Raw genomic sequence first — 70,735 nt, 5'->3', positions numbered from 1 at the left:
TCAACATTTATCTTTGCTCCATGATTAATCTTGATGCACAACTATATGTATATGGCATTCATTCTGAATCCATTCAATCTCCTTCTTACATCACCCATGGAACAAACCTTCCTATATAACTTGATGCCATAGTTTCTTCATAGGAATTGTCATTCATTATCAAGTCCCAATGCATATATTTATGTTGATGGATTACATCCATCAATTCATTCAATATTCTTCATGCATTGCAAATGGAACTTTCCTTCAAATGTATATCTCAATGCAAACACTAGTCCATTAGGATTGTCGTTTAATTACCAAAACCATGCATGGGGACTATATGTACTTTCAATACTGTTTCTTAATGGGCAAAAATAGGATCCACCCTGTCAGGGCCATATAGCGCTTATTGCGAGATGTAGGTCGGCCTGGTGGATCCTATTCCTCGTCGTCATCGGCAAGTATGGACAAACGCGCACAGGCGAAGTGATGTGAGCCGGACTGGTTTTATTGCGCCCGTTGTGTTTTGCTCGCTCATAGTTGGTCGAAATCACTTATTAAGGGTTACCTTCTGCAAATGTCATTTCCATCTTCTCATGTTGCGCCAGGTGGTTGTGCGTCACTTGTCGCAATCTGAGAGTATTTCTGATGTGGACCAGATCATGACCAAGGCATCCGAGAGTGAGGTTAATGCTAGCACAAATGCTGAACCATTAGAGCATCCAAAGGAAGACAAGGGCAAAACCATTATCTTAGTTGGGAAGCTTCCGGTGCCTATTTTGGGAGAAATGACACATCAGATTTCCAGCTGCAACTTCCCACCTAAACCTAATTAATCCTGGAAGTCTCTAGCACTTTATAGAGGCTGGAAAAGATGGTCTTTGAAGTCAGCTTTCATTCAAAAAAATGGTGCATCATTTGAGGTGTTGAGTCAAAAGTTATGCAAGTTGTCCAGGAATTTATTACAACGTGAGACTCAACAAGTTTGCTCCTGCTACAGCTTGGGGCTCACGAATTTACCCTTTATTTTGAGTTGTTTTCACACCTAACTAGTGGGTGCTTCTAGTATAAATACTCCCCAGTTGTTCCATGTGAAGGGGGGGATGAGATGTCTGAGTTTATGTTTGTAGACAGCCGGTAAGGTTGTGTTGTGCTGTGAGCACTAGTATCGTGGAGTGTTAGCTCGTGTGTGTGGATTGGAGGGCCTGTCCTCAATTCATATAGGATCCTTGTGGTTCCCTCTTGTGATTCTTTATAGGTTCACAAGCTTCATGGTTTGGGTTGCATCCTTGTAAACCAAGCTAGTTATCCGCTGCATTTTATCTGAGAGTGTTTCCTCTTGTTCTTGCCACTTGAGGGAAACAAAGTTTGTTGAAAAAAATTTCGAGTGAGTTTGTTGCTACTCCTTGTGAGTTCTTTGGCACCGTGAAAGATCGTTTCCGAGGCGTCCCGTATCATCTTGGCATCAGAGCTTTTGGTTGTTCGCGGTGCTATTTTCTCTCTTGCTGATTTTGTTCTTGAGAAGCTTCCATGAGTTCGAGGAGATCCAGCAGTGTTGATGGTGTGCATGGAGGTAGGCACCTCGTGGAGGAGGAGCTGCCCCTTCCCGTGTACGATCCAAGCTTGCAGCCCGCCTATGTGTTGGCATTGAAGGATACACGAGAGTATGTGTTGAACAAGGTGGAGAGGCGCATATCGATCGTGGAGACCAACCTTGGCCGGAGAATCGACTCCCTCACCGAGGAACTCCGTCGAGATAGGCTTGCTGCACGGGGTCGACATCGACAAATCCCCGAACAGCAGGGCCAACGCCACCTTGAGGAGGGGCATGGAGAGCACAACCACGTCTACTCGGGTGATGCTCATAGCTACTACGCTGCACCACCTCGGCGTGCTTGCTATGACCAGCAAGGTGCTATTTGGGCGCCACCATCGCCACCACGAGATGGGCTTGCTGCACGGGGTCGACATCGACAACTCCCCATATAGCAGGACCACCATGGAGAGCATTGGAGCGACCACTCCGATGATGCTCGAAACTACTACGAGCCTCGACCACGACATGTTCATCATGATCGTCGCGGAGAAGGCCAAGAAGGCTTTGCCATGGGAGGAAGAGGTCATGGGCGTGCTCATCGTGACCATGAAGATGATGGGATTGGTAAATTCAAACTTACCATACCATCGTTCAATGGGAAAACCGAGCCCGATGATTATTTGGAGTGGGAGATGCGTGTGGATCAGATTTTTGACAGCCACCGCTATACGGAGGAGAAGAAGGTATGATATGCATCCATTGAGTTTACTGGATATGCTTTGATTTGGTGGAACCAATTGTGTCGTGCTGGAGGTCGTCCGGAGACATGGGCGCAAATGAAAAATCTGTTGCGGAGACGGTTTGTTCCTGAACATTTCACAAGAACCTTGTACAATTGACTCCAATGGTTGTGCCAAGGTAATTCTAGTGTTGATGAGTACTATAAAGAGATGGAGATTTTGATGATTAGGATAGCGGTGAATGAGACAGAGGAGGCCACAATGTCAAGATTCTTTCATGGACTGAATGAAGATGTGCAAGAAAGGATAGAGATGGTTACATATCAAGATTTGCAAGAACTTGTGCATCAAGCTATTCGTGTGGAGCAGCAGCTGAAGCGTCGCCAAAATCGCAGCCAAACCTATACATCAAGCACTTGGAGAGGTTCAGTTCAACGAGAAGTAGACGGAAGTGTTGCTGCAGATTTTCGCTCACACAACAAGATGACTACAAAAGAAGCTAATGCATCAAAGGTTGAATCTTCCAATACTCCTACCACTCGCATTAGTAATATTCAGTGCCATACATGCAAGGATAGAGGTCACTTCAAGAAGGATTGTCCTAATCTGAAGAAGGTTTTACTCATAAATGATGGATATGTCACCGATGACTCAAGTGACAAATCTGAATCTGAGAAGAAAGATGCAAATTGTTGTACTTTTGAGACCGGAGCACCTCTGAGTTTAGATGGAGGAGATGGTGTTAATCTCATGGTTCGCAAAGTGTCTCATGATGATGCTCCTATTGTTGAGAAGGGCCAGCGAAAAAATGTGTTCCAATGCATTTGCAAGATCAAGGACAAAAACTGCAAGGTGGTCATTGATGGAGGCAGCTACAACAACATCATTAGTAGTGATCTTGTGCATGCTCTTGGGATATCAACATGGAGGCAACCCTAGCCATATTATGTGAAGTGGCTGAATGGTGTTGGTAAGCTGAAGATTACGCATCGTGCTAGGGTGCAATTTTCAGTGGGAAGTTATGTGGACAAAGTGGTATGTGATGTGGTGCCAATGCAAACTTGTCATCTTCTTTTGGGAAGACCTTGGCAGTTTGATCATGATGCTACTCACCATGGGAGGTCTAACAAGTATTATTTCATGCATCAAGGAGTGAACCATGTCTTGGAACCTATGGTGGATCAAGTACTCAAGGTTGAGCGATTCCCACAAGTGAAGAAGCCCAAAAAAAATACCTCAAAACCGAGGACGGTTTTGTTTGAAGGAAGGGAGGATGGTGTGGACCAGATCATGACCAAGGCATCCAAGAGTGAGGTTAATGCTAGCACAAATGCTGAACCATTAGAGCATCCAAAGAAAGACAAGGGCAAAACCATTATCTTAGTTGGGAAGCTTCGGTGCCTATTTTGGGAGAAATGACACATCAGATTTCCAGCTGCAACTTCCCACCTAAACCAAATTAATTCCGGAAGTCTCTAGCACTTTATACAGGCTAGAAAATATGGTCTTTGAAGTCAGCTTTCATTCAAAAAACGGTGCATCATTTGAGGTCTTGAGTCAAAAGTTGTGCAAGTTTCCATGCAAGCTGTTCAGGAATTTATTACAGTGCGAGGCTCAACAAGTTTGCTCCTGCTACAGCTTGGGGCTCACGAATTTACCCTTCATTTTGAGTTTTTTTCACACCTAACTAGTGGGTGCTTCTAGTATAAATACTCCCCAGCTGTTTCATGTGAAGGGGGGATGAGATTTATGAGTTTATGTTTGTAGACAGCCGGTAAGGGTTGTGCTGTGAGCACTAGTATCGTTGAGTGTTAGCTCGTGTGTGTGGATTGGAGGGCCTGTCCTCAATTCATATAGGATCCTTGTGGTTCCCTCTTGTGATTCTTCATAGGTTCACAAGCTTCATGGTTTGGGTTGCATCCTTATAAACCAAGCTAGTTATCCGCTGCAATTTATCTGAGAGTGTTTCCTCTTGTTCTTGCCACTTGAGGGAAACAAAGTTTGCTGAAAAAAGTTTCGAGTGAGTTTGTTGATGCTCCTTGTGAGTTCTTTGGCACCGTGAAAGATCGTTTCCGAGGCGTCCCGTATCAATTTCCCTTTTTTGTAGATCCGTTTATTCAAAACATTTTATCTCTTAAACAGTGTGTCCAGATTATGAACCGTTTTCACTGTTGGATTTCTCGTGTGGTGATCTTCGAAACTAGATCCTATATTGATATGTTTTGACAAAAGAAAAAATTCCATGACAAAACAGACAAAAAAACAAGTCGAAAGCACATGTTTTTCACCTTTTTTTCCTTTTCCGAATAGGCACAGTTATGCCTCTCGCAAAAGTAAATCTGTGTCTTCACAATAAGCAAATATGTGCCTCTTGCAGAATAAAAAAAATGTTTTCTTCCTTTTCCGATTAGTCAGAGCCGTGAAAACAAATATGTGTCTCCATAAGAAGCAAATCTATGGCTCTCATTGAAGCAAAAAAAATATTTTTTTTCCTTTTTCCGAGAGGCACAGTTGTGCCTCTCATGAAAGAAAATATGTGACTCCACGAGAAATAAATCTTTATCTCACGGGAAGGAAAAAACATGTTCTCTTTTCTATATCCAGTAGGCACAGTTGTGTCTCTCGCGAAACCAAATCTATGGCTGCAAGAGAAGTTAATATGTGCCTCTCACAAAAGAAGAAGAAAAAGTCGTCTTTTACTTTTCCGACAGGCACGGTTGTGCCTCTTGTGGAAGTAAATCTATACAACTAAATTTGTGCCTCTCACAAAAGAAGAACCGAAACACAATTTCCTTTTCCTTTTCCGCGCGGAACCAAATTTGTACCTCCACGGGAAGTAAATTTATGTCTCTCGCGGAAGAATAAAAAATGTATTTTTTCACGCAAAAGAACTTATGTTTTCAGGAAATAAAAGTGTCCAAAACCTAGGGACAACCAAGCAAAAACGAAAATGACGAAAAAAATATCATCTAAAGCCCAAAAATGTGTTTAGAAAAATAAATTAAAAAATCCCAAGGAAGCGCTCAGCACGCGACACATGACTCTTGAGGGGTTCCTGCAAGAGGTACCCCTCAATTAGTTGCTCTCAAAGTTCATTTGTTTCTCCGGTTCGCTGTTTGCTTTTCGTTTTGTTTTTGGTTATTTTTGTATTTTGTTTGTTTGTTTATTCTCTTTTATGTATTTTTCTTTTCTTCTTTCTTTTTTCTTCATCTTTCATACACCGTGGTGAACAACAGATTAGTACACAATGAACGAATCATTGATATTAGATGAATATTCCTTGAAAACACACTGAATATTTTTGTTATACACATGGAACATTCTTTAATATGTGATGAACTTTTAATTACATGATGAATAGACTTTTAATACACACTGAACATTTTTTAAATATACTATAAACTTTTATCAATATATGGGTGATGTTTTTTATATACATTGAACTTTATAAAAACATGATGAACAATTTTAAAATATATTTACATTTATTTTTTCACAGGATTTTAAATATTTAGCTTCATGTAAAAAAAACAGCCAGTCTTTTTGGAGAAAAAAACTAAGAGAGAAGAACAGCTAGCAGCATACTGGCCCGACTCATTTCCTCGGCATTTAGGCTTAGCTCTGCTGTTTGACGCCCATGGGCATCCAATAGGTGGTCACGCCTGGCCTCGCCTCTGGCGCTGGGGGCACTCTTGTCTTGGTGGGACAGACCATTAAACCGGTTGTGTGATTTTCTTTTACATCAAACCAATTGTGGGATAGTTCTACAAATCGAGGCGGTTCGGTCTTAGACCCTTTCATGGAGGTTTTTTTATGTGTTTCTTTAGCGTTTACTTTGGTTTTCTTTGTTTTTTAATACAAGTCTACCTTTTACTACAAAAGTTGTACATTATTCTCATACACGTGAAGTATTGTTCTGATCTAAGTTGAACATACTTACATACATGTTTTTGAACATTTTTTAAAATGCATGTTAAAACATTAAATGCATGGCAAACATTTTTCTTGAATGGTACGAAACATATCTGTAGAATTACATGAACATTTTTTTACGGTGCGCATATATTTTGTCAAATATTCCCCTTGTAAAGAAATATAAGTGTGTCTTGATCAGTACATGTCGAACAATTTTTGAATAAATGCTATACAATTTTAATTACAAGTTGTATCTATTTTTGAATGGTATGAATTATTTTTCTAAAATTACGTGAACAATTTTTAAAATTGTATTAATGTTTTTTTTCAAAAATGCACACACATATTATTAAAACGCATGAACATCTTTTTAAAATGTCACGACAAGTTTTTGAATGGACAATCATTTTTTAAAATTATGCAAAAATTTCTTACATTGTTTTGATACTTTATTAAAAAATCAAAAGCATACGTTTGTAACGCGCGACATTTGCTAAACATCAAAAAATGTTTATAAGATATATTCAGAATATTTTGAAAATGTATAAACAATATAAAATAAAAAATGAACTGAACTACTTGGTCATCTCTCTTACATATTATGGAAAATAGACTGGGTGAATAGCGATTTGTCTCATTGCTGCAGGGGAATTACCAACAAATTGAAACTCAAAAATCATTCCATTTGGAATTCTAGTATGATTTTATCTAGTCCTCAAAGACGAAATTTACCTCACTAAAAAGTTTAAAAAAGACACAAATGTTCCAATTCCAAATAAAATAAAAATAAAAAATAGTTCATATTCCCTCTTAATGAAAAAGACAAACGAACCAAGGGAATAAATGAACAAACATGATACTGTGAATCCCCCTAGGGCATTCCTTGAGGCAATGGGGACGACTCGCGAGAGGTGATACATGTCGCCGATAGTGACCTCTATCACCAAATCGCTCAATAACAATGGAAATGGGACGACCCAGTAAATCGGCAAGCACGTCGAAACAAGCTTAGCACAAAGCTAACGGCTGAAAAAAGAAATCACGTTTGCCAACAACAAACAGTTACATTTATTTGAAAGGCAATGAGCAGCTACATTTCGTTGTATTAATGTATGATAAAAAATTCAAAAACGTATAGTTTTCAGATGACATGTCCATATTATTCTCCTTTTTAAGCATAGTATTTAGAAAATGTTTGTGAATTTAAAAAATAGTCTAGAACTAAAAAAGGATTATTATTTTCATTTTTTGTGAATCAAAACGTTCATGAGTTGATTTACTTTTTAAAAATCCTAGAAAAGATTTGCAACTTTTATAAAATGTTCGAGAATTTTTTTTAAATGATTGTGAATAGAATTAGGACGCAAAGAGCCATACTTCAACTCAAACTCCAAACATGCGTGTTGACTGTTGTAAACCATGGATTGCCCGGGAATAGAATACGGACGCGATGACGAGCATTAGCGCCGTAAGAAAGTGCGGCCAGTACTACAAATATTCGCCCGATTGAGCCATGAGCCGAGCGGCGCTTGGTGGGCACTTTGAGAATGAAACATGTACGACCTGCGTGACTGTGTCTCGTACCACGAGCAGGCCAGCCGCTAGCTGGCATTGGACCGCGCGACAAATGGCGACAACTTTCGTGCGCACAGGTTAGTGCATATTTGCATGGGGCCGAACGGAAAGAGCATAAAATAATTCACTAGCTGATGTTCCAGAGAAAAGGGATTAGGGAATTAGAGTATCTATCCTGATTCTACAGAAGAAAGCATCTCTTACGTTTTAGTGCCTCATCGGATCCACAGGAAGAAAGTAGAGATGAAAAAGTCATGTGATCTCTTACGTTTTACCATATGTGCACAAGCGAGTTATTTACCCAAAACCATCACACTTAGGGCTAGGGTAACCACTTGATACCACATTGAAGGCAGTTCACAAAAAACCACCGGCAATGTGCCTAATGCGTAACGCGGAGCACTGATAGTCGGATAACCTCGCGAAAACAGTCAAACTGACTGGTTGGGCCCACCTGTAAGGCTGACGTGGATTGCCTATGTGGAAATTTTGCTGAGTTGGACCTAGGTCCCACCTGTCAATGACTAAAGTGTTTATTTTTGTTCACCTTTTTTTTTATTTCTCTCTCTTTTTCTCTGTGGGCATTTGACCGAACAGGTTGTGGGCGGGCACTGGACACGGACATCATCGGCGCCGCCACCACAGAGGACATGTGCAGCGGTAATGCCTGGCCAGCACCACTCCTGGCTGCTGCCGGCGAGCTCCTCCTGGAGACCAGCTCACGTCCGCGGGCCGCGTCGTGGAAGCGTGGCCGCTCGTCCTCCGGTGGACGCAGACATGGCTGGGGCGGGATCTCGCCCGAGCTCAGCGTACGGCCCCGCCTCCTCGCCTCCACCCCCGAGCGCCTCTGCTGTTTCGGAGCTCCACGCCGCCAACACCCACCGCCGCCGCCGGCACGGAATGAAGGGACGAGTCAGAGACACAGCAAGCGGGAGCAGCGCCGGCAGCAGGACGTGCGAGCTTGCTCCGCGCTCGCATCGTGCTCTTCCTGCCGCGTGACCCTGCCTCCTCGCTCTCACTCCTGAGCGCCGCGGCCGCCGCGGAGCTCCACGCCACCAACACCAACCGCCGCCGCCGTTCAGTGACCGGAGCGCCGCCGGCATGCGCCTGCCCTACTATTTCTCTTCTGGCCAAGGGGGTGACGCGAACGAGCACCACTCCATCACCAGAGTGGCCTGCTTTTTTCAGTTATGGGAGCGCGGTGGCCTGCACCGCTTCAGGCTGCCGCCGACGAGCACCTCTCCACCGGAGCTCCCGTCCTCTGCTTGACCGATTGAAGAGATGGGGAGGAAGAAGACAATGGATGGATGACAGGTGGGACCTAGGTCCAACTCAGCAAAATTTCCACATAGGCATTCCACGTCAGGCTTACAGGTGGGCCCAACCAGTCAGTTTGACTGTTTTCGCGAGGTTATCCGACTATCAGTGCTCCGTGTTACGCATTAGGCACATTTCTGGTGGTTTTTTGTGATCTGCCTTCAATGTGATACCAAGTGGTTACCCTAGCCCCAAGTGTGGTGGTTTTGGGTAAATAACTCCGCACAAGCCATTCTTACGTTTTAGAGAAGAAAGTAGAGAATGGTTTACAGAAGAAAGCATCTCTTACGTTTTACCATATGATTTTATTATCATAGTAGAGATGAAACAAGTCATGTAATCTAAAGATGAGGCTAGAAAATGGCTTGTGCACATATGAACTAGAAGAGAACATATGTAGAACAGAGTCTAGAACAAGGAAGGACGCACGCCGCAAGCCGGGATGGGAGGTGGAGGAGGAGCGCGCATGAATGTCTTTCTTGTTCCATGCTCATACATGTGGGGAAATACTCTCCCTTATAAGAAGGTCCAACTTTCACCAAACTAGCAATGTGGGATTAAATTTTGATTTCACTTCTTGCCTTGCACGAATGGACTGAGTGTGTCTCTAGGATTTATTAGGAATTTCTGAAATTACAATTGGGCAGGCCTAAAGTAGACTAAATTCCAGCAAGAACGTAGGCAGGAGGCCATGTAAACACTTTGGATGGGGAGATCGGGAGAGGATCATATGTTTTATGGTATGTTTCATGAGACAATGTACCGGTTTTTTTCATATAGTTTCATCATTTGATGGTAAATCCTACCCACATTCCCACTGCAAATAACGACGAAACATGCCACGCCAGTACGTGTACGTGGAGGGGCAGTGCTGAGATGTGCAGAAGCGGGGCAGCTCAGCTCGTTCGTAGGCTGCTGCTGCTGCAACAAAGAGAGCGCACCATACGGCAGCACATGCCGTTTGTTGGATCTGTGGGCGCGCATGCAGCACAGCAGGCACTGGACGTACAGGCACAGTCCCGCGCGTACGTGCGCGTACGAACGGCGCGCCTCTCTCTCCCGTCCGGTAGAGGAAACCAGTCTGTGCCTGTCCCTGGGGTGGGGTGGGGTGGGACGTGGGATCTGATTTTGATCCAAATCCTCCTTCCTTCTTGTTGGCGTGGATCCGGTACTGGAGTTTGGCCCCTCGTTGCTTGGATGGGTCTTTCAAATGCCTGCTCTAGCACGTGCAACCTCTGCTTGCTTGCTTGCTTGCTTGCTGCGTAGTACGATACAATGCACGTACGGCTACACCATCTGTTTCGATCTTCGTCCGGCAGGCCAACTCCACCGCGCGACTCTAAACGGACATCCGGTTTGATCGGATTTTGTTCCTTTGAGGCAACAATGGGTTCGCCCATATCCGCCTTTGTCCGTTGGGTCATAGGTGCGTCCAACGCGCGGTCGCATCCTAAATCATGTCTTGAATGAACGTGATAAAAAAACAAAAAAAATTTAAATAAAATGCCTAAAGAAGTAAATAAAATGCAGTTAAAAAACTTAAAACATAATTTAAGATTCACGGCCACAAAACGGCCCAGTTTTACGGTTCGCTTAAACGGCCCAGTTTCATAATTTACATAAAACAAAATAAAAAAAAGCCGCCCACACGCTCCTGCCGCGCCCGTCGATGTTGTGGCCGTTGCCGTCTTCAGTGGCCGCCGGTGTCGTCGTCGTCGCTGACGAGGTCGACGTAGTCCGACGGCGTCCAGAGGTGGGCCGGCGGTACGTGGTGCACGGGGGCGGTGGGCTGGAAGCTGGCCGGTGCCTACACCACCTCCTCCCGAGGCGAGGCGTCCCGCTCCGGCGACGGCGGCGGCATGGGGCACCAGTTAACGCCCCCCACGGCGTCGGCCATCTGCTCCGCTGTGCACGATCAGGTCCACCCCTGGCCCACCAGGCCTGGGTGGAAGGCAACCACCAGCGGCTTCTCCCTCACCTCCTCCTTCGGCACCATCTCCAGCTCGGGGATGGCGACGTTGCTGGCCGCGGAGAGGGCCGTCATCTCCTCGAGGCCCTCCCATTGGCGCTCCCCATGCGTGCGCATGGAGTCTTCCATGACACGCACCATGAGACAAGCCTCCTCCTCCGCTGTCATGCAAGGAGGTGGAGATGGTGACGGAGACGGGGAAGGCGACGGCGTGGGCGTGAGGCCCCGCACCCGCGTACGCCCGCGCACCTCTCGACGTGGCCGCCGCGGCCCCAACACCATGCCAGCGAAGTAGGACGCGCGCCGCACGTCGTGCTCATCCTGGAGCCACGTGTCCCACAGCACGGAGTCGGGGGCGTACCTCTCTTCGTAGTAGAGGTCGTCAGGGAGGAGGCGGCGGCGGCGCTCGATCTCATCGCGCCGCGCACGGCTGCTCGTCGGCATCGGCGGGATGGGGACCCGGTCCGCGGAGAGGTGCCAATTGTTGGGGAGGTCCACGTCGCTCCACGGGACCGGCGTCCTCGTCTCCCAGTACCACCAGCACACGTCCACGACCAGGTACCGCCGGTCGCGCTCGCCGACGGCCCTAAGGGCGGTGGTGAAGGGGGCAGGCGTGTGGGCTCGACTGGAGTAGCGCGGGGGTGATGCGGCCTCCTCCTTCTTGACGGATCCGTGGCGGCGTCCCGAGGAGGAGCCGGTCTCGTGGTCGTGCTTCCCCTTGCGGCCGTAGTTCCAAAGCCCCATGGCTGCGGCCGGCCGGCGAGGTCGAGGATGGGGAGCGGCTAGGGTTTCGAGAGTGTCGGGTTTCGAGGGGGCAGAGAGGGGGCGGAGTGGGAAGTGTGGACGACGACCGGTCCACGGCTTCCCATTTAAAGAAGGACGACGACCGTTCGCTGGGCGGATGACAGGTGGGGCCACCCGCCCGTGCGCATTGATGTTGGCGGGTGAGAGGTAGGTGGCCGCCTGCCACGCGGCTCCAACGCGGACGTTCAAAGCGTCCGTTCGCTGTCCACCGTGACCCAAACCCGGCGCATGTTTGCGCTCGAAATGGATCGGCACGGACACAAAACGGATCAAATGGGTTCGGGCCGTCGCGCGCTGGGCCGCCTCGTGTCTCTTTTACCCTAAATGGACGGGGCCGGACAAAATGGAATCGCGCGGTGGAGTTGGCCTAAAAGCATGATAGTCCTTGCTTCTGTCCCATTGTCACCAGTATGATGTGGTTGGAGTGATTGTTGGATCGAGCGGTTTTTTTGTCCTTCAACAATACAGAGCGGGTTTTTTCTTTGACGGTCCATTGTATCCGTGGTTGTTTGGGCGGCCACTCCTTTACATATGTGAAGCATGGTCTGTGTAAATGTAAATATCACTTGCTTTCTATCTTAATATATAGACATACAGATCTCCTATGTGTTCTCGGAAGAAAAATTCTATGAGAAAGGGTGGATGAATAGGGTGTTAACTTTGAGACCGAAAACACACAACCACGTTGGTTCACGTTTGAGAAGAGTTCAGGTGGTGGCCTGCCATGGGCCGCTAACTCCGAAGGACGCCATAGTGATTCGAGGCGGGCCATGTGTGGTGCGGCACTCATAAGATCGATGTGGTGAGTGAAACATCACTTCATATTCGGGATAGAAAACTGCAATTCGGGTTTTACTAGTCGTACCCAGCAATTACATACTTGTGACGTCTTCTTATTGAAGACATTGTTTTTGTATTGGTGTTCTGGCCTTCATGTGGTATCTATAATGAAAATTCTTTTCATTGGCATTCATAATCTGGACTTGGCGAGTTGTTGTGAGTGTGTTTTTCAGTCTTTGAAAGAACAACTATTGTTGTAGGTGAAGTGGGGTGTTTTATTGTTGTCTACTTCATGTGCTATGCTTGTAAGTTGATGCTTTGACCTATTGTATTGCATCTTTTTAAATAAAAAAGGTTATGTACACCTTGTTCTTGAAAAAGGTTGCGTGCACCGAGGATTTAGACGTCGAGATACTTAACCTTCCTTCCGGAACAGATGTTAAACACACATGCACATGCATAGTACATGAAGTAGACTATTTATTTGACACAAACACACACACACACACACACCATTGTCACTCTTATTTAATTAAGTTTCAGAACACAAACTTTTAAGTTGATCTGACAATGGTACTAGAGAAGGAACTAATACATAACTACTCCCTCTGTCCCATAATATAAGATCATTTTGCATGATGTTTTAGCTTGCAAAATGATCTTATATTATGGGACGGAGGGAGTACATAATAAGTTTCTAGAAAAATCAATAGATTGATGGTAGATGAGTGAGTTTAATCACACTAGATCTCGTAACAATTTCAAGCCCTCGTCCCTCCTTACTTCCATAGTCGTTGATGGTCCACCGAGCTAGCACTAGATTCATGATATGCGTAGGAGACTCTCTATCCAAGCAATCCATCAGTTCATAACTCTTTGGATGAAGATCACCACGCCCCTCATCTTGTTGTCAAGGCCACCGGGTGAAGGTGGAACTGGACTGTGAACGACGATCACTCTACATGCTCCTCCTACCGCATCTCCTTTGCGGGGAGCTGGAACTATGGATAGGCCGGTCTAAGTTGGAAATCCTGGACACCCCTCAAATTCCAATTCTTCGCATGGTTGGTGCCCATGGATCCTTTCTAGACGATGGATTTCCTTTCCTTGGGGGGGGGGGGGGGGGGGGGGGGAGGGGGGCTTGCCTTGCTCTCTGGTTGGCTAACGATCAACCACCTTCTCATGTCAAGTGTGTTCTCCCAGGATGTTTGGTATCTAGCACCTTGTGCCTACGATCGTGTGACAAGAGAGTGGAGTTGGTGATTCGATGCTTGCCAACTTAGGGGCCGTTCGAAAACTCTCCATTCCTAACTCCGCTGTGGGAGCGGAGCGGCATCTTGTGTAATTTGGGAGAGCAGCCAAATGGGCGCTCCGCCTGCTCCGCTCCCTGGCGAAGGAGCGGAGTATTACCGAACACGGCCTTAAAGAGGTGGTCCACTTTGGGTGAGTGATAGTCAAGGACACCCTAAAAGTCCATATGAGTTAAGCAGATCATGGCTTCATGTCTGACCCACACTCTAGGAGATACCTTGCAAGTACACATGTATTCAATCATGGCAAGCCTATCCAACTTGACGAAGAAGAAGAGACCACATCCACGAAAGACGTTGAGTCTAGCACCACCTCTCCACCCTGATAAAAGAAAACCAAGACCAAATACAAGAGGACCATTTTTTACAAGCCCCACAACCTTCCAGGATCTAGACAAGACGTTACCTGTAGATACAAACCAATCTCACCTAGTTTCGTTCATCATAGCTCGTCGAGTTGCCTATTAACTCGTTGGATCCTCTGTTTGTAACCAAGATTGTATACTGTCCGGGACATAATATCAATCAAGGTAGGAGTAGGGATATTAGCAGCGCAAGGGAGCCCGAATCTAAGTAATTATGTCTTGAAGTCCATGATGCTAAGAGCTAATGTTCCAGCTACTAAAGAAATCACTTCGACTACCATACCGCTGTAAGCCACTAATGAAATTACCCACGATTTTTTTTATGATTCTATGCTCCCGGCGCCTATTGTGGCTTGAGAGAAACATGGGGGTTTTCAAAGGGCAAAAACCCCACATGCGTCAGCAGTTGATGGGATTAAAAGACCAATGTCGCAATTGAAAACTTGCACGTGGAGGAGTGCATATCTGGTGCTCCAGGAGAGCTTGTAGGCTCCCATGCTACGGGAGCATCTGGGCCGTTGGATCTCCGATCCAACAGTCTCCTATAGAGTTATTGACAAATTGCAAAGAAACCTTGAGGAGTCACCTAATTACGCAAAGTCCCAAATCTCTTCAGACGACCATTGTTTTTTTTTAACATAGTACAGACGCAAGCACTTATACATACGTGCGTACACTCATCCATATAAACGCACACACGCACACCATATCTCTATGAGCACCTTCGAGAGACTGAGCCGGCATATCGTCTTGAGATTTACGAAGTTACCGTAGGTGCCTCGTCGTTGACGGGAACGTCTCCTCCCACTGGAAGCGCGTCGCCGGAAATCCTGAAATAAATTCAAAAATAATGCAAGCATCAGGACTTGAACCCTGGTTGGCTAAGGATACCACTGTCCCTCTAACCATCCAACCACAGATTGTTTCGCACTTAATATATATAAAGGCACGCAAATCTCATGCAAGCCCTAAAAAATAGATAAATAACTTAAAATAAGACTATCAGATTAACAGAAGCGCCTTCAGACATACTGCTCTTTCTATTTTTATTTACTCCGCATATTAGTTTTGACTAAAGTCAAACTTTATAAAGTTTGACTAAATTTGTAGAAAACAATATGAACATTTATAGTAACAAATTTATATGATGTGAAAATATATGCAATGATGAATTCAATGATACATATTTGGTGGTGTATTTGTTAATATGTTTTTCCACAAATTTGTCAAACGTATATAAAGTTTGACTTTAAACAAACCTAAAATGTGGAGTAAAAAAAACAGAGGGAATAAAATTTACTTGGCCGCGCTGCGGTATATCCGGTTTTAGGAACAGGGATGGGCAAACTATCCCATGGCGTGATGTGCAGAGGGTAGCATGGTGACTGGTGACAGATGTTAACTTTGGATTGGCTGCTAAACTCTCAGGAGTAGTTTCTATCTAGTCGGCGGGTCGCTCCCGCGCGTAGTACGTCGATGTGGAGAGCTCCTCTGCCTGACCAGCCAAACATCTCGCGTAACGTGTCCATGGCCCGGCCGCGTCGGCAGCGTGTAGATATGAACTGCAGGACTAACTGCAGGACAAGTGTAACGACCTTCAACTGCACAAAGCAGGGACGGAAACTTGGTTTCTCTCGAGCTCTCTGTCGTGCTCGGAACCGACCACGCGACGCAGTGGTGTATGCACGTTGGCGTTCATCTGCTGCAAGGGATGGGCTGGCCGAGCAAGGAAAACGAGTGTTTGCTGGTTTAGATTTATTATTTTTACACTCTGGTGGACCAGCTTCCCCGACGAGAAAAACAGTACCTGCCAGACCAGATCTTGCTCAGTATGAACCTTGGCCCAGTTTTAGATGACAGGCTTTAGAGCAACTCCAGCAGACCCCGCAAAACGCTCCGGTCCGTAAAATAATCGTCAAATCGTGGGTCCGGGCCAGAAATCTGTACGAGCAGACTCCGCATCCCACTCGGCCCGCAAATTTTTTTGCGAGGCACGGCAAATCCTCTTCCCCAACCTCTATCTTCACGGGCTAGGAGGCTGACCCGAGCTCAACCCCTATCCCGCGCGAGATTTGGCGGGAGGGACATTTTCGCGTGGCCCTTCCCGCTCCCCGCACCCTCCGCCACCATTGCCCCCACTCCGCAAGCTCCGGCTGCTTCTTCCCGGCCGTCCCTCGCCGCCATGGACGACCCCATGATGTCCCCCGTCACCGTTGAGGTCGCGCACGCCCCTTCCCCTCGGGTGGATCTCATCGCCAGCCATGTTGGCCCCGCCGCCGTCGCCCAAACCCACGCCGCGCTTGCCCGCAAGCGGCAGGGCAACGTGGTCGTGCAGGGCGGGAATCCGTCCGCCCACGCCGCGATGGCCCGCGCTCCGGGCGCCAACGCGGCAGCGCGATCCCGGCCGGCGGTGGAGAAGGTCGGCAAGATCGCGGGCGTAAAGCGAAGGAAGGTTCCGGCTTCAAATTGAAGGAAATATGCCCTAGAGACAATAATAAAGTTATTATTTATTTCCTTATATCATGATAAATGTTTATTATTCATGCTAGAAAATTGTATTAACCGGAAACATAATACATGTGTGAATACATAGACAAACAGTATGTCACTAGTATGCCTCTACTTGACTAGCTCGTTGAATCAAAGATGGTTAAGTTTCCTAGCCATAGACATGAGTTGTCATTTGATTAACGGGATCACATCATTAGAGAATGATGTGATTGACTTGACCCATTCCGTTAGCATAGCACTTGATCGTTTAGTTTGTTGTTATTGCTTTCTTCATGACTTATACATGTTCCTATGACTATGAGATTATGCAACTCCCGTTTACCGGAGGAACACTTTGTGTGCTACCAAACATCACAATGTAACTGGGTGATTACAAAGGTGCTATACAGGTGTCTCCGAAGGTACTTGTTGGGTTGACGTATTTCGAGATTATGATTTGTCACTCCGAGTGTCGGAGAGGTATCTCTGGGCCCACTCGGTAATGCACATCACTATAAGCCTTGCAAGCATTGCAACTAATGAGTTAGTTGCGGGATGATGTGTTACGGAACGAGTAAAGAGACTTGCCGGTAACGAGATTGAACTAGGTATTGAGATACCGACGATCGAATCTCGGGCAAGTAACATACCGATGACAAAGGGAACAATGTATGTTGTTATGCGGTTTGACCGATAAAGATCTTCGTAGAATATGTAGGAGCCAATATGAGCATCCAGGTTCTGCTATTGGTTATTGACCGGAGACGTGTCTCGGTCATGTCTACATAGTTCTCGAACCCGTAGGGTCCGCATGCTTAAAGTTCGATGACGGTTATATTATGAGTTTATGTGTTTTAATGTACCGAAGGAGTTCGGAGTCCCGGATGAGATCGGGAACATGACGAGGAGTCTCGAAATGGTTGAGACGTAAAGATCGATATATTGGACGACTATATTCGGACATCGGAAAGGTTCCGAGTGATTCGGGTATTTTCGGGAGTATCGGGGAGTTACGGGAATTCGTATTGGGCCTTAATGGGTCATACGGGAAAGGAGAGAAAGGTCTCAAAGGGTGGCCGCACCCCTCCCCATGGGCTGGTCCGAATTAGACTAGGGAGGGAGGGCGCCCCCTTCCTTCCTTCTCCTTTTCCCTTCCCTTTCCTTCTCTCCTACTCCAACTACATGGAAGGGCTCCTAGATCTACTAGGAAAGGGGGAATCCTACTTCCGGTGGGAGTAGGACTCCCCTTGGGCGCGCCATAGAGAGGGCCAGCCCTCCCCCTCCTCCACTCCTTTATATACGGGGGCAGGGGGCACCCCAAAGACACAACAATTGATCTCTTGATCTCTTAGCCGTGAGCGGTGTCCCCCTCCACCATAATCCACCTCGGTCATATCATAGCGGTGCTTAGGCGAAGCCCTGCGTCGGTAGAACATCATCATCGTCACCACGCCGTCGTGCTGACGAAACTCTCCCTCAACACTCGGCAAGATTGGAATTCGAGGGACGTCATCGAGTTGAACATGTGCAGAACTCGGAGGTGCCGTGCGTTCGGTACTTGATTGGTCGGATCGTGAAGATGTACGACTACATCAACCGCGTTGTGCTAACGCTTCTACTTTCGGTCTACGAGGGTACGTGGATAACACTCTCCCCTCTTCTTGCTATGCATCACCATGATCTTGCGTGTGCGTAGGATATTTTTGAAATTACTATGTTCCCCAACAGTGGCATCCGAGCCTGGTTTTATGCGTTGATGTAATATGCACGAGTAGAACACAAGTGAGTTGTGGGCAACATAAGTCATACTGCTTACCAGCATGTCACACTTTGGTTCGGTGGTATTGTTGGATGAAGCGGCCCGGACCGACATTACGCGTACGCTTATGCGAGACTGGTTCTACCGACGTGCTTTGCACACAGGTGGCTGGCGGGTGTCAGTTTCTCCAACTTTAGTTAAACCGAGTGTGGCTACGCCCGGTCCTTCCGAAGGTTAAAACAGCACCAACTTGACAAATTATCGTTGTGGTTTTGATGCGTAGGTAAGAACGGTTCTTGCTCAGCCCGTAGCAGCCACGTAAAACTTGCAACAACAAAGTAGAGGACGTCTAACTTGTTTTTGCAGGGCATGTTGTGATGTGATATGGTCAAGACGTGATGAGATATAAGTTATTGTATGAGATGATCATGTTTTGTTGAAGTTATCGGCAACTGGCAAAAGCCTTATGGTTATCTCTCTATTGCATAAGATGCAAGCGCCAAATAATTGCTTTACTTTATCGCTATGCGATAGCAATAGTTGCAAGAGCAACTGTTGGCGAGACAACCATGTGACGACACATTGATATAGATCAAGATGATGGAGATCATGTTGTCATGCCGGTGACGATGGAGATCATGACGATGCTTTGGAGATGGAGATCAAAGGCACAAGATGATGATGGCCATATCATGTCACATATTATGATTGCATGTGATGTTTATCTTTTATACATCTTATTTTGCTTAGTTCGGCGGTAGCTTTATAAGATAATCTTTCACTAAATTATCAAGGTATAAGTGTTCTCCCTGAGTATGCACCGTTGCGAAAGTTCTTCGTGCCGAGACACCACGTGATGATCGGGTGTGATAGGCTCTACGTTCAAATACAACGGGTGCAAAACAGTTGCACACGCGGGATACTCAGGTTAAACTTGACGAGCCTAGCATATAACAGATATGGCCTCGGAACACGGAGACCGAAAGGTCGAGCGTGAATCATATAGTAGATATGATCAACATAGTGATGTTCACCATTGAAACTACTCCATCTCACGTGATGATCGGACATGGTTTAGTTGATATGGATCACGTGATCACTTAAAAGATTAGAGGGATGTCTGTCTAAGTGGGAGTTCTTAAGTAATATTATTAATTGAACTTTAATTTATCATGAACCTAGTCCTGATAGTATTAGCATATCTATGTTGTAGATCAGTAGCTCGCGATGTTGCTCCCAGTTTATTGTGTTCCTAGAGAAAAATTATGTTGAAAAATGTTAGTAGCAATGATGCGGATTGGATCCGTGATCTGAGGATTATCCTCATTGCTGCACAGAAGAATTATGTCTTTGATGCACCGCTAGGTGGCAGACCTATTGCAGGAGTAGAGGCAGACGTTATGAACGTTTGGCTAGTTCAATATGATGACTACTTGATAGTTTAGTGCACCATGCTTAACGGCTTAGAATCGGGACTTCAAAGACGTTTTGAATGTCATGGACCATATGAGATGTTCCAGGAGTTGAAGTTAATATTTCAAGCAAATACCCGAGTTGAGAGATATGAAGTCTCCAACAAGTTCTATAGCTAAAAAGATGGAGGAGAATAGCTCAAGTAGTGAGCATGTGCTCAGATTGTCTGGGTACTACAATCGCTTGAATCAAGTGAGAGTTAATCTTCCAGATAAGATAGTGATTGACAGAATTATTTAGTCACCGTCACCAAGTTAGTAGAACTTCGTGATGAACTATGATATGCAAGGGATAACGGAAACGATTCCCAAACTCTTCGTAATGCTGAAATTAACGAAGGTAGAAATCAAGAAAAATATCAAGTGTTGATGGTAGAAAAGACCACTAGTTTCAAGAAAAGGGCAAAAGGAAGAAGGGGAACTTCAAGAAGAACGGCAAGCAAGTTGCTTCTCAAGTGAAGAAGCCCAAGTTTGGTCCTAGGCCTGAGACTAAGTGCTTCTACTGCAAAGGGACTGGTCACTGGAAGCGGAACTGCCCCAAGTATTTGGCGAATAAGAAGGATGTCAAAGTGAACAAAGGTATATTTGATATACAGATTATTGATGTGTATTTTACTAGTGTTCGTAGCAACCCCTCGGTATTTGATACTGGTTCAGTTGCTAAGAGTAGTAACTCGAAACGGGAGTTGCAGAATGAACAGAGACTAGTTAAGGGTGAAGTGATGATGTGTGTTGGAAGTGGTTCCAAGATTGATATGATCATCATCGCACACTCCCTATACTTTCGGGATTAGTGTTGAACCTAAATAAGTGTTATTTGGTGTTTGCGTTGAGCATGAATATGATTTGATCATGTTTATTGCAATACGGTTATTCATTTAAGTAAGAGAATAAATTGTTGTTCTGTTTGCATGAATAAAACCTTATATGGTTATACACCCAATGAAAATGGTTCGTTGGATCTCGATCATAGTGATACACATATTCATAATATTGAAACCAAAAGATGCAAAGTTAATAATGATAGTGCAACTTATTTGTGGCACTGCCGTTTAGGTCATATTGGTGTAAAGCGCGTGAAGAAACTCCATGCTGATGGACTTTTGGAATCACTTGATTATGAATCAGTTGATGCTTGCGAACCATGCCTCATGGGCAAGATTACTAAGACTCCGTTCTCCGGAGCAATGGAGCGAGCAACTGACTTATTGGAAATAATACATACTGATGTATGCGGTCCGATGAGTGTTAAGGCTCACGGCAAGTATCGTTATTTTCTGACCTCCACAGATGATTTGAGCAGATATGGGTATATCTACTTAATGAAACACAAGTCTGAAACATTTGAAAAGTTCAAATAATTTCAGAGTGAAGTGGAGAATTATCGTAACAAGAAAATAAAAGTTTCTACGATATGATCGCAGAGGTAAAATATTCGAGTTAAGAGTTTGGCCGTCAGTTAAAACAATGTGAAATAGTTTCACTACTCACGCCACCTAGAACACCACAGTGTAATGGTGTGTCTAAATGTCATAACCGTACTTTATTGGATATGGTGCGATCTATGATGTCTCTTACCGATCTACCACTATCATTTTGGGGTTATGCATTAGAGAAAGCTGCATTCACGTTAAATAGGGCACCATCTAAATCCGTTGAGACGACACAGTATGAACTATGGTTTGGCAAGAAACCTAAGCTGTCGTTTCTTAAAGTTTGAGGTTGCAATGCTTATGTGAAAAAGTTTCAACCTGATAAGCTCAAACCCAAATCGGAGAAGTGCGTCTTCATAGGATACCCAAAAGAAAATGTTGGGTACACCTTCTATCATAGATTCGAAGGCAAGATATTCGTTCCTGAGAATGGATCCTTTCTAGAGAAGGAGTTTATCTCGAAAGAAGTGAGTGGGAGAAAAGTAGAACTTGATGAGGTAACTGTACCTGCTCCCTTATTGGAAAGTAGTTCATCACAGAAATATGTTCCTGTGACTACTACACCAATTAGCGAGGAAGCTAATGATGATGATCATGTGACTTCAGATCAAGTTGCTACCGAACCTCGTAGGTAAACCAGAGTGAGATCCGCACCAGAGTGGTACGGTAATCCTGTTCTGGAGGTCATGTTACTTGACCATGACGAGCCTACGAACTATGAGGTAGCGATGACGAGCCCAGATTCCGCAAAATGGCTTGAGGCCATGAAATCTGAGATGAGATCCATGTATGAGAACAAAGTATGAACTTTGATTGACTTACACATTGATCGGTGAGCCATTGAGATTAAATGGATCTTCAAGAGGAAGACGGACGCTGATAGTAGTGTTACTATCTACAAAGATAGAATTGTCGCAAAAAGGTCTTCGACAAGTTCAAGGTGTTGACTACGATGAGAGTTTCTTACTCGTATCTATGCTTAAGTCTGTCCGAATCATGTTAGCAATTGCCGCATTTTATGAAATCTGGCAAATGGATAAGCAAAACTGCATTCCTTAATGGATTTATTAAAGAAGAGTTGTATATAATGAAACCAGAAGGTTTTGTCAATCCTAAAGGTACTAACAAAGTATGCAAGCTCCAGCGATCCATCTATGGATTGATGCAAGCATCTCGGAGTTGGAATATACGCTTTGATAAGTTGATCAAAGCATATAGTTTTATACAGACTTGTGGTGAAGTCTGTATTTACAAGAAAGTGAGTGGGAGCACTACAACATTTCTGATAAGTATATGTGAATGACATATTCTTGATCAGAGATAATGTAGAATTATTCTGCAAAGCATAAAGGAATGTTTGAAAGGAGTTTTTCAAAGAAAGTCCTTGGTGAAGCTGCTTACATATTGAGCATCAAGATCTATAGAGATAGATCAAGACGCTTGATAAGTTTTTCAATGAGTACATACCTTGACAAGATTTTGAAGTAGTTCAAAATGGAACACTCAAAGGAGGAGTTCTTGCCTGTGTTACAAGGTGTGAAGTTGAGTAAGACTCAAAACCCGACCACGGCAGAAGATAGAGAGAGAATGAAAGTCATTCCCTATGCCTCAGCCATAGGTTCTATAAAGTATGTCATGCTGTGTACCAAACCTATTGTATACCCTGCCCTGAGTTTGGCAAGGGAGTACAATAGTGATCTAGGAGTAGATCATTGGACATTGGTCAAAATTATCCTTAGTGGAATAAGGATATGTTTCTCGATTATGGAGGTGACAAAAGGTTCGTCGTAAAGGGTTACGTCAATGCAAGTTTTGACACTGATCCGGATGACTCAAAGTCTCAATCTGGATACATATTGAAAGTGGGAGCAATTAGCTAGAGTAGCTCCGTGCAGAGCATTGTTGACATAGAAATTTGCAAAATACATACGGATCTGAATGTAGCAGACCCGTTGACTAAACTTCCCTCACAAGCAAAACATGATCACACCTTAGTACTCTTTGGGTAATAATCACATAGCGATGTGAACTAGATTATTGACTCTAGTAAACCCTTTGGGTGTTGGTCATATGACGATGTGAACTATGGGTGTTAATCACATGGTGATGTGAACTATTGATGTTAAATCACATGGCGATGTGAACTAGATTATTGAGTCTAGTGCAAGTGGGAGACTGAAGGAAATATGCCCTAGAGGCAATAATAAAGTTATTATGTATTTCCTTATATCATGATAAATTTTTATTATTCATGCTAGAATTGTATTAACCGAAAACATAATACATGTGTGAATATATAGACAAACAGTATGTCACTAGTATGCTTCTACTTGACTAGCTCGTTGAATCAAAGATGGTTAAGTTTCCTAGCCATAGACATGAGTTGTCATTTGATTAACGGGATCACATCATTAGAGAATGATGTGATTGACTTGACCCATTCCGTTAGCATAGCACTTGATCGCTTAGTTTGTTGCTATTGGTTTCTTCATGACTTATACATGTTCCTATGACTATGAGATTATGCAACTCCCGTTTACCGGAGGAACACTTTGTGTGCTACCAAATGTCACAACGTAACTGGGTCATTACAAAGGTGCTCTACAGGTGTCTCCGAAGGTACTTGTTGGGTTGGCGTATTTCGAGATTATGATTTGTCACTCCGATTGTCGAAGAGGTATCTCTGGGCCCACTCGGTAATGCACATCACTATAAGCATTGCAACTAATGAGTTAGTTGCGGGATAATGTGTTACGGAACGAGTAAAGAGACTTGCTGGTAACGAGATTGAACTAGGTATTGAGATACCGACGATCGAATCTTGGGCAAGTAACATACCGATGACAAAGGGAACAACGTATGTTGTTATGCGGTTTGACCGATAAAGACCTTCGTAGAATATGTAGGAGCCAATATGAGCATCCAGGTTCCGCTATTGGTTATTGACCGGAGACGTGTCTTGGTCATGTCTACATAGTTCTCGAACCCGTAGGGTCCGCACGCTTAAAGTTCGATGATGGTTATATTATGAGTTTATGTGTTTTGATGTAGCGAAGGAGTTCGGAGTCCCGGATGAGATCGGGAACATGACGAGGAGTCTCGAAATGATCGAGACGTAAAGATCGACATATTGGACGACTATATTCGGACATCGGAAAGGTTCCGAGTGATTCGGGTATTTTCGGGAGTACCGGGGAGTTACGGGAATTCGTATTGGGCCTTAATGGGCCATACTGGAAAGGAGAGAAAGGCCTCAAAGGGTGGCCGCACCCCTCCCCATGGGCTGGTCCGAATTGGACTAGGGAGGGGGGGGCGCCCCCTTCCTTCCTTCTCCTTTTCCCTTCCCTTTCCTTCCCTCCTACTCCAACTACATGGAAGGGCTCCTGGATCTACTAGGAAAGGGGGAATCCTACTTCCGGTGGGAGTAGGACTCCCCTAGGGCACGCCATAGAGAGGGCCGGCCCTTCCCCTCCTCCACTCCTTTTTATACGGGGCAGGGGGCACCCCAAAGACACAACAATTGATCTCTTGATCTCTTAGCCGTGTGCGGTGTCCCCCTCCACCATAATCCACCTCGGTCATATCATAGTGGTGCTTAGGAGAAGCCCTGCGTCGGTAGAATATCATCATCATCACCACGCCGTCGTGCTGACGAAACTCTCCCTCAACACTCGGCTGGATCGGAGTTTGAGGGACGTCATCGAGTTGAACGTGTGCAGAACTCGGAGGTGCCGTGCGTTCGGTACTTGATCGGTCGGATCGTGAAGATGTACGACTACATCAACCGCGTTGTGCTAACGCTTCCGCTTTCGGTCTACGAGGGTACGTGGACAACACTCTCCCCTCTCGTTGCTATGCATCACCATGATCTTGCGTGTGCGTAGGATATTTTTGAAATTACTACGTTCCCCAACACAAAGAAGCCACCTTCTTCAACCTCTCGCTCCATCCTGCCGCAAGGAGGTGCTCCGGCGATGCCGCTCCACAGTGTCGCTCCCCCCGCGAGCGAGGTGTTCGACGAAATGGCCGGAAGGTATGCGTCTTCGGTCTTGGCGATTCCCTTTCATTTTTCGTCATTATTCTCGATAGCGCGTGACTTGTTATCGTTCGCTATAGCGGTGGTTCGAACAATGCAACAACCGAGTTCGTGAACTTGTTGGACACAAACACGGTTGACATTGATCAAGCCCCTTTCGAACCATTCGACTATAATAAAACGGAGGGCGGCATGGATGATCATGGTTGTGCAGACGAATTGGAGATCGAAGCGGAAGCGTTTGAGCAATCACAAGCAAAATCTGGGAAAAGCATAAGATCAAAGAACTACACGCTCTTGGAAGATCAAGCTTTGATTCAAGCATGGAATGCGGTGTCTCTTGATGCATGCACGTGTACTTCTCAAACTTCCAAGAGATATTGGCAAACGATCGAAGATCAATACTTCCGCATTATGGCAAAGCATCCCAATAGGACTCCACGCACATTTCGGTCGCTTCAAGGGCGTTGGGAGAATATCAAGCCTATGTGCAGCTTGCTTGGAGCAAGTACGCAATGCACCTCCAAGTGGCACCGTGGAGTCCGATTATGTGAGTTTGTTTTGCCTTTGTTGAAATTGTGCATCATCATATTGCATCATGGGAAATGATTGGATCACTTTGTTCACATTGTGCAGGACAAGATTGCTCAACATAGATACAAGGACATGGAAGCTTCGGAAGGCAAAATTTTCAAACTAGAGCATTATTGGAAGTTGCTCCAAAAGTGCGAGAAGTGGAAGTTGATTGACAAAGAATCCCCACCAAAGAGAGGCTCACTTACAAACATGGATGAAGATGAGGATGATGATGGCCCAAGAAATTTGCACAAGCCCGATGGCGACAAGAAGACCAAGGAGAAGATGAAGAGAGAGCAAGAAGCATCAAACTTGAGGGAGAAGATTGATGCCATGGTGCAATCCAATGAGTCGATGTTGTTGAAATCGTTGGAGATCAAGAAAGAGTTGGCCGAGAAGAAGGCGAAGGAGAAGCAAGAAAAGTGGCAGTTGCTCAAGGAAGAGGGGTTGCGCAAAGCTGCCATCGAGGAGAGAAGAGCACGCGCCGCCGAAAACAAATCTATGTCCATGTTGCTCGCCGAAGAGAACAAGATCATGTCAATGAACCGCAATGACATGGACGACCTCACCAAAACATGGCATGATATGGCAAGGAGAGAAATTTTGAAGAGAAAAATGGTGGCATCGGCCGGTCCGTGCTACAGTTCCAGTGATGTTTTCTCTGCTCCATATGGTGGCGATGTGGATGATTTCGGTGCGGGAGTTGGAACAAGCGCCGGAGGTGGATTCGATGGCGTCGATGAACTCCAAGGTGGACTCAATGGCGCGGAGTGAAGATCGATCGAGATGATGCCGGACATGGGCGCAAACCTTTTGCAGGGCCCTCTTTTGCGTTAGTCGTAATGAACTTGCCTTCTATTTGCGCGTAAAACTGTTTATGTCGTTTGAATTTGAACTTGTTTGTGAAATCCTATGTCAAATGCGAGATTTGCAGTTTATCTATTTGTGGGTCGTCACGGTGGTGTCCGAGCAGAACCCGCATAGCCGACCCGTAAAAAAGCATATTCTGCGAATATATTTTTTTACGGATCCGTTTGAGGGGTCTGCATCTGTGCCAGCACGCTCCGGCCCGCAAAAGCGGTTTTGCGCGAACTGCAAACAAGTTTTGCGGGCTGGCGGGATGCGGGGTCTGCTAAAGTTGCTTTTACAACAAAATGTGAACATTCGTATGCAAGAAAGATGAAATTATAACCATAAAAAATCATTGAACAACATAAATCTCTAGGTACCTTGTAAATATGCAAACTCTAAATGCATTTATCTCTTGTGTTTCACGTTGAGATATAAACAATTACATCTATTGGTGAATATGTCAGCTCTCACATTTCTACCATATCTTGTAGAGAAAATTCCTTATTTGACACTATCTTAAAATTTGCTTCCTTATTTGACATTGGAAAAAAATTCTTCCCTATTTAACACAAGTTCTAAATTTTATTCTCTATATGACATTTCCGTTCATTTTAAGCCTAAATGACATCTGAAAAGACTCTTTTGCCCCTCATGTGGTATGTGTGTGTGTGGGGGGGGGCAATAGCGCACACATGCAGCACCAGTGCGAGGGCAGGAGCACACACGCAGCAACACATACACATGCACCAACACACACGCGCACGTGCACACACACAGCAACACACATGCACGCGCACACACACGTAGCAACACACACGCACGCACGCAGCACACACACACACATACACACACGCAGCAACAACAGCACACACGCAAGCAGCACATAGGCACGCAACACACACGCATGCAGCACACACACACACGCAGCAACAGCAGCACACACGCAGGCAGCACATAGGCACGCAACAACACACGCGCGCGCGCACATACACACGCAGTAGCAAACACACACGCAGCGGCACACATGCAGCAGCAGCACACATGCAACAGCACACACGCGCGCACACACATACCGCATGAGGGGCAAAATCGTCTTTTCAGGTGTCATTTAGGCTCAAAATGGACGGAAGTGTCGTATAGGGAATAAAATTTAGGACTAGTGTCAAATAGGGAAGAAAAACTTTTTCAATGTCAAATAAGGAACCAAATTTTAAAACAGTGTCAAATAAGGAATTTTCTCTATCTTGTATTAGTGAATTCTTCATAATTTCTCGTACCTTGGGAGACGAATCATTTTTTCAAACCTTAGTGCATCTTTGATTCACGGGATTTTCATACAAAATTTGGAGGGTTGAAATCCTTAGGAAGTTTTTCCATCCTGGCTGTTTGAATCATATGATCAGATCATACAGAGTTTTTTTCTATAGGATTTCATACATTACGTTCCAAAGGAAATTTCACATTCACACATACCTCTTGGATAGAATCCTTTCATTTTTATGTGGTGCAATCAAACAATCCTCGATGCAAATGCAATCTTGTAGGATTTCGTGTGGTCACAACATTGTAAGGGCTCACTTTATTCAAAGGAATTCCATGCAATTTTTTTTAAGGATTTCGGTCCTTGGGAATCTGTCCTATGTAGGTTGTTGATTCACATGAATGTAATCCTTAGAAAAACTTTCTAAGGGCCGCTTTGGACACAACTTGGGGGGGGGGGGGGGATTTTCCATTCACTCAAGTCACTCTGTTCAATTCCTTTATTTTTTTATGTGGTATCAAACACTCTTTGATCTAAATTTATTCTGTATTCCAACCCTAAAGGATTTTTTATAGGACATGTCCTGCATTTTGAGAATTCCCCGAATCAAAGACGCCTAAATCCTGCATTTTATTCCTATTTTTGTTGTTTGAGAAATCATGTGTACCAAAGGGGCACTAGTATGTCTGTTCAGGGTGGGTTTGCACCCTGAAATTTTAAGTAAAGTCTTCTGAAAAGTAAATGTTTAGGAAAAACATAAACATAAGGAATCCACAAAATTGAGAAATAGGAATTCATGCAGAAAACAATAAATATCCATTATAGAAAAAAGAGAAAATTGTTCATGGTTTTGCATATCTGTATCTTAATTAAATGCCGAAGATTAAATATCTTGAGTACTTGCATATGTGATTTTTCACATTATTTGGAACACCCAAATGCAAATCAATTATCTATACGGGATTAGGGTCCAATTTAAATGATTTTCAAAAGTTGGAGATTGAATATAGGCAGTTGCATAGTTCAAGGTTCAAGTCATCGGACCATGGGGCGCTGTTTTGGGATTGAAAATGGACTTGTTTATTAGAAAAAAAACATTTGATTGAAGAAATGATCCGTGTTTCAAAGCCAAGAAGGAGATTCACCATCATATTTTAGAAAATTCTGTGATAAAGCTATTTGCAAATTCTACTTTTTACTGTTTGTTTAGGTGATTGCAACAACTCTTTAAATATAAGAATGAGGAGTAATCAAGAATAACTTTATATTATATCGTCGAGCTATCTACATCTATTCTTTAACCTTTTGTCAAACTGGATTACAAAAATAATGAAATAAAAAATAAATTATTTAAATTTGCTCATTGATGCACACATTGCACTTATACTCATTTGTTATATTATAATATCTTGAGTTCTTTTTTTTGCGGGGATAATATCTTGAGTTCTACATCCATGATTTTCCTTGGCACAATTTGAAACCCTTAATGCAAAGCTACAATTCGATGAGGGGCCAATTTAAATGGGTTTTGAAAAGTTAAGGGTTTAATACAGACAATTGCACAGTCCAATGTTCAAGTCATCTGATCAATGACCATAGTTTTAGGATTGGAAATAGACTCAATTTTCTTGAAAATATCGGATTATTTGAAGAAACAATCTGCTTTTCAAAGTCAGTGAGGGAAACACTATTATTATACTCTAGAAAACTATGTGATTGTTGTATTTCTAAATGCAGTAGTGTCTTCTACTTTTTAATTGACTATTTAAGTAAAACTGCAACACTTTAATGGATCGCCTAAACATCAGTTTTGCCTAATAAAGATGCAAACGAGTCGATTTTTTTTACCACACCGTTCATCTTCTTCCTCGCACCTAGTTCCTCCAACCACCCTACAACCTAGTTCAAACCGCCTGCCACCACCTCCCGCGGTCGGCGTGTGCCCGTCGTGCGCCGCTCCGTCTTGCTTGAGCCGCTGCCTCCGCCATGCTATCGCCGTTCCGGCCATCCCTCTATAGCCCCCTTCTCCGACGTTGGCAAGCACCCCCACCCACACATGTCAAACCTCCGCCTCCCCTTCGCGTGCGACACCGCGTCCTCACATACTAGGGTTCGGGCATGCATCAAGGAATCGACTGATCCAAAAATTAGTTTCACGCAACTTAGGATTAGCAAGTCTTTAAAAATAAAGACTACTATAAGCCGGGATAACATTATATCATCTTCTCGAACCATCTGCAGTCTACTGTTGAAGCCTTTTTGTGGAGCTGCAGCAGGAAAAGGATTGTTGAAACACAAACTATAAAAATCTTGAAAGGAATACGGTACGGATACAGTCACAGGTCACAGCCAGTCTCGGAATCTCGGGTACAGTCGGACGCGCACACGACGCGCGTCTATATATACCCGGCGAGCGCACGCACGAGACGCACAGAGCGAGCGCCAGGCCGGAAAGCGACGCAGGCGCCACAGACCACACCGCCACCTGTTACCCGCCGGTCGATTCGTCGAGCTGCCCCGCCGTCCCCCGCCCCTCCTCGCCTCCTCGGCTCCCCGCACCGGCGGCGATGACGACGCCGACGGCTACAGCCGCGCCCCTCACCGGGATGGACAAGTACGAGGAGGTGCGGGACATCGGGTCGGGAAACTTCGGGGTGGCCCGGCTGATGCGCCACCGCGAGAACGACGGGCTCGTCGCCGTCAAGCTCATCGAGCGCGGCCACCGGGTCGGGCTCCTCCGCTCCTCGTTTTTTTTATATCGATTTGTGTTGCTCTCCTGTCCGTGGTTCGTTCTGCGCGCTCCAAATTGGGTCTGAATTTCTGATGCCTGGCCGCAGATTGACGAGAATGTGTACCGGGAGATCGTCAACCACCGCTCGCTCCGGCACCCCAACATCATCCAGTTCATAGAGGTGCGCCTTCTCATCCGGAAACGGAGCGACCAGCTGTTAAAAAATCGGTTATTCATTGTGTTTGTCCTCTTGGGTTTAATTGGCTGTTCTGTAGGGAAACATTTCCTCCTCCGGTGACGTGTAGTGAATGTGTTTTCACATGCTTTATTAGAGTTTGGACGGGCGCGTGGCGTGGATATGTAACTTATTGAGAAATTTCCGAGTCTGAAGTTTTTCTGCACTTGTTTGGCACCATGGTGTTTCGTTTCCTATTTCAAAGTGAAAATCGCGGGTGCTTACATTGGAAATTTTTCGACAGGTGATCCTGACACCGACACACCTTGCAATCGTGATGGAGTACGCGGCGGGTGGCGAGCTCTTTGATCGAATCGTCGATCGCGGCCGGTTTAGCGAGGACGAGGTCACAATTTACAACCATCGTCTTGGTCTTCTTTCCTCAGCAGAAGTACGAAATCCAGAGTCAATTTACTGTTTTGTGTTTTTTTCTTTCTTTCCTCTGCTTATTACTGCAGGGCAGATATTTCTTCCAGCAGCTGATCTGCGGCGTAAGCTACTGCCATCACATGGTATGCAGAAGCAATAAATTACTCTCTTATATTAGCTGGACAACAAGCAAGTTACAGTTCACATCATTCCCCTGAGTAGAAAGTGCCAGCGTGATTTTTCAAATAAATGTGAGTGGGGCCTGAAAATATGCTAAATGTTGCAATCACTTTACTGCTTGCCAGCAAATATGCCATAGAGATTTGAAGCTGGAGAATGTTCTCCTGGATGGTAGCCCGGCTCCCCGGCTCAAGATATGCGATTTTGGGTACTCCAAGGTTGGTTGCCAATTCTCATAAGAGTGGAGTGGGTGGTCCACGCCTTGTAAATCCTGCTGTCATGTTTCTGTAAGTTTGCGTAAGAATAACTATTTGTTGTTTGCTGTTAAAAAATGAACTCTTCGCCATTTTGTGACAGTCTTCAGTACTACATTCAAGGCCCAAATCTGCGGTGGGGACGCCGGCATACATTGCACCGGAAGTTCTTCGTCGCCAGGAATATGATGGGAAGGTAACCTAAAAGAATCTCTTATTTATATATGACATGTGTTTTATGTTTCTGACCTTTGTAAGCACATCTGGTAAGAGCGCGCCACTTAAGGTTCTTCCTTTCACGATGATGCACATAACTACATGATGTTGACATACTGCATCACTTAAAGGATGAGTTGCCACGCAAAGCAAACCTGAAGTGTTGTTTGGCTGAGCACCATAATTTAGGAGTAGAAGTTTTACCAAACTCTTTTAGGTGGCAAAGGTTGGAAGTTCCTACATAAAAAATTGTACAACACTGCGATAGGATACGGTAAAGGATGTGCTTGCGTTTACGGCTTCGAGTTTTTGAAGGAAGTTGAATCTGACAGCCCACAGTTTTGTGTCTTGATTATGGAGAATTCGATTCAACATTAATATCATGCGAGGAAGGGACTTGGCTCATGGAAGATGCCGGTTTTGGGGAAAGTAAAATTGGCAAGTAATCGCCACTAACCCCCCATTCAGGAAAACTATTTTCACCATTTCATACAATTGTGGAAAAATCACCCTGTTTTGCCACTTTTATTCAGACTTTGGCACCCCTTTGAGAACAGAATTAGTTTGGCCAATTGGTATTCCCTTTGCAAAGAATGTGTATTCATCAACATTATTGATTTTCATTGATGAACATAGCTGCACATATAGTTATTTGATTGAACACCCTGTTAGTAGCTACTGCTGGGTAATCATACAATATCTGCAATATTTATTATCAAGAGACTAGGAATTATCTTGCTAAGTTCTTGTGCGTTCTGCAAAATTTAATGGATTGTTTGAATTTTTATCCAACACCCTCCATCCGGTTAGTAGTGCATGGCCTGATTTTCGTACAGAAAAGAGACTCAAGATGTGAATTGTGATAAGCTGGAGTTCACACTTCACTCACTCTGTTCCTGAAGAAATGATGTTGTAACACAAACAAACTCTGCTCTCCTCTTATTTAATATATGCGGCAAATATTTTGCCTTCGTTTAAAAAAATTGATACCATTCTTTCATCATTGTTCTGTAGATCCTATCTTTGTTGACCAAAATCAGTTTATTGCTGTCTTCTCTTAGATTGTTTTGTTTTACAGATTGCCAAATGAGAAAGAGGCCTTGCCTCCGTTTAAAAAAAATGAGAAAGAGGCCACGCCATATTAATCTGATGTACTGTACAACGATCTCTTGATTCATAGTTCCATAAACGGCTTTAGAATAAGAAGAGGGAAGTGGGTGAAGGTCATCCAATCGATAAACATATTTAGTAGTACAGGGTGTAACTGAATGCTGACAAGTGTATTTTGGTAGTGCAGATGGCAGATGTATGGTCCTGTGGGGTGACTCTCTATGTCATGCTTGTGGGAGCCTACCCATTTGAAGACCCGGATGACCCCAAGAATATTAAGAAGATCATTCAGGTGATAGCCTAGTCCTATAGAAGTTCTTTCGCCACCCAAAATTTACAATCACAAATGCCGATCGCTTATCTTTGTTTGCAGCGGATAGCAGCAGTCGACTATACCATCCCAGACAATATTCTCATATCTGCTGATTGCAGACAGCTCATTTCTCTTATCTTTGTGAGCAATCCAACGAAGGTACTGGTCCCAACTCTCCAGATTGCAAGATCGACGTGTCCATGAGTGAATCCGCTTTGATGTGACATTTTTTATATCTTCTATAGAGAATCACAATGAAGGAGATAAAGAGCCACCCATGGTTCTTGAAGAACTTGCCGCGGGAGCTCACAGAGGAAGCGCAAGCAGACTACTACGAGAGGAGCAGCAGCGTGCCTTCTTTCTCGAAGCAAACAACCCAAGAGATCATGGAGATTGTGCAAGACGCAAGGAAGAAGCCAAGATCAAGCACATCAGGCTATGGCTACGCGGACGAGTTATCGGATGATGAGGAAAAGAACGCGAAGGTCAGTGTACCGGAACAGACTGACGAAGAAGATGAGTGTGACAAGAAGGTTAGGGAGGTTCTTGAGAGCGGGGAGCTGGATATGAGCGTGTTGCACATCTAAACGCTGCTTGTGATGTGGGACTGGGAGGAGGATATAGATAATTGGCTATTTTGATTTGCCTGGTTTTGGTAGGACGTATGCTTTTCTGCTGCAGAGGTATTCTGTCTATGTTTTCCTGTAACGTGATGTAATGTGTAGTGTAATATTCGTTCAGAAGGAGAATGTTTTGCACAGGGAATCAATTTGGTATGTGCTTTTATTTTTAGCTGGTGCAGAGGTTTACATCAAACATTTGGGCGATCTGGGAGGGCTGCGTGCTTACTGCAGGTTTGCTGAATCTGCCTACAGCGATCTGTGCGTGTTGTTGACTGAAATGGATATAACCGCTTTCAGCATATGCAAATTTCAGATAACTTCAGATTTTGTTGCTAGGACTTGTATGGATGGGGCAGAATTTGCCAGGATTTGTCAGTTCTTTTGCCTGAAAGGGTAAAATGTGGTACTCCCTCTGTTCACAAATATAAGATGTTTTGGATATTTCAATATGGACTACATACGAACTGAAATGAGGGAACAAACACACTAAAATATGTCTATATACATTCAAATCAGAAAGAATCTTATAATAGTGAACGAGGGAGTAGTTAAAAAATACTCCTATATCATAAAGTGTTTTATTGCCTTGAAAAGGTAAAATAATTACATAAATTGAACTAAAACCACGACAAGAATTATGGAACGGAGGGAGTACATACATTTTCCCTACATATATTTTCTAAAACTAATACAATATTAAGGCATCATAGAGTACTTAATTAGAGTAATTTGGTGGACCGACAAAAAGGTGATTACCCAAATCCTTGCATAAGTGCTATGCTATTAAAGAAATTTGAGTTGAGCCTTATAGTTAAAGCGAGGTGTGTGAAGGATGACAATTTTACCCATGGGTACCCGATCCACATAGGTAGAGTATAAGCACATATATGTGCCCATGGGCATGCACAACAGCACAAACCCTACTTGACTAGTCATGGTAGGGCATGGACACTTTTGGTTATGCCTGAATCCTACCTGACTAGTCATGGTAGGGCATAGAACTAAGTTATTATTTGTATAACTATGAAGCACTACTAGACAGTCATATTGCGGTCATTCTCCATGCTCTACTCGCAATACCCCTGCAATACCCCGCCACCATCCTCCTCTCAATCATCGTTCCACCAACCCTAGGAACTTGTTGTGGTTCCTCCGCCACATATGGACCTAGCAATTACACCATTCCCTACAATGATGTGTTGATGTGCCTGATGAGTACCCATCGGGCATGGATACCTATTGGGGATGGGCATGAGCATGGTTTGTGCCCGATGGCTAGGGCAGGAGTAGGATTGTATGCCCATGCAAGTCATGGATATGGGTATTGGGTTATTGTACCCGCACCATACCATATCCATTGTCATGTGTCCTTTTGTAGTAAACTGTAGCTCCTCATTAAAAATAGACCTAGGCATACTCGTTTTTCTTGTTTCTCTTTACATTTTCCTTTTTGAATATTTGTATTTTTCTGATTTTCTCTCTCTTAAGTCACCATTAGAGTAATTTTTTAAAACTCCATGGGGCCACTGCTCTACTCCAGGATGCCATCCATTTTAAAGGAATAGTGTTGTGGGGAAAAAGTTCAAACATGATACTTTGCAATTCTTTGCGGTGCTTTGCAGTATTTTGCGACATTGTATTCGACATGGCTCCTATCACGAGGTGGAAATGAAATGACATGTGTGGTTGGAGCAGAAACTCTATGGGTCTACCAAAGATTCCCAGTCTTAACCTCTCTCTGAAATGGGACTCTCTCCGGTCCCATTGCCAAATAATGTGTAGTCTATGTTGTGCCATTTCTTCCAACCATGGTTCCATTTTGTTAGCGAGGAAAACCTAAACAATGAATTTGTGACACTCAAATTTGATTATGTGAACCGACTATGAGTGTGTGTTTGGGAGACGAGTGTGACAACCTTGCAAGCCTTGCTCCCATGAGGCTACCTTCGTATGACTACGAGAACTTAAGGAGACTTGCGTTCACCTAGAGGAAGGAGGATTCATGCACTTCACGTGACCTCGACTTGCGCATGGTTTGAGGGTCATCCAAATGTGACATTGATCAACCTAGGATGTGAAAGGACAATGCAAGAGGGGATGAAGTGTGAGACCTAGTTTCACTGAGGAGGTGAAGAGGGACAAGGACATAAGAAAGGAGAAAGTGTCTTGAGAAGATAAAAGGCCCCCTTGGGTATAAGGGGCACCTCTATTTATTGGAAAAGTTCAACATATTTACATCCTGTGTTCATATACAGATTACGGTGATGCCCTTGGTCTTCTTCACATGACTAAAGGATATTTGGGTAAACTTACAAGAATATGCCATAAGTACTTACAAGAATATTCCATATAGGACTTACAATAATATGTCATAGGGTCTATTGTATATTATTCTCTAGGGCATGAGGAACTAAGATGGTTTTACAATATTTCTCTCACCGAAGGGGCGTATAACCGTTCCTCTCACTTGAACAGAGCTCGAGGGGAGGGGCCTCCAAGTGACCTGAGAAGAGCTTTAAGGTTCGGGACGTATCTAAGGCACCTCGCGAGGCTCGAATATCGTCAAGGCAATGTGAGATTTTAGGTGGATTTGTCTTCGACTCGATTCACTAGTTGAGCATTTCTCTCATCGTGGGGAATTCCAAGACAACTCTACCATGGATCTCATCTACTAGTTGAGACACTCCCTTTGCCGCCTCTCCTAACACAGGATTAAGCCACGCTCCCACGAGGTGACCGAACCCGTTCAAAATAAATCAATTTGTCAACCTTGTCTCGTTGTTGGATAGCCTTCCCATAAGGTTGTACACACAACCTCACTGACTTTATTTCCGCAAGCACTAACGACGAGATACCATTTTCTCACATGTTGTCTACACTACAACAATTTCTACCTAGTCCTAGGAATGGAACCAAGGTTGAGATGCAACTTGATTATGCAGTCCAATGGGAGAGCCTAGGGCACATTGGCTCGGTCCTAAGCCTCTTCCATGACCGACGAGAGCTTTAACTGGAGTGTGAGGAGGAGCAGAATCCTTTTCCGGTGAGCTAGGCTTGCAATATTGTGACTTAGCAATATGATGATGCCTTCAGTGCACTAGAGCATTAATTGGAGTATGAGGATGAGCGAAATCTTTTCCTAGAGTTTCACCACGGCTGAGTAGGGCCTTCACATAGAGCGTGAGGGTGCTTCATCAAGCCCGAGCGGGTCCTTCACCCGGGGTGTGAGGGTGCTTCACTGAGACTAAAGCAGGGCCTCTATTTGGAGCATGAGAGTGCTTTACCGATGTTGATTACATCCTTGATGAAGTCGGGTTCTAGCTAAGGACTTCAACATAGGCTAGTTACGTGATGTTAATGTTGTTGGAAATATGCCCTAGAGGCAATAATAAAAGGATTATTATTATATTTCCTTGTTCATGATAATTGTCTTTTATTCATGCTTTAATTGTGTTATCCGGAAATCGTAATACATGTGTGAATACATAGACACCAACATGTCCCTAGTAAGCCTCTAGTTGACTAGCTCGTTGATTACAGATAGTCATGGTTTCCTGACTATGGACATTGGATGTCATTGATAACGAGATCACATCATTAGGAGAATGATGTGATGGACAAGACCCAATCCTAAACATAGCACAAGATCGTATAGTTCGTTTGCTAGAGTTTTCCAATGTCAAGTATCTTTTCCTTAGACCATGAGATCGTGTAACTAACTCCCGGATACCGTAGGGGTGCTTTGGGTGTACCAAACGTCACAACGTAACTGGGTGACTATAAAGGTATACTACGGGTATCTCCGAAAGTGTCTGTTGGGTTGACACGGATCGAGACTGGGATTTGTCACTCCGTATGACGGAGAGGTATCTCTGGGCCCACTCGGTAATGCATCATCATAATGAGCTCAAAGTGACCAAGTGTCTGGTCACGGGATCATGCATTACGGTACGAGTAAAGTGACTTGCCGGTAACGAGATTGAACGAGGTATTGGGATACCGACGATCGAATCTCGGGCAAGTAACGTACCGATTGACAAAGGGAATTGTATACGGGGTTGCGTGAATCCTTGACATCGTGGTTCATCCAATGAGATCATCGAGGAGCATGTGGGAGCCAACATGGGTATCCAGATCCCGCTGTTGGTTATTGACCGGAGAGCCATCTCGGTTATGTCTACATGTCTCCCAAACCCGTAGGGTCTACACACTTAAGGTTCGGTGACGCTAGGGTTGTAGAGATATGTATATGCAGTAACCCGAAAGTTGTTCGGAGTCCCGGATGAGATCCCGGGCATCACGAGGAGTTCCGGAATGGTCCGGAGGTAAAGAATTATATATAGGAAGTGCTATTTCGGCCATCGGGACAAGTTTCGGGGTCACCGGTATTGTACCGGGACCACCGGAAGGGTCCCGGGGGTCCACCGGGTGGGGCCACCTATCCCGGAGGGCCCCATGGGCTGAAGTGGGAGGGGAACCAGCCCCTAGTGGGCTGGTGCGCCCCCCCTTGGGCCTTCCCCCTGCGCCTAGGGTTGGGAACCCTAGGGTGGGGGGCGCCCCACTTGCCTTGGGGGGCACTCCACCCCCCTTGGCCGCCGCCCCCTTGGGAGATTGGATCTCCAGGGCCGGCGCCCCCCTGGGGACCCTATATATATATGGGGGAGGGAGGGCAGCCGCACCCCATGCCCCTGGCGCCTCCCTCTCCCCTCCAAGACCTCCTCCTCCTCCGTAGAGAACGGTGAAGCCCTGCTGCGGTGACTGCTGCATCCACCACCACACCGTCGTGCTGCTGGATCTTCATCAACCTCTCCTTCCCCCTTGCTGGATCAAGAAGGAGGAGACGTCACGCTGACTGTACGTGTGTTGAACGCGGAGGTGCCGTCCGTTCGGCGCTAGGATCTCCGGTGATTTGGATCACGTCGAGTACGACTCCCTCATCCCCGTTCTTTGAACGCTTCCGCTCGCGATCTACAAAGGTATGCAGATGCAATCCGATCACTCGTTGTTAGATGAACTCATAGATGGATCTTGGTGAAACCGTAGAAATTTTTTTGTTTTCTGCAACGTTCCCCAACAGTTAAGCGTATAAGTGTTGACTAGCTATAAGTGACACATATCGAATTAACATTTTGCATTGATGCGTGTGAACCCCTCCCACAACACATTCCTTTCTACTCCCTCCGTTCCATAATGTAGTGCATATAGATTATTTGAAAAGTCAAATTTTATAAACTTTGACGAGAAAGCTATTTATATCTATATTACAAAATATAAAATATGAAACTACATCTTATGATGAGTCTATCGATATATATTTGGCATTCTAGATGTAAATATTTCTTTTCCACAAACTTGGTCAAAGATTGTAGGATTGACTTTTGAAAAAAAATCTATATGCACTACATTATGGAACGAAGGGAGTATTTTTCTTTCTCGAGCATGGAAGCCTTGATTATAGCAACTCTCGCTAGCATTTGTAAGATTCTAACATATGTCAGTATTGGCACTGTTTGGCTCCTATGACCCAAATTGTTGCATTGTCAATGCACTTAGCTATCATCACGGGGCTTGCTGACGAATCACGATTGATCATAAAATTGTTAAATCCCACGGTTGGCTCCTTTGAGGCGTTGCTTTAGAGCCCTTCTTTTGTATGTTTTGTCCGTTTATGCGGTCCTTGCATAGTTGCATTGTGGTCGTAGTCACATTGTGGTGAGAGGTGATGTGCTCATGAATTCATGATCATATCTTGTCCACTTGTCCCTGTTCGGACATCTTTTTTGAAATGGCCTGTTCGAACATCAATAGCTTCTGTTTTTAGTTCATTGTGACTTCATCATTTCATTTAGTTCTTCTGCTATCTGTTCGAGTTCAGTAATCTTTGCCTAGAACTCCCAACACTGGTAACTTACTGCATTATTTTCGGTTTAGAGGGCATCCATGTATTTCTAGATTATCAATTTGATTAGTGAAAATACATATCATATCGGGAAACAAAATGCAGTATTGATTTCCTATTCGATTATTGCGGCATGCAACTCATATTTCATTTGTCAAACAAATTATCCAACAATACACACGTGCCTTATAAATCCAAATGAGGAGTATCCTTGTAACCCAACTTGGTCGACTATTATTGGTCGTACGAACACTTCATCAATTTATAAAATTCAAGATCGCCCCGAAGTTCTGACTACAAAAACCCACATGCTTATACCAGTCAAGAGCCCCTTGTTTTCTCCGGCAACCAGTCAGAAACCCCTGATCGACAAGCAAAGGGATGATGAACCTTCTCCGAAGAAAACTTCAGAGCTTGCGAGGTGGACAAAAGATACTTCGCGGCGAAGGCAAGACAGGCCAAGAGCACGCGGAGAGGCCGAAGCAGGGGGACACGTCGCGCACACAGCCGCACGGTCATTATTAAGCCACCTCCCAATCCACTCCACGGCGATGAAGACCGAATCCCCGCGCCATCTCCGTAACCCTCTGCTCGCCCTCCTCTTCCTCGCAGCAGCAGCAGCAGCAGCGTCGGCAGCCCAGATCGCCATGGCGGCCGAGCCGGAGCAGCAGGCGCCCGCGGCGCAGGAGGCGGCCGTGCACATCGTGTACGTCGACCGCCCCGAGGACGCCGACCCCGAGGAGTTCCACATCCGCACCCTCGCCCCCGTCCTCGGCAGGTAACTGTGCCGTGGAATCGGACCGGATCCGCAGCCGTTTGGCTCGGGTTTGCGCCGCCCCTGGCGCCTGCCTGTGGGATCTAGGCCTTTGGGGGTCCGATTTAGCTTGGCCTTGTCGTTTTGGGGTTGATTCGTTCTCTTGAGACTTTTTCCGGCCGTGTGTCAATTTGCTGATCTGGGGGGAATTTTGGCAGCGAGGAGAAGGCCAGGGGCGCCGTCCTCTACCACTACAAGCACGCCGCCAGCGGATTCTCCGCAAAGCTCACCACCGAGCAGGTCGAGGACCTCAAGAGTGAGTGCCCCCTTCCTTTTAGTTCATGGAGTTACAGTTACATTTAGCCTCATGCATAATGCGGACTTTAGTTGCATCCGCATAATGCGGAATTTAGTTGCATTGAGTCGCTGGATGCCCATCACAGGCTCAAAATCGTACTGAAACCAAAACATGCGATCTTGCAAAATTGCGGAATATAGGGTACTTGCTAAATCATCTCATCAACTTGTAGTGTAAAATCAAGGCCAACCTTCTACTCTATTGACATGTTAGTCTAGACCTGTGAGCATTTCAGAAATGTGGGAGCAAAGATGCATTCATCTCTGGGTAAAATATTTCACTGCACATATACAGATCACATGCTAAAAAGAATGTTTGGTGGTTTATTTATCGTTGAAGAGATTCGGTCTTTCTGTTTCATGTGGACACTTGCATCTGTATGATTATCACTTAATCATCCCACTTATCGAATAGTGAAGGTGGATGATAGTTATGTGATGGGATTAATTTCTGGTGGAATATGGTTTTTCTTTCTTCAGTAAGAATTATGTTGCGGAACAGGATTTATGTTGTTCTATGTTGGAATTACATGTGCAACCCTAATGCATTTTACTGGCAGACAGTCCTCGGTTTTCAAGACTAGCACAATTTAGTTGTACACATATTCAGCATTAAACTAACAAGATTTCTGTACGCCACATGCCTATCTCATCCGACTAGAAGCTATTATGCTGGATATGCTAAAATCATCTGTTAGATAAGCAAAATTTGGTGCATGTTCCTCTTCTCACTTCTGTTTCTATGTTGTTCTAACGAACTTGTATGATTGTTCTTGGTTTGCAGAGCAACCAGGTGTCCTTCAGGTTGTGCCGAGCCAGACCTACCAGCTCCATGGACATGAGGGTGGACATGCCAGCACAACGCGCACAATGGGCCTTATGTGAAAGCCTTGAGTACGCTCTGTTCTTCTAATATGGGAATGGTTGCATCTCATGGCTGTAACCTAAGAATAAGAGATGTATCCACTTGACTTTGAAGGGATCCAGTTCCTGAAGTGTGTAAATGTAATGAACTAATGCATACAAGTTTGAGTTAATATGATGGCAAACAAATGTGCTGATCTAATCTTGCGTGGGTACAAGTTTGAATTAATGTGATAGCAAACTGATGTGCTCGTCATCTGGCTGGGTTGCTCGTGTAGTTTTGGCTCATGAGTTGTTTATGGATCTCACCGAATGCACCCTGCTATTTTGTACCATTGCATGCAAATTTTGGCTAGAAGATGAATTGTTGTCGCATTTGCAGAATTGTCTCTTTTTTTATGTATGTAAATTTTGTGGTCTAGACACAAAAATGGTCATATATTTCAAACTGATGGCTGATTCCTAAACTGATGGTCTAGACATAAATATGGATAGCAAGCTTCCACGCACCCTGTCCATAGCTAGCTCTTTGGTGATACTTCGATCCTTCAGGTCTCTCTTAACGGACTCCTCCTATGTCAAATTCGGTCTACCCCGCCCTCTCTTGACATTCTCCGCACGCTTTAGCCGTCCACTATGCACTGGAGCTTCTGGAGGCCTGCGCTGAATATGCCTAAACCATCTCAGACGATGTTGGACAAGCTTCTCTTCAATTGGTGATATCCCAACTTTATCTCGTATATCATCATTCCGGACTCGATCCTTCCTCGTGTGGCCACACATTCATCTCAACATACGCATCTCTGTCACACCTAACTGTTGAACATGTCGCCTTTTAGTCGGCCAACACTCAGCGCCATACAACATTGCGGGTCGAACCGCCGTCCTCTAGAACTTGCCTTTTAACTTTTGTGGCACTCTCTTGTCACAGAGAATGCCAGAAGCTTGGCGCCACTTCGTCCATCCGGCTTTGATTCGATGGTTCACATCTTCATCAATACCCCCATCCTCCTGCAGCATTGACCCCAAATACCGAAAGGTGTCCTTCTGAGGTACCACCTGGCCATCAAGGCTAACCTCCTCCTCACACCTAGTAGTACTGAAACCGCATATCATGTACTCGGTTTTAGTTCTACTAAGCCTAAACCCTTTCGATTCCAAGGTTTGTCCCCATAACTCTAACTTCCTATTTACCCCCGTCCGACTATCGTCAACTAGCACCACATCATCCGCAAAGAGCATACACCATGGGATATCTCCTTGTATATCCCTTGTGACCTCATCCATCACCAATGCAAAAAGATAAGGGCTCAAAGCTGACCCCTGATGCAGTCCTATCTTAATCGGGAAGTCATCAGTGTCGACATCACTTGTTCGAACACTTGTCACAACATTATCGTACATGTCCTTGATGAGGGTAATGTACTTTGCTAGGACTTTGTGTTTCTCCAAGGCCCACCACATGACATTCCGCGGTATCTTATCATAGGCCTTCTCCAAGTCAATGAACACCATATGCAAGTCCTTCTTTTGCTCCCTATATCTCTCCATAAGTTGTCGTACCAAGAAAATGGCTTCCATGGTCGACCTCCCAGGCATGAAACCAAACTGATTTTTGGTCACGCTTGTCATTCTTCTTAAGCGGTGCTCAATGACTCTCTCCCATAGCTTCATTGTATGGCTCATCAGCTTAATTCCACGGTAATTAGTACAACTCTGAACATCCCCCTTGTTCTTGAAGATTGGTACTAATATACTCCGTCTCCATTCTTCTGGCATCTTGTTTGCCCGAAAAATAAGGTTGAAAAGCTTGGTTAGCCATACTATCGCTATGTCCCCGAGACCTTTCCACACCTCAATGGGGATACAATCAGGGCCCATCGCCTTGCCTCCTTTCATTCTTTTTAAAGCCTCCTTGACCTCAGACTCCTGGATTCGCCGCACAAAACGCATGCTGGTCTCATCAAAGGAGTCGTCCAGTTCAATGGTAGAACTCTCATTCTCCCCATCGAACAGCTTGTCGAAGTACTCCCGCCATCTATGCTTAATCTCCTCGTCCTTCACCAAGAGTTGGCATGCTCCGTCCTTGATGCATTTGACTTGGCCAATATCCCTCGTCTTCCTCTCTCGGATCTTGGCCATCTTATAGATGTCCCTTTCACCTTCCTTCGTGCCTAACCGTTGGTAGAGGTCCTCATATGCCCGACCCCTTGCTTCACCAATAGCTCGCTTTGCGGCCTTCTTTGCCATCTTGTACTTCTCTATGTTGTCTGCACTCCTATCCAGGTATAGGCGTTTGAAGCAATCTTTCTTCTCTTTAATCGCCTTCTGGACATCATCATTCCACCACCAGGTATCCTTATCTTCGCTTCTCCTTCCCCTGGACACTCCAAGCTCCTCCGAGGCCACCTGACGAATGCAAGTCGCCATCTTCGTCCACACATTGTTCGCATCTCCTCCTTCCTTTCAAGGGCCCTCCTTAATGACCCTCTCCTTGAACGCTAGAGCTACCTCCCCCTTGAGCTTCCACCACTTCGTTCTAGAGACTTTGGCACGCTTATCCCGCTGGACATGAATCCGAAAGCGGAAGTCAGCAACCACCAGCTTATGCTGGGGTACAACACTCTCTCCAGGTATCACCTTACAGTCTAGGCACGCACGCCTATCTTCTCTTCTCGAGAGGATAAAATCAATCTGGCTAGAGTGTTGGCCACTACTAAAAGTCACCAGATGTGATTCTCTCTTTCTAAAGAGGGTGTTAGCTACAATCATGTTGTAGATATATGGTTCAAAATATTTAGTCATTTCTATGTTTGGAGAAAGAAATAAAAAAACATGGCTTTAATGATGTGAGAGGAAATGGTGGAGTGGGGGTTGATTTCGATAATGCATGAAGTATTTATTTTATTTTTGCTAATATGCTAGCAATCCATTCCCATCCAATGATTCAAAGTAGCAGGGTGCATCCGGTGGATACGTTCTCTTCATGATTTAGCTGAAACATGAACACTACATTATATTGCCGGCATATATGCTCGAAAGCCACAGAAGTGAAGCCAGACACAACAAACTTGAATGGCCTGGTGAACAAAGCAGTCCACAGTATCCCAAAGCAGTCTGGCCTGGTGAACCGAATGTCTTGCTTAGCCTGGCGCACAAACCAGGCATATTGCTTAGCCTGGCCCAGGTCATAGAAACTGGACGCCTGGGCATCTGCCTGGCGCTAATGCTAGTCTTGTCGGCTACTTTTTTCAGGTGGACCAGGCCTCAAATCAATGCGTTTTTCAATAAGCTTTCTCCAAGCCAGGCTGCATCCAAACACCTTATGCTGGCCAGGCACAAATCTTTCGAATCTTGTGCAGGCGTTTCTTTTTGTCAGGTAGGCAAGCGAGTGTAAGAACCAAACAAGCCCTTAATATTCTCCTAAGGTGTCAGATAAACAGCCCAACAAAGTGAACACAAGTAATTTTAGGTCGATACTTTAAATTTTTCCTACAAACACAAGGCTGACAACTCTTTCAAAGGCATATGTCATGGTAACAACACACTCCAACCTCATGCTATCAAATTTACATTAATTCGCTTGTCCCAACAGACAACCCATTAGCCTTAAAGTTTTAGTCTAGACCAATGTCCCAACAGGTAACCTCAATCACATTAACCCACCTACATTTCTCATAGATTGTTTTTCCTTGGCTTCGGTTGCGGCAAACAGAAGGATTTCAGAGGCTTCTATTCCTTCGTCTATCACGAAAACTTTGGCTGGTTTCTTCCGCTATTCTTTAGATCTTCGATCACATGTATTTCACATTTTCAGAGATATACTCCCTCCATTTCTAAATATTTGTCCTTCTAGAGATTTTAACAAATGACTACATACGAAGCACAATGAGTGAATCTACACTCTAAAATATGTCTATATACATTCGTACGTAGTAGTCCATTTAAAATCTCTAAAAAAACAAATATTTAAGAACGGAAGAAGTAAATGATATTGCTCATGATGTAGCTCATCGGGTTCTTAGATCATACTACGTTGCTTTGCTTTAGCTTAGGCCTCATTCGGTTTGGAGGATTTTTATAGGAAAAACATGGGAACAAGGATTCCAGAGAAAAATTTCCTATATATGCATTCGGTTTATAGAAAATGCGTAAAGGAATTTCATAGGAATACTATTCATTTCCTATGCTTTTGGAGGAAACTACACATCCACTCAAAGCTCATTTTGTGCGTAGGAACAAGGCAAGTCAATTCCTTAGGATGGCAAGTGCTATCCTATCAAATTTCTATACTACTTCAAATTCCTACGTTTAGATTTCCTCCAAACCGAATGAGCCCTCCTACAAGGTATATGTTCTGCCCGTCGCATCCCGCGCACCGCTCGTCCCCTCCGTCAGTCCAAACCGACGAAACGGCTCACGTCTCTCTTCCTCCACGAACGGCATATTCTCCCGTAACGTCTCCAGAAAAATATATACACATACCACCACCAGAGGAAAAAATAAAATCCAGCATCACTGGCACGCGTGCCCCTCCCCGCCATCGACATCGAACGCGCCAGCAGAATCCCGCGCCGATGGCGACCGCGGTCGAGGACTCGGCCGCCGAGCTGCTGCTGCGCGCGGCGGCGCTGGTGCCGCTCGAGCGCTACGCGCTCGCCGCCCTCGTCCTCGCCGCCGCCTTCCTCTACCGCTTCCTCGAGCTCCACGTCCTCGGCGACCTGCTCCGCGGCCTCCGCGGCGGCCGCGTCGCCCTCACCTTCCACCCGGACTCGCAGGTCTACCACCGCGTCGCCGCCAAGTGCCGCTCCCTCCACGGCAGGTGGGACGAGGCCTCCTCCGGCCTGTGGATCATCATCAATTCGTCTCTGCTCCAAGAAATTTGATTGTGATTCACCCTGTAATATTGCGAATTTTGCCCGCGTAGGTACCTGGCGACGCCGTGGCTGGCGAGCCCTCATCTGCAGACGCTGTTCCTGGGCATCTGGGGGATACCGCCTTCGGTCACGTATAGAAGGTAGGCCAACTACATCCATGTTGTGTATGCCGCATTAACATTTGATTGCTCTACTTGTCCAGTGCATGTGTACTTGTTCATGGTGTCCCTCCAATTATGTTTGTAGATTGTGATTGTACATTGTTTGGTTGATTCTGATGCAACTGTTATGTTGTACTCCCTCCCTTCCATATTACTTGTCGCTGATTTATTACAACTTTGTACTAAATTAGCGACAAGTAATATGGAGCGGAGGGAGTATGATTTTGGTTATCCAATAATGCTGTTTATATTACTGCAGCCTTCATTTTCCAGAAGAAAAATAGAGATGGTCAAAATAATAATTAAAATTAAGAATCTGCAGGCTTCTAGAAAATGTTTAGGCGTTCACTTGTTTCAGTTTGAGCAATTTTACAGCATACTCCTGTCGAACGCTACCTTCCATAGGCCAGATACCCATGTGTGTTTGAACCTTAGAAGATTAAGTTAGAGCTAGGCTCACAATTCTAGTTAGTACATTGATTGATTAAACTCGTTGTATTGCAGGCAGCTGTACACAGTTCGTGATGGTGGAACCATTGCTTTGGATTGGCTACTAGCCTCTGACCGAGAAGGTTCTGAGAATTTTAGGTAGTTTGAGATTGCTCGGCAAGCAAGAGGGTGCCTGACCATTTGTGGTATGTTGCAGCTGCAGATGGTAGTTCTTGTGATGGAACTATTTCTAGTGATGATTCAACACCCATTGTTGTTGTGGTGCCTGGATTAACTAGTGATTCTACTGCCGCTGTAAGTTCTGATAGTTGCTTTACCAAACTGATTGGTTTAAATAATAACTGAAGTTGATATTATGACCCAGACCCACACATGGTGTTGGGCTACCTTTATTGGTTGTTTTAACAAGATGTTTTGATGTCCAGTATGTGAAACACTTGGTCTTTTCTATGGTGAGCAATGGATGGAATGTTGTTGTAGGCAATCACAGGGGTCTGGGTGGCATCTCCATAACAGTAAGTTCTCTCATGCAATATGATAAATCAGTTATGCACTTGTTACACCTTGAATATACGACCTGACACCTTAAAGGACTTCATTGACATCAGAGGCTGGATATGTTCAGCTTGCAATTTTCACACAACTCTTGGTATTTTTCTCTGGCAGTCCGATTGCTTTTACAATGGTGGATGGACAGAGGATATTCGTGAAGTTGTTAATTACCTTCATCAAAAGTACCCAGAGGCTCCATTATTCACTGTTGGGACAAGCTTAGGCGCCAATATTCTGGTAGACCTTGTTATATATTCTTTTACATTATTTAATATTCTAAAACCTAGTTTAATTCAATACTTGTTTAAATTGCACATTCAGGTCAAGTATCTGGGAGAAGAGGGTGAAAGTACTCCTGTAGCTGGTGCTGCATCTATTTGTTCACCCTGGGATCTGCTGGTTAGTGAGCCACAGTGAGCCTATTGTGCAGATTTTTTACACATTTGTGGGTTATTGTTCTTCTTATGCAGGAATACCTTTATCTAAATCTCTACACTCCACGGTGTTCAAATGACATCAGCTCTCTATTTCTTTATGTTTGCACACTAAAGACTAAACAACAAATGATACTCGTCTAGTGCTTTGGCTTACTAATACTACCTTAGACTTCAGTTTGCTTTTTGTCATAATAATTTGGTATACCACATTTACAGGTGACTAGCAGATTTATTTCTCGCAAGCTAGTGCAGCGTTGTTACGATAAAGCTCTTGCAATTGGTCTCAAAGGATATGCAAAACTGTATGTATTTCCTCTTGAGACATTTAAGCATTCCCATACTTTGGTGCTAATCAAGATCATTGATTACAGAAGAAATCATTTCATGTTCATATTATTTTCCATGATGATTTACCTATATGGATCTCTACTATTTAGGACAATGTTCTTTGCAACAGCTAATTAGATTGTTCTTTGATACAATTTTGAACTTCTCAAATGGGATAAACAGTGTATCCTTTGTTTGAGTTATGAGCCAACAAACATTAATGGTGATGGGTAACCATTAGTCGTAGTAGCAAACAGTCCAAGATATAGGCTCAGTTACACAGGTTATGTGTTCCTAGTTGAAACTTATTTTCTTCGTTTGCAAATCATTGGAGACATTAGCGTGAAAATGGCCATGGGATTCCCTAGCCTCTGCACAGATCAGTGAAGTCCAGACTGTTATGAACATCTTTTGGATTTTCTTTCTTTTTTTGCAGACATCAACCAGTCTTGGCACGACTTGCAAACTGGGAAGCTATTACGTCGGTATGCAATGTGCTAACCTGCTGGTCTATTTTTTTTATAGTTACATGGTCAATAGCAGTTATCATAGAAATATGCTGGTCACAGAAAAGGGCCGTGATTATTCTTTCCTTTTCCCTTCTTATCAGTCACGCTCTACCCGGGAATTTGACCATCATGCAACTTGTGTTGTTGCAAAGTACGAGGTATTATTTCTAATGCTAGGAATAATATTACTTCGTCTAAAATTATAAGTTGCATCAAATTTTATTGTTCCTCTCATTACTACTTGATTAAATACGTCAATGATTGTTTTCTATATAATGAGGATTAGAGTTGAGCGATGCAAAATCACATTAGTTTTGTTCAAGAAGAAAACAATTTGTGAATCGCTTCCTTAAAATTTGAAGTAGGAGGGGATGCAAACCTGAATAATAGTTTCTCATAAACTAGTGTGTCAAATCATTTTTTTGGAGATAAGTAACCAAATATTCGTAAAAGAAGTTAGGTAGTCGTTAACTAGTTGGAAGTAGAATTTACACCGGACAAAATTTTCGAACTCCCACAAGAAACATGCTAGAATTCTAACCATTTCCACCAAGCATCACCTACTGTTTGCATTGAACTTCTCAACTATAACCTTGAAAATTTTAAAAATTAAAATAAATCTGAGTGGCACTAATATCACAATACATAATCATGGATCAACTGAGATTGATCCAGGGGACTCCTACTTTGCAACTTAAATAGCAAACCATCGATTAGTTATAGTGAGCAGTCAAATGGCAAAATACAGGAGGCATAAAATGGTGTTTATCTGGTTATCCCATGTTTGAGCAGTTGAGACTTGAGATTCTCTCTTGATCACGTTCACAGCAGACTTTGATTCTATTGAGGTTGGATTGGTTATGACAATTGTGGCCTCACCAGTTGCATGAACTGAATCTGCATTTGACAAGCACAGCTTGAAATGCATGCTGATGGTAGTTGTAGTAATAGTTGGGGTTCAGGTTTCACGCTTTAGATGATTGTCATGAGCTACAAGGGTTGGACCCTTGGACTTCGCAGTTTTTCATTGGGAAAGTAGAATAAAATGGATACAATTAGCTGTGGCATTTATTGCAAGGCAGCACAATAATAGATATGTGATGGCATTATTAGGAATATCAGGCAGCCCCGCCTTACTCAAATGTCTACTGTAGCTTATTTACAATCTAGATTCAAATTAATTTAAACATGAACCAAATAGGTGAGTTTGTATGGATGAAATGCTTGAGTCAACCAACTTATTGATGCAAATCCAGAATAATGCTGTGAATCTTTTGAAGTCAAGTTTTGTTCATGGAAATGATGTTTATCCCTCCTGCGGTTGTAATAGCGTAAGTATCGGATAAGTAATAAAACTGATGCACCGAACAATCATTTTCCCAGACAGTGGACACATTCTACCGCAAGTGCAGCTGTGCGAACTATATTGGTAACGTGTCTGTTCCGTTGCTTTGTATCAGTGCTTTAGATGACCCCCTTTGCACAAGGGAGGCCATTCCCTGGGATGAATGCAGGCAAGTAACTAGTCTTACACAAGCTCGCTATCTTGAACATTTCTACTTCTGTGTACTGATGCAAGTCCACCTTTTATGATTAAGGGCAAATAAGAATATTGTTTTGGCAACTACACCTAATGGCGGCCATCTTGGTTTTTTTCAAGGCCTAACTGCTGGTAGACTATGGTAAGTTTCATTCACAAAACCTCCTTGGAGTGCAGCAATTTGGCTCGTGGGCTCCATGGAGCCCGGTATTTTGGAAAATGCAAAAAAATGTTTAGAAGTTTGAAAACATTCCAAAAAATAGTGGATACACATGGATGTGTTCTACTCCCTCCGTCCCAAAATAAGTGACTCAACTTTACACTAAATTTGTACTAAAGTTAGTACAAAGTTGAGTCACTTATTTTGGGACGGAGGGAGTACTAACTGTAAAGTTCTACTTAAAAATAATTTAATTTGTAGGCTACACACAAAAAATATTCGTGGCTCCAAAAAAGCAAAAAGTTACTCTAATTGTAATCCACATATTTGTCCTTTTTGCGTACACCAGAGCTGAAAAGATATATTAATGAAAATCTGTACGTACATACTAGACATTTATATGTACATGTATAATTATTTTCAGATTTTTTTGATGAGTTTGTGACTGCTTTTTTTTTCTTCTAAAAAGAGCTCAGCGTTGCCTGCCTCCATTTCCGCTTTTGCACCTCATTTTTTTCTTCAAGAACACAAGCTGTGTGTCATTAGTATTAAGAGGCCTAAGCCAGGAGGGAAATACAGAGTTGTACAGGGACGAACAAGGACAGGAGATGTGGTGACAGTGCACACATCCCTCCACCGGCTACCCAAAACCTACAAATCTCTCGGTACATCCACCTCCCCCGAACCACCTGGGTTCTCTCTGGCAGCCCTCCACAAATCAAATTCGTCCTTAACGCGCTTGGTGCTTGGTAGCTAGTGAAGGCATAGCCTGTACCCTGTCGAAAACCCAGTTGTTGCGCTCCAACCAGATCATACGCATCGTACAGCAGATAAGAACATTAAGCTCCTTATGGTAAGAGGTCCTGACAGCTGCGCTCACCTGAGGCCACCAACCTCTCAGAAGAACTCCGGGATGCGGAGTGAACCGATGCAGCCACTTCCCCAGCAGCACATTATACCAAATTTCGCAGGAAAAAGAGCACCCAAGCAGCAAATGGTTTGCCGCCTCGTCCTCCTGGCAGCAGAGCACACATTGAGGCGGGTGTTGAAGGTTTCTCTTCGCAAGTCTATCCGCAGTCCACAGGCGATTGTGCAGTGCGAGCCACACAAAGATCTTTATTTCTAGTACTGAGATTGTGCAGCGCGCGCCCACGATCCCCAAAGCTCGGCCGCACCAGGGAAGAACTCCTGGCCAAAGAAGAAGCTTTGGTAGGTTGATCGGGAAGAGAACCTTCCATCCTAGAACAGTCTCCACCTGAACCTACCCGGTTGCATACCCAGATCCACACCCAAAAGGGAGTTCCACAGAAGAAACAAATCGCCGATCGCCGGCACCGAAGGGGTGCCCTTAATATCCTGGATCCAAGCCGCCGCCGGTAGCGCATCCACCACCACCCTGTGCATCGCAGAGGGCTTGACAAATCGCATAATAGCCGGGGCGATCTGCTGAACACTCATGCAGTTGATCCGGTGGTCAGACCAGAATGTCATCCTTTTGCCATCACCGAGCACACACTCCAAAACCGCATCACCAACAGCGGCAGAATCAGGCGGTAGGTTAATCTGGAGACTCCCAAGGTTTGTCCTGACCCACCTTTTCAAGCCACATCTCCATTTGAGCATTAGGGCATTATTCAGGTAATGCAGATTCTCGACTCCTAAGCCCCCATACTCTTCCAGCGTGCAGACGAGCTTCCAGTTAACAAGGCAGCTACCTCCCTTGGCTTGAGCATGTCCACACCAAAAAAATCCACGGCACAATTTATCGATACAAGCAAGGAACCAGGGTGGGAGGTCAAGCACGAGCATCGGGTAAATGGCCGTGAGAGTGGAATTTATCAGCACCAGACGGCCTGCGCTGCACAGCAAGGACGCTTTCCAGGTCGGCAGATGCCCCACAGCCCGATCCACATAAGGCTGTAGATCATTCTTGGTCAGCTGTTTGGCAGAGAGTGGCAGCCCCAAATTGCGAACCGGGAAGCATTTAACCGGGCAAGCAAGAGTGTGCAGAATCGCCTGAAGGTTGGCCTCGTCGAATCGTATCAGAGAGGCAAAGCTTTTTGCCAAGTTGCAGTGTAAACCGGAAGCTGCACCAAATGCCTTGAGCAGACCCACCACTGCCTCAGCCTCGCTAACCAGAGGCCGAATCAGAAGAACAACATCGTCAGCATTGACAGATAGGCGGTGCCTAATGCCCCAGCGGTCCAGCGATCCAAAAAGCATCTCCTGCTCCCCACGAATGATGATTGCAGTGGGAATATCAATAACCAGCACAAACAGAAGGAACGACAGGGGATCGCCCTGGTGCAGCCCCCTAGCATGCCAAATGCCCAAATCTTGTTGCCCGCCGCCCCCTTGCACCTCGTTGTTTCTCAGGCAATGCATAAATATACTCTAATTTTGAGAAATCCATAAATATACTCTACAAAATTGTATTAGAATGTGCACATGTCTAAATTACGTTCTGTACGACAAATGCATTGGGTGCATTGTTTTAACTTTTAACTGCCACTCTTCAAATTCCTTTCCTTTCACACCTTTCTTTTTTTAACTTCTGATGCGACCTTTGAGATTCTATGTGTGATGGTATCTGATAATGTCTTCCTCTGTTTTATAGGTGGGTGAAACCTGTCTCCGAGTTTTTCTCTGCTCTACATGACAGTCCTTGCATGCATCGACAGAAGGTGGTGATTATTAATAGACCGCAAGTCATCTTTGATAACATGATATAACTTATTAACATTTGAATGCAGATTCAAGAGCATGGGTTGCAATCTTCGATGGAATCATCCATCGATAAGGGCCCATATGTCAATCTCATGGAAGATGGAATGGTAGCTGCAGTAACAAATGAGGATACCAACATTCATGACTCCTTGGATAAGCGGACCGTCAGTGAAATGGAAGGCAGTGATGGGATGATTAATGTACAACAGAATGGGTCCACCAGTGTGTTACAGGATGAGAGTCACAGCGCGGTGAAGAATACAAACAGCTCAGAGGATAATGTAGCGCCTGCCCAAGGCCTTGTAGGGTCACAAGAGCAGCGAGAAGAGCTCTCCACAGATAAAATCCGCGATGCCATTGCCCCCGTTAAGAAATCCATTAACCAGCTCATTCGATCCCAGGGGAGGTCGGTCTGGTGGCTGGCTTACATTGCTGTGGTAACATCTTGGCCCTTGCTCGGTGCCCTAGGTTTTTTCTTGTATAGGAAGAAGTTCAGGAATTCTTTGCCGGCCAAGCGGTTGTTAAGAGGCTAAAGAAATTGTGATGTTTCTGCCTAAACAAATTTGTTTCGCTTGTAATATGTAAAATTCTGGCAATAACCACTGATGCACATATTTGTCCATCAGTGCTGAAAGGAAATAATAAAAGGTCAAGTTGACATGCTACTTCTCCAAGTTCCTGTTTTAGGAATTGCACCCTCTGTTCCTAAAGTAGTTTAAACATTTAGGAACAGAAGTAGTAGTAAAGACCTCCCTGCATTTTGCTTGTTCTGGTGTGTGTTTTTTCTCCTATTCTGAGCTTCTTATATTATACGTACTTATATCTACTCCCTCTGTAAAAATATATAAAAGCGTTTAGGTCACTAAAGTAGTGATCTAAATGCTCTTATATTTATTTACGGAGGAAGTATATGATATTTATCACTCATCTCGCTACAGAAAATAACCTTTGCACTAGGGGGGGGGGGGGATGTATCGATGTGTGGTTTTTGCAGATGTATCATAGCGAATATCAAACAAACTTACATCGTCAGGTTAGCTACAAATAAAACAGGATGGAGCCAGATACAACATCTATCTAGTTTTCTGCATACCTAACCATTACCGAAGTTGATGACCCCAGAGAATAATAGAAATACACTACTAAGAAAGAGCAGCTGAAGATTACATGCTATGCTGATAGCAGATGAAGCATTTACAGTACTTGGTAACTGCGCATCCCTCTAAGATCCAAGCACTGACTAAGATCAACAATTCAACACTCTAGTTCCCTTCTTCCAAAATAGGATATGAAATCATTCCTCCTTGTCACGAGCAAGACGAGCCCGATGCCTTAGTTCTGCTCTCTTCCATTTCACCATTAACTGGCACAGTGTAATAAGAGAGCTAACCTGGAACCGTCAGAAAGATTTGGATTGTAAACAAAGCTGAACCGCAAATTGATTGCAGAATCTAATTGACGAAAAGGTTTGCTTCGGAACGTGTAAGGTCTTTTACTAACCACGGTGACGATAGATATGAAGACAAGGGGGCCGGACCAAACAACGGAGACGAAAACTCCAGCGCGGTCAAAGTAATTCCGGCTGGCGAAGATCTTCCAGTGCTCTGCTAGGTAGATGTTTATCTTTTCAGCTAGATACACCCCTGAATCTGCAAACAGGAAACCGTGGAACCAATCAGAATGTCAGTAGATCAAATGGCCAGGTGCCTGCCCTTGAGATCTTATTGCAACCTGATGTATCGGCTTCATTTGGTCCTTCTCAAAACACTAGAAATTACTTGTGTTGCAAATTATGGCTTAAAGCTGTACAAAAAAAATTAAACCACATTTGAGGTGCACACGCTGACAACTACAATTCCACGGAATTTTTCCCTAGTCACTAAAACTGTTAGCTTATAGCATGCTTTCTCTGCGTCATACTATAAGCTGTTCTAGCCTTGCACTTTTCTTTCACACATTATATGGTCTACTGTAACAAGCTAAATTTCCCACATCGTCCCCATTCAATGCCCTTCAATTCATTACGATATTCTGAATGTTTAATCTTCGTGCCAAGGCATCGAATCTTAGATAAGGCAATGTCGCAATTTTGTCAAACCTTAACTATTCGGGCAAGAACTAGAATGGCAATACAATACGACATCTATGGTAGCACAAGTATTCGAGAAATCTATGGCAGCAGAAAGCTGGCATTCAGTTATGTGCCGAAGGTAGCGAGATACACCTAGACCAGTGATATTGCTGCCTGCAATCAGCCAACTAGTGGATCATGCCCTAATTGAAAACCTCCACATACTCATTTTTATCTTCAGTTTTCAATCTTATACCAAGAATTGAGTTATACAAAATGGATTGCGCAAATAACTGGACTACATATTACTTCCCTAGTGATGTATGAAACACAACTAGAAGTAAAATTGGACAAAAGCTGCTGTGGTTAGAAGTTGGAACTCATAAAGATAAAATCATAGCCCCACTTACACTCCCGGCAAAATTTACTATACTGTGTCTGTCCCGTCCCAGAGATGAGAACTCACAAGCAAGAAACAAGAAGAAGAACTGCAGGTTGGCATTCCTCCTCAGCCCGACGGCCGTCAGCAGCAGGCCCGCGTGGAACGCCATCAAGCACAGCAGCCATGGCTCCTGGACACGCGGCGACGCGAATCGTTAGTTAGCTCCAAAGGAAAGATAGACGGGGAGAAAGGGAGGGGGAATTTCTCGCGGGGTACCGTCCAGTCGACGGCGCGGACGAAGGCGAGCAGGCTGTCGGCGGCGGGACCGATCCCGCTGCGGAGCTCGGAGGAGAGCGCCTGGACGAGGCCCGACACCTGGTCCAGGTGCGCCGTCACGGCCGCCTGCACCCCCTCCATTGGATCGCGCGCGGCGGCGGAGTGCGGGCTGCCGCAGAGGGAGGTGAGTCGCGTTTTTCTTCTGCCGATTTCCCCGTTGCGCGGTGTACAGCTTTGATGCTTTCCCTAGTATGCCCTCGTCAGATCTACTGCACGTTTTTTTTCATCGTAATACTCATTTATATCGTAAGTTCGAAGTACAAGTCATGTAAGGACCGACATGATAAAACTGAAAAGATGGTAAAACATTTTAAGCTTGACACCAGCGTCTGTCACGTGTCTTCGACACCACCACGGCAGCCACCAAAGAAAAAAAAGATGGACCGCCTCCTCACTCGAGTTCGAAGCAGCTTCATTCCATCGCTAATATGCAGCTTTGCGGACTTCTAAAGTGACTCATCAAAAGTGAAGCCATTGTTATTGAACGAATCAGACCAGGGCAACACCCTAAACACGCCATTGAACTTCAGATTTAGCACCCCATCACGACTAAGACACCGAAGAATGAAACCACCCGCCATCCATCAACCACGAATCTATGTACTGTAATGCTAAGTTTGGTCAAAAAACATAGCTCCTGCGCATTTTGTAAGCCCGCTGATGCAAAGAAACTGCCGAAGAGGCTGATTATACTATCAGAGAGGGAAGCAGACCTAGAATGCTCCAGCGGTGGCGAACAGAGTGCACGCCTCAAGAGCACCACGCCAGACACTCCGCCGGCAGACAGACAAGGAGAGCAGAGCATAGCATAGCATCAACCACGATCTTATTTACGCACGGAGTAACACAGTATAGCATCATCAAATTATTTTCCTACTGTATTATTTCTAGGCATAGCACAAGAAACTGAAACAGATAAAACATGCCGCCACGATTATTCAGCCAGTGGGGGTAAAGGATATGAGTAAAGTGAGCATTGACAGGCTAACAGCAAGCAAGCCGGCTTAAACATGAAACCATGTAAGCCAAGTGTAGTTTCTGACCACAGATCTATCAACATACTATTACACAGCAAATCAGGGAAGTGTCTTGAGTTTTTTCTTACAAATGAGCTGCTGTGCACCCGAATCAGATAGACGGAACCACCAACATGCGACGAAAACACTTGGACCGGGCATCTTGTCAGCATTTCTTTTTCTCTTACTTTCGCTTGATTCTCATAACAGCAAATCTGATGGCCCAAAATTGGAACATAAAAGAGTCTAGCCGATGCTGAACTATAGATAGGCTAATCAGCGAGTGAACAGCAAAGCCAATAACTATGACAGATTCTTGATGTTATTACGAGCGCAGCATTTTAACTTTGGGCGCCCCCTTCTTCATCTGCCGATTCCGCTCTTTCTCTTCTTTCTTCCGGAGTACCTCGGCGCTAAGTTTGGCCTCTGCCTCTTCCATGAGTTTTTTCTTTTCGGCCTTTTTCCTCAGCAGGGTTTCCTGCCTGACACCCTGAAGTTCCCTGAAAGCCTCCTGGGCGGCCTTCGTCCTAGCAGCATCAGTTTTTGAGCGTGCCTACAGTTCAACATGGATAGTAGGATTTAGAAAATATAACTGAAAATCCTGTGAACCAAGAGGAAGAAACAAGGTCGGTGCTTACATGTGAGCTCAGCTTGTATCGTCCAACCAAATCAATGTAGAATGGCACAAGAGCAACTAATTTTGTCATATCAGCCATGTTGTTTGCATCTGGCAGCACAAACTTGAATGAGAGGACTTTCTTGTAAGAGCCTGCCAGTTGATCTGAAAAATGAAGTGAGATGAACCACTTCCCCATTTTCTCAAAAGCTTTCTCGCCAAGCACCTGCAGAAAAAAAGTGAGAACATCAAATAGATGTAGGGCACTGTGTAACACTGCTCAATCATCGTAAAGTCACACTAAAGTCAATAACCTCGTAGTAGGGTCCATCGATATTTTTCAGATTTTATGGAAGATCATTTAGGCAGGCTTATGCTCATGGCTGGATGCTTACAACCAAGATCAGGGGCCAAAAACTAGCTTGCTTTTTATTGTACCTGCTGTTTGAGATCAAATCTACTTTTTCAATAAATCTGACCATACCAAGGCCAGCCTATACACACAAAAATCCCACACTAAGCTAAGCAAACTACAAAAACATCTGTTTCCAAGCAGAATGGCTACACAATGCACATAATTTTGTTCATGTATTAAAACTGAGGAGTTACTTCAGTCATAGAAGTTATGGTGGTTGGGGTACAGTTTTAGGCTTTAAGGCTCCAGACATCCCTTCCATATCCAAATGAGGTTTGATCATGCAGCACAACATCTGCATATGTGCAAAAGCTGCTCGAAAAACCATTCCCAGACAAATATGGCATGTCCAAAATAAATAAAATCTTACGTAAAAGACATTGCCATGATAGGTCGATACTTGCTAGCTTAAAAACACGCAGTTTTTGTCGCCACTTGATAATATAGCACCAATACTATAATATCTTACAAGATGCTACCCACGTGGAATATTAGTTGTAAACATGGGGAATTGTTTGACGCTAATTCTCTCTGGAAGTTAAAGCTCGATTCAGTAATTTATAAGTTATCTCACGCATAATCCAAATCCAATATCTGTGATTAATGACATCATAATTCAAGAGTGTGTTGGGTTCTCAAATCAACCTTTCTCCTTTTGGTCTGTTCTTAAACAATTCAAAAGTTATACTAGCTCAATCCTAATTTAGATTACCTATGATGCTTTCATAAAGAAAGTCTAAATCAGCAGGATATCTGTTCCTGTTTAAACTATGTTACCCAGTTCAGCTGTATCTATAAGATGCAAATTCTCAATGGAGCTAAGCAATTAAACTCTCACCTGATCCAGCACAGCCTCAGTGATCATATCCCCAGCAACCTCCTTTGACTCGGCCACCACTGCAAGCTCATCTGCAACCCACTTCTTCCCAGCGGATGCAGGAGCGAGAACAGAGGCAAACTTCTGCAGATCCCTCTCCTCCTTCTGCATCGCCTTGGCCGCCTTCTTCCTAGCCACAGCTACCATCACGTGGTCCATGGCATCCTCGTTCATCACCACCTCGAAAGTGATGGTGTCCTTCCTGGGGAAGACCAGCTCCAGCAGCTTGGACAGCAGGTCGTGCCGCGCACGCATCTCCATGGTGGCGAGCACCCCCTGGCAGAAGCGCCTGCCGCTGGCGTAGAACTTGAACACGTCCTGCCCTTCCTTGAGCAGGAGCGGCGTGTCCTTCCCGTCGCCGGTGCCGAGGAGGCTGAAGTTCTTGTCGAAGATGGAGTCCCTGGTGGCGAACTTGGTGGCCCAGGCCAGCGCGATCGCCTCGTTCTGCCGCTTCCCGGTGAAGTAGTTGAGCACGAAGCAGATCAGGAAGCTGACGCACGCGATCTCGACGGCGAACGCGCGGAGGAGCTCCGCGGGGCCCCTCGGCGCGGCCGGCGCCGCCTCGGCCGCTTCCTCGGCGGAGGGATCTGACGAGGCGGACTCGGCCGGCGCGGAGGAGTCGCCGGAGGCCGCCGCTTCTGGAACGGGGATGCCCTCGAACTCGTCCTCGTCCCAGAAGTCGAGCGAGGGGGTGGGATTCGGGGGCGTGACCGCGGGGTTGGGGGTGAGGTTAGGGTTTGCGGCAGTGGTGGTGGTGGTCACGGGAGGGGAAGGGGCGGAGACGGAGACGGTGATGGGCGGAGGGGGCGGGAGGTCGATGTCGAGCCCCTCGTCGTCATCGTCGGAGGACGCGACGTCGGCGGCGGCGGCGGAGGGGAGCTCGTCGGAGTCGAACCCCTCGAACTGGGCGGCGAGGGAGAGGGAGAGGTGGAGGGCGAGCAGGAGCAGGATTACGGTGGCGCGCGGCAGCCGGATCCAGCTCGGCGCCGCCATGGATGGGGAGGTGGAGGGAGAGAGATCCCTCTCCTCTGCTGGTAGGTGTGACGGAGAAGATGATGGGGAGACCCCGGATGTGTTGCTGGCGCTGCTGCCGGCGTGTGAAAGATCGGGAGATAAAGGTCGGAGATCCGTGGAGCCGTGGGAGTTGCTGATCGTTGGATCTTGGATGCTTGGATCTGATCTGAGAAACTGTGAACTCGACTAGACAATTATGCCCTCGGGGCCTCACACTATGTCAAAATCTTTAGAGTGAAGTGCACTGTACTATGTCTCTAAAGTATTTTGAATTTCTATCACATAGATCTTGAAACCTTGAAAATCATCATCTAGGCATTGATAGCGTAATCTGAGTCATTCAGGTTCAAAAGTTGTCGCGGTGCCATTTGAATGTCTCAGCTGGCGTGTTGACCGGCGACACCGGACAAAAGGAGGATCGGCAACATAATTTCTGTCAAATTCGGTTGATTTGTTTTTTTTGCAACAACCTTCTGGTTATATGTCACCTCAAATGAAGCCTTAGAATCATTCATATATTTCTTCGTTCTCATACTCTTTGTGTTCTTCCTCCTCGAGGAATCGAGCTCGTGATCGGGTTTGCTTTTTAGTTTAGAGTTTTAAGATTAGGAGAATGGACGAGTGGCACATGCGAGGAGGGACCACGTCCTTGTCATAGGTCCACTCTTAAAGTAAGGCGTCTTTCGGGCAGCGCCTCATGGCGTCATCATCAAGTGTGTTTCTCTAGAGCATGACGGGGCTCATTGGTGGGGAGCTTCCTTGCGTCTACTGAAAGTGTAAAGTGTCATTGTGGTGGGGCTAGGCTATCGAGCTTGCGGACAAGCCCCGGCGGAATCAAGCGTGAGAGGGCAGGAGGAGTTGAAGGGGAGTTAGAACGACTAGTAGAGAGGTCGATGTAGATGTGGTCGGAGCCTAATAGTACAAGTAGGTCACCACGACAAGAACTGATGCGCACCAAAGAGCAGAAGGAGGCGTGCATCATCTTCGAGGACAAGGGTTGAGTAGCAAGCAATTGAGGTTGGAAGCACACCACGTGGCATTGGCTACCTCGAATTACAATATGATCACATCTTACTCCAACCTCCAAACGTCGTGTCTTTGTCTCCACAACCAAGCCAAATAAGGAACCGCCTCTCATCACTGCACACATCATCCTCTCCATCTTGACCGGCTAGGACAGTCAAATAGCATCGGGCAGATTTGGACATAGATGAACTGGCTCACTATTTACACTTTCGTGGCATGGATGGCAATTATCAAAGTGCTAGGACCCACACGAGTCACTCAAAATAGTTTTGGAACATATGGTGCATTTCACTCTCATGTTAATCATATTATCACCAATGCAGTTAACGTCATGATTATTTTCACTAGATGAGGTGTGACCATAGAGAACTCTCAAGGAACATGTCTCAATATTTTGACATATTGAGATTATACAACTCTCCTCTTCTTCCCATATACCTTGTTCTCGTCTCTCTCGTCTCTCTCTCTCTCTCTCTCTCTCTCTCTCGTCTCTCGTCTCTCGTCTCTCTCTCTCCCTCCGACACATATCTCCCTATTCTCTTCGTCGAGTTTTGTAAGAGAAGGGGGAATGGGGCTTGAACACCTTCTCATTCGTACAACATACATGCCTAGTGCTAGATTTTAGTTTTATAAATCATGTTTATCAATAGATGGGAGAATAGATCTGGATCATCCCCTATTTTTCTTATGCTCCTTCCCCTCTAGGCCATGAGGATGACGACAAGGCGAAGAAAGTAAAGGGGCTTGGGAGTGGTTATAATGCCATTTCCCCATTATCAAGTACACGGCGACACTCAGATTTGTTTGCCAATGCTCCTAATGCCCCTCTCTTTCTTTCTCTAATCATTCGCTTGGAATGTGAGGTGCTATGATTTTTATTTCCCAACCCCTTGATCGATGCCGACTATCCAAAATCTTTTTGCACCCAACCTACACGTGGTGCCTTGTATCAACTCTTATAGGGGGTGAAACAAAGAAGATTGTGGCTGGCGTGTGGATTTAAGATCGACTCACGGCGTTAAATGTTTCAAGTGTTGAGGTTGTTTTTACTACTTTACCCCCTTATGTCACCACCTGCCAGATTTGTTGTCCGATTTGTTTTAGAAGTGCTTTTGCTCATTTGCATTTGGATGATAGAGTTTTTGGTTTTGTTTTTATTTCCTCTCTGGATGTTGTTATACTCCAAGGAAACATACCCTCAATCATGTGTGCCACTGGAAATGCCATATCCCGACAATGCTCATGGTCACGTGAGGTCGTTAGTGTGTTACGTGGGAGTTTTCCTACGTTGTTGTTTTGTGCGAGAAAGCTTGAGCTCGGGATGGTCATGTACAAGCCAAGATCAAGTCAGTGGCGGTGACACGTGGTAGCTTTGTATGTGCTCGAGGAAACCTGGTTGTGGCCATCCAACACGTCACTAGCCTTTAGCGGAGATACGTGTATTCTTTGGGTCTATATGTAACCTTATCGTTCCTAAAGTGCAAAGTTTGTACCTACAAAAAGGTTGATCCTTATATTGTTTCGCCTCGAAAAGAGATTATACAAGTCCCAACGATGTATTAACTATTATTTGCTATTCCATATTAGTCCATAAATAACATTTTGGTGAAGAGTTGGCTTAGGTTTCTCATCCATCAACATGATTCATTATCTATTTTCTCAATGAAAGTTATAATTTCAACATTTTTCTTGAAACTTTAACCCCAATGCAATGACACAATGATGAGTCTTGTTTGGTCACGGCGACCTATTCTCTTGGTTTTCTTTGGCAAACTTAAACCCCTAGTCATTCTCTTTAATTGAGCAAGGTGTATAAAAAGGGACATTGAAATCCCTTGATACAACCACAGACGAGCTGGAAACAAGCACTACATATCATTGCATGCACAGTATGCGCCCTTTTCACTGTCAATGGGTAGTGCACGTGTTGTTCCTTCGTAAATAAATGCTTCCATTGTTTCATAAAGGCATCCAAATCGCATCCACGCTAACCACATGGGGAGTTGCCGACTGCTAGGCAGGGCTGACACCAATAAATGGGTGACGCCAAGAACCATATCCGCCCAAATGCAAGTTGCGACAACTCGAGGAGCATGTAACTGCTTGGTTGCCAAAGTCTTCGGATGGATTTTACCAACAAAATTTAGAGGAATAAGCCCTGGATCGGGTAGAAGATACCAACCATGGAACAAACAAGAGCCGACTTTGATTTGGTGCATGGGAAAAGATAAAAAAGGACCACCCAAAAGAGATGGACAAAACCAAACAAAGAATTAAAAACATACTCTGAGTCCCCACCAACTCGTTCGATGCACTAGAAAACTTGATCTAGAAAACTCATACCTAAAACACTGGAGGCATGCCAGTGAAGGTGTTCTCGAATAAACACATAGGTGGCAAGGGAGATGGAGAAAGGTAGTCAGTGGATTAATTGAAAACAACACAAACCATGATATTTTTGGCAAAAATGCTTTAAACAGAGGAGAGGAAGGCATACCCAACAAGAACGAAAAAACATCCCAAACTGCCAGGAAGAACGAAAAAAACCACCCACTAAGAACCCCAAACCCTCACCCAACTCATTGATACGTCTCCAACGTATCTATAATTTTTGATTGTTCCATGCTATTATATTATCTGTTTTGGATGTTTTATATGCATTAATATGCTATTTTATATTATTTTTGGGACAAACTTATTAACCTAGAGCCCAGTGCCAGTTTTGTTTTTTCCTTGTTTTCGAGCTTCGTAGAAAAGGAATACCAAACGAAGTCCAAACGGAATAAAACTTCACGATGACTTTTCTTGGACCAAAATACACCCAGGGGACTTGGAGTCAAAGTCAGAAGAGCCGCGAGGCGGTGGCAAGGGTGGGAGGCGTGCGCTAGGGGATGAAGGAAATATGCCCTAGAGGCAATAATAAAGTTGTTATTTATATTTCCTTATATCATGATAAATGTTTATTATTCATGCTAGAATTGTATTAATCAGAAACTTAGTACATGTGTGAATACATAGACAAAACAGAGTGTCCCTAGTATGCCTCTACTTGACTAGCTCGTTAATCAAAGATGATTAAGTTTCCTGCCCATAGACATGTGTTGTCATTTGATGAATGGGATCACATCATTAGAGAATGATGTGATGGACAATACCCATCTGTTAGCTTAGCATAATGATCGTTAAGTTTTATTGCTATTGCTTTCTTCATGACTTATACATATTCCTCTAACTATGAGATTATGCAACTCCCGAATACCGGAGGAACACCTTGTGTGCTATCAAACATCACAACGTAACTGGGTGATTATAAATATGCTCTACAGGTGTCTCCGAAGGTGTTTGTTGGGTTGGCATAGATCAAGATTAGGATTTGTCACTTCGAGTATCGGAGAGGTATCTCTGGGCCCTCTCGGTAATGCACATCACTATAAGCCTTGCAAGTAATGTAACTAATGAGTTAGTTGCGGGATAATGCATTACGGAACGGGTAAAGAGACTTGTCGGTAACGAGATTGCACTAGGTATGATGATACTGACGATTGAATCTCGGGCAAGTAACATACCGATGACAAAGGGAATAACGTATATTGTTATTGCGGTTTGACCGATGAAGATCTTCGTAGAATATGTAGGAACCAATATGAGCATCCAGATTCCGCTATAGGTTATTGATTGGATATGTGTCTCGGTCATGTCTACATAGTTCTCGAACCCGTAGGGTCTGCACTCTTAACGTTCGACGATGATTTGTATTATGAGTTATGTGTTTTGGTGACCAAAGTTTGTTCAGAGTCCCGGATGAGATCACAGACACGATGAGGAGTCTCAAAATGGTTGAGAGGTAAAGATTCATATATTGGAAGGTAGTATTCGGACATCAGAACGGTTCCGAGTGATTCAGGTATTTTACCGGAGTACCGAGGGGTTACCGAAACCCCCTGGGGAAGTATTGGGCCTACATGGGCCTAGGGGAGAGAGAGGGAAGCCCATGGGGGGGCGTCCCCCTCCTAGGGAGTCCTAATAGGACAAGGAGGAGGGGGCGCGGGCCCCCCTTTCCCTCTCCCTCTCCATCTCCTTCCTTTTCCCTCCGGTGAAGAAAGGGAAAGGTGGGGGCGAATCCTACTAGGACTGGGAGTCCTAGTAGGACTCCCCCTTGGCGTGCCCCCACCTGGCCGGCCGCCTCCTCTCCCCTCCTTTATATACGGGGGCGGGGGCACCCCAAAGGGAGACGAACAGTTCTCTTAGCCGTGTGCGATGCCCCCCTCCACAGTTTACTCCTCCAGTCATAGCGTCGTAGTGCTTAGGCGAAGCCCTGCGCGAATCACGTCACCATCACTGTCACCATGCCATCATGCTGACGGAACTTGATACATCCATTTTGCATCATGCATTTATATCAATATTTACTGCATTATGGGCTGTTATTACACATTATGTCACAATACTTATGCATATTCTCTCTTATTTTACAAGGTTTACATGAAGAGGGGGAATGCCGGTAGTTGGAATTCTGGGCTGGAAAAGGAGCAAATATTAGAGACCTATTCTACACATCTCCAAAAGTCCTGAAACTCCAGGGAATTACTTTCAGAATATATAAAAAATATTGGGCGAAAGAAGTACCAGAGGGGAGCCACCCGCCATCCACGAGGGTGGGGGCGCGCCCCTGCCTCATAGGCCCCCTGGTGGCCCTCCGGTGCCCATCTTTGGCTATATGGAGTCTTTCTTCGAGTAAAAAATCATAAGCAAGCTCACGGGACGAAACTCCGCCGCCACGAGGCGGAACCTTGGCGGAACCAATCTAGGGCTCCGGCGGAGCTGTTCTGCCGGGGAAACTTCCCTCCGGGAGGGGGAAATCATCACCATCGTCATCACCAACGATCCTCTCATCGGGAGGGGGTCAATATCCATCAACATCTTCACCAGCACCATCTCATCCCAAACCCTAGTTCATCTCTTGTATCCAATCTTTGTATCCGAACCTCAGATTGGTACCCGTGGGTTGCTAGTAGTGTTGATTACTCCTTGTAGTTGATGCTAGTTGGTTTACTTGGTGGAATATCATATGTTCAGATCCATTATGCATATTAATACCCCTCTAATTATGAACATGAATATGATTTGTGAGTAGTTATGTTTGTTCCTGAGGACATGGGAGAAGTCTTGCTATAAGCAGTCATGTGAATTTGGTATGCGTTTGATATTTTGATGAGATGTATGTTGTCATCCCTCTAGTGGTGTCATGTGAACGTCGACTACATGACACTTCACCATTGTTTGGGCCTAGAGGGAGGCATTTGGAACTAATAAGTAGATGATGGGTTGCTAGAGTGACAGAAGCTTAAACCCTAGTTTATGCATTGCTTCGTAAGGGGCTGATTTGGATCCATATGTTTCATGCTATGGTTAGGTTTACCTTAATACTTCTGTTGTAGTTGCGGATGCTTGCAATAGGGGTTAATCATAAGTGGGATGCTTGTCCAAGTAAGGACAGTACCCAAGCACCGGTCCACCCACATATCAAATTATCAAAGTACCGAACGCGAATCATATGAGCGTGATGAAAACTAGCTTGACGATAATTCCCATGTGTCCTCGGGAGTGCTTTCCTTTATATAAGAGTTTGTCCAGGCTTGTCCTTTGCTACAAAAAGGATTGGGCCATATTGCTGCACCTTATTTACTTTTACTATTTGTTACCAGTTACCAATTACCTTATCACAAAACTATCTGTTACCGATAATTTCAGTGCTTGCAGAAAATACCTTGCTGAAAACCGCTTATCATTTCCTTCTGCTCCTCGTTGGGTTCGACACTCTTACTTATCGAAAAGGCTACGATAGATCCCCTACACTTGTGGGTCATCAAGACTCTTTTCTGGCGCCGTTGCCAGGGAGTGAAGCGCCTCTGGTAAGGAAGAATTTATGTAGTGTGCTGAAATTTACTGTCACTTGTTACTATGGAACATAATCCTTTGAGGGGCTTGTTCGGGGTATCTTCACCCCGACCAGTAGAGCAAAGAGTTGCTCCTCAACCTACTGAACCTACTGAAAATGTTTACTTTGACATTCCTTCGGGTATGATAGAGAAACTGCTAGCTAATCCTTTCACAGGTGATGGAACATTACATCCCGATTTGCACCTAATCTATGTGGATGAAGTTTGTGGATTATTTAAGCTTGCAGGTATGCCCGAGGATGTTATCAAGAAGAAGGTCTTCCCTTTATCTTTGAAGGGAGATGCATTGACATGGTTTAGGCTATGTGATAATATTGGATCATGGAACTACCAATGATTGAAATTGAAATTTCATCAGAAGTTTTATCCTATGCATCTGGTTCATCGTGATCGTAATTATATATATAATTTTTGGCCTCGCGAAGGAGAAAGCATCGCTCAAGCTTGGGGGAGGCTTAAGTCAATGTTATATTCATGCCCCAATCATGAGCTCTCAAAAGAAATGATTCAAAAAAATTATGCTCAGGTTTCTCTCAGTAATCGCTCCATGCTCGATACTTCTTGTACTGGATCTTTTATGATGAAGACTATTGAGTTCAAATGGGATTTATTGGAAATAATTAAACGCAACTTTGAAGATTGGGACCTCGACAAAGGTAAGGAGTCAGGTATAACACCTAAGTTTGATTGTGTTAAATCTTTTATGGATACCGATGCTTTTCGTGAATTTAACACTAAATATGGACTTGACTCTGAGATAGTAGCTTCTTTCTGTGAATCCTTTGCTACTCATGTTGATCTCCCTAAGGAGAAGTGGTTTAAATATAATCATCCCATTGAAGTAAAAGTAGTTGCACCTATTAAAGTTAAAGAAAAGACTATCACTTATAATGATCTTGTTGTTCCTACTGCTTATATTGGGAAACCACCTTTCCCTGTTAGAATAAAGGATCATGCTAAAGCTTCAACTATGGTTAACAAAAGTAGTATTAAGACACCTAAACCCCTTGAGCAAATTAAAGTTGAACCTAGTGTTGCTATGGTTAAAGATCTCTTGGCCGACAATATTGATGGGCATGTTATTTACTTCTGCAATGAATCTGCTAGAATTGCTAGACCTGATACTAAAAATAAACATAGACCAGTTGTAGGCATGCTTATTATTTCTGTTAAAATAGGAGATCATTGCTATCATGGCTTATGTGATATGGTTGCTAGTACAAGTGCAATACCTCATTCCTCATACAAAGAAACTATGCATGATATTGCACCTGCTGAGATAGAAGAGATTGATGTTACTATTAAGCTTGCCAATAGAGATACTATCTCACCAGTTGGGATTGTAAGAGATGTTGAAGTCTTGTGTGGAAAAGTTAAATATCCTACTGATTTTCTTGTTCTTGGTTCCCCACAAGTTGACTTTTGTCCCATTATATTTGGTAGACCCTTCTTGAATACTGTTAATGCTAAGATAGACTGTAATAAGGATATTGTTTCTGTTGGTTTGGGTGATATGTCTCATGAGTTTAATTTTGCTAAGTTTCATAGACAACCCCATGATAAAGAATTGCCTAGTAAAGATGAAATTATTGGTCTTGCTTCTATTGTTGTGCCTCCTACTGATCCTTTGGAACAATATTTGCTAGACCATGAAAATGATATGTTTATGAATGAAAGAAGGGAAATAGATGAAGTATTCTTTAAACAGGGACCTATTTTGAAACACAACTTGCCTGTTGAAATCCTAGGGGATCCTCCTCCACCTAAGGGTGATCCTGTGTTTGAGCTTAAACCTTTACCTGATACTCTTAAATATGCTTATCTTGATGAGAAAGATATATATCCTGTTATTATTAGTGCTAACCTTTCAGAGCATGAAGAAAAGAAATTATTGAAAACTCTGAAGAAGCATCATGCTGCTATCGGATATACTCTTGATGATCTTAAGGGCATTAGTCCCACTCTATGCCAGCACAAAATAAAACTGGAGAAAGACGCTAAACCAGTTGTTGATCACCAACGAAGGTTAAATCCTAAGATGAAAGAAGTGGTAAGAAAAGAAATACTAAAGCTTCTAGAGGTAGGTATAATTTATCACGTTACTGATAGTCAGTGGGTAAGTCATGTCCATTGTGTCCCTAAGAAGGGAGGTATTACTATTGTTCCTAATGATTAAGATGAATTGATCCCACAAAGAATTGTTACAAGTTATAGAATGGTAATTTATTTCCGCAAATTAAATAAAGCTACTAAAAATGATCATTACCCTTTACCTTCTATTGATCAAATACTAGAAAGATTATCCAAGCATACACATTTTTGCTTTCTAGATGGTTATTCTGGTTTCTCTCAAATTCCTGTATCAAAAGAGGATCAAGAAAAGACAACTTTTACTTGCCCTTTCGGTACCTTTGCTTATAGACGTATGCCTTTTGGTTTATGTAATGCACCTGCTACCTTTCAAAGATGTATGACTGCTATATTCTCTGACTTTTGTGAAAAGATTGTTGAGGTTTTCATGGATGATTTCTCCGTTTACAGAACTTCTTTTGATGATTGCTTAAGCAACCTTGATCGAGTTTTGTAGAGATGTGAAGAAACTAATCTTGTCTTGAATTGGGAGAAGTGCCACTTTATGGTTAATGAAGGTATTGTCTTGGGGCATAAAATTTCCGAAAGAGGTATTGAAGTTGATAAAGCTAAAGTTGATGCTATTGAAAAGATGTCGTGTCCCAAGGACATTAAAGGTATAAGAAGTTTCCTTGGTCATGCCAGTTTTTATAGGAGGTTCATTAAGGACTTCTTTAAAATTTCTAGGCCTCTGACTATTCTCTTACAAAAAGATGTTCCTTTTGTCTTTGATGATGATTGTGTAGAAGCATTTGAAATACTTAAGAAAGCTTTGATTTCTGCACCTATTGTTCACCCTCCTGATTGAAATTTACCATTTGAAATTATGTGTGTTGCTAGTGACTATGCTGTAGGGGCTGTTCTAGGACAAAGAGTTGATAAGAAATTAAATGTTATTCAGTATGCTAGTAAAACTCCAGACAGTGCCCAAAGAAATTATGCCACTACTGAAAAAGAATTTTTAGGAGTTGTATTTGCTTGTGATAAGTTCAGACCTTATATTGTTGATTCTAAAGTAACTGTACACACTGATCATGCTACTATTAAATATCTTATGGGAAAGAAAGATGCTAA

The 70,735-nt window shown here is 44.4% G+C and overlaps 5 protein-coding genes across 6 annotated transcripts; 3 read left to right on the top strand and 2 right to left on the bottom strand.

Moving 5' to 3' along the window:
- Positions 1-30,590: 30,590 nt before the first annotated feature.
- Positions 30,591-34,367, top strand: LOC125519353 (serine/threonine-protein kinase SAPK4-like). Its single transcript, XM_048684194.1, has 9 exons — positions 30,591-30,899; positions 31,011-31,085; positions 31,384-31,485; positions 31,598-31,651; positions 31,814-31,906; positions 32,046-32,138; positions 33,456-33,560; positions 33,642-33,740; positions 33,827-34,367. The coding sequence occupies exons 1-9, from the start codon at positions 30,741-30,743 to the stop codon at positions 34,166-34,168; spliced, it is 1,122 nt and encodes a 373-aa protein (XP_048540151.1). The 5' UTR covers positions 30,591-30,740; the 3' UTR covers positions 34,169-34,367.
- A 6,156-nt stretch (positions 34,368-40,523) lies between these two features.
- Positions 40,524-42,280, top strand: LOC125519342 (subtilisin-like protease SBT3.17). Its single transcript, XM_048684186.1, has 3 exons — positions 40,524-40,881; positions 41,076-41,173; positions 41,999-42,280. The coding sequence occupies exons 1-3, from the start codon at positions 40,655-40,657 to the stop codon at positions 42,097-42,099; spliced, it is 426 nt and encodes a 141-aa protein (XP_048540143.1). The 5' UTR covers positions 40,524-40,654; the 3' UTR covers positions 42,100-42,280.
- Positions 42,281-46,557: 4,277 nt separating this feature from the next.
- On the top strand, positions 46,558-54,483 carry LOC125519309 (embryogenesis-associated protein EMB8-like). Of its 2 annotated transcripts, none has more exons than XM_048684162.1 (14): positions 46,558-46,900; positions 47,006-47,095; positions 47,621-47,688; positions 47,769-47,860; positions 47,992-48,081; positions 48,233-48,355; positions 48,440-48,517; positions 48,772-48,857; positions 49,319-49,367; positions 49,493-49,549; positions 50,775-50,905; positions 50,990-51,073; positions 53,709-53,775; positions 53,845-54,483. In XM_048684162.1, exons 1-14 carry the CDS (start codon positions 46,656-46,658, stop codon positions 54,349-54,351), a joined length of 1,767 nt encoding a protein of 588 aa, XP_048540119.1. In that variant the 5' UTR covers positions 46,558-46,655; the 3' UTR covers positions 54,352-54,483. The 2 variants fall into 2 exon arrangements, with proteins under 2 accessions (XP_048540119.1, XP_048540117.1); XM_048684160.1 differs by having other exon boundaries at positions 47,763-47,860.
- A 315-nt stretch (positions 54,484-54,798) lies between these two features.
- Positions 54,799-56,791, bottom strand: LOC125519335 (transmembrane protein 18-like). The gene is made up of 4 exons (XM_048684180.1): positions 56,548-56,791; positions 56,356-56,461; positions 55,319-55,467; positions 54,799-55,208 (listed from the first exon to the last, which is right to left on the bottom strand). The coding sequence occupies exons 1-4, from the start codon at positions 56,686-56,688 to the stop codon at positions 55,113-55,115; spliced, it is 492 nt and encodes a 163-aa protein (XP_048540137.1). The 5' UTR covers positions 56,689-56,791; the 3' UTR covers positions 54,799-55,112.
- A 777-nt stretch (positions 56,792-57,568) lies between these two features.
- On the bottom strand, positions 57,569-60,631 carry LOC125519324 (uncharacterized protein At5g49945). Its single transcript, XM_048684172.1, has 3 exons — positions 59,493-60,631; positions 58,262-58,465; positions 57,569-58,176 (listed from the first exon to the last, which is right to left on the bottom strand). Exons 1-3 carry the CDS (start codon positions 60,522-60,524, stop codon positions 57,949-57,951), a joined length of 1,464 nt encoding a protein of 487 aa, XP_048540129.1. The 5' UTR covers positions 60,525-60,631; the 3' UTR covers positions 57,569-57,948.
- Between the last annotated feature and the right edge of the window lie 10,104 nt (positions 60,632-70,735).

The sequence above is a fragment of the Triticum urartu genome, chromosome 1 (assembly GCF_003073215.2).
Source record: "Triticum urartu cultivar G1812 chromosome 1, Tu2.1, whole genome shotgun sequence".
Classification (NCBI taxonomy): domain Eukaryota; kingdom Viridiplantae; phylum Streptophyta; class Magnoliopsida; order Poales; family Poaceae; genus Triticum; species Triticum urartu.
Note: the sequence above shows the minus strand (reverse complement) of the source record. Positions and strands in the feature narration are given on the sequence as shown.

Coding starts and splice junctions, on each gene's coding strand:
- LOC125519309 (XM_048684160.1), top strand. CDS start 46,656: ATGGCGACCGCGGTCGAGGACTCGGCCGCCGAGCTGCTGCTGCGCGCG. Junction 47,689..47,762: donor ACTAGCCTCTGACCGAGAAG/GTTCTGAGAATT, acceptor GGTATGTTGCAG/CTGCAGATGGTAGTTCTTGT. Junction 48,082..48,232: donor TGGGTGGCATCTCCATAACA/GTAAGTTCTCTC, acceptor TTTCTCTGGCAG/TCCGATTGCTTTTACAATGG.
- LOC125519342 (XM_048684186.1), top strand. CDS start 40,655: ATGAAGACCGAATCCCCGCGCCATCTCCGTAACCCTCTGCTCGCCCTC. Junction 40,882..41,075: donor CTCGCCCCCGTCCTCGGCAG/GTAACTGTGCCG, acceptor GAATTTTGGCAG/CGAGGAGAAGGCCAGGGGCG. Junction 41,174..41,998: donor GCAGGTCGAGGACCTCAAGA/GTGAGTGCCCCC, acceptor CTTGGTTTGCAG/AGCAACCAGGTGTCCTTCAG.
- LOC125519324 (XM_048684172.1), bottom strand. CDS start 60,524: ATGGCGGCGCCGAGCTGGATCCGGCTGCCGCGCGCCACCGTAATCCTG. Junction 58,466..59,492: donor CTGAGGCTGTGCTGGATCAG/GTGAGAGTTTAA, acceptor TTTTTTCTGCAG/GTGCTTGGCGAGAAAGCTTT. Junction 58,177..58,261: donor GATACAAGCTGAGCTCACAT/GTAAGCACCGAC, acceptor GTTGAACTGTAG/GCACGCTCAAAAACTGATGC.
- LOC125519353 (XM_048684194.1), top strand. CDS start 30,741: ATGACGACGCCGACGGCTACAGCCGCGCCCCTCACCGGGATGGACAAG. Junction 32,139..33,455: donor GCCAGGAATATGATGGGAAG/GTAACCTAAAAG, acceptor TTGGTAGTGCAG/ATGGCAGATGTATGGTCCTG. Junction 33,741..33,826: donor TTGTGAGCAATCCAACGAAG/GTACTGGTCCCA, acceptor TATCTTCTATAG/AGAATCACAATGAAGGAGAT.
- LOC125519335 (XM_048684180.1), bottom strand. CDS start 56,688: ATGGAGGGGGTGCAGGCGGCCGTGACGGCGCACCTGGACCAGGTGTCG. Junction 56,462..56,547: donor TCCGCGCCGTCGACTGGACG/GTACCCCGCGAG, acceptor CCGCGTGTCCAG/GAGCCATGGCTGCTGTGCTT. Junction 55,468..56,355: donor CTTCTTCTTGTTTCTTGCTT/GTGAGTTCTCAT, acceptor TCCTGTTTGCAG/ATTCAGGGGTGTATCTAGCT.